Source organism: Bos taurus, chromosome 25 (assembly GCF_002263795.3).
Source record: "Bos taurus isolate L1 Dominette 01449 registration number 42190680 breed Hereford chromosome 25, ARS-UCD2.0, whole genome shotgun sequence".
Classification (NCBI taxonomy): domain Eukaryota; kingdom Metazoa; phylum Chordata; class Mammalia; order Artiodactyla; family Bovidae; genus Bos; species Bos taurus.
The window spans coordinates 35,607,404-35,674,845 of NC_037352.1; the positions used below are offsets into that span (position 1 = coordinate 35,607,404).

Consider the following 67,442-nt stretch of genomic DNA (forward strand, 5'->3'; position numbering starts at 1 on the left):
CTTTCCCTTTCTCTGCCTCCGAGACTCCCCTGCTCTTACCTCTTCTGCTCACTCCTCCATCCACTGGGGACCCTCATCACCCCCCACCCCACCCCGCGGTGGTCTCCTCTAGTCTCAGCCCCACGAGATCTCTCCCCACTCTCCCACTCTGCTCTCTGTGACTCAGTCCCTCTCTCCCTCGCCCTCGTCCTCGTGTGCAGAATCCCTTTTACAGTCAAAGGCTCTCTCTGCTCCGGGCCTTCCTTGGGGAGAGGAGGGGCCTCCTGCCAGTTACGCAGGCTCTCTGGAATGTTGGAGCCGGCCTCCCGATTCTTGGTGATTTCACTGGGAGAGCCGGGGGTGGCAGGAGGCTGGGGTCCTGCTAATTCACAGCGCTATTTCTGGCCTGGTTGCTCTCCAAACATCACAGGGCCCAAAATAGCCTATGTTTGGGCTGGGCTCTCGCCAGCCCTCCTCTCCCTGCTTCGTAAGAGTGAGCAGAGGCCAGGGCTCTGTGTCTGCCTCTTCTTGTTGAAGATCACGGCCCTGGGACAGCCTAGGCCCATCCAAGGTCCCCCCTCACAGTGGCGCCAAGCCTGACTTGCCCCCCTAGTCCGATTCCATGGAGCCCCTCTCCTTTCTGCCTTCTCCAGCCCCCACTTCTCGCCATCCATCTTACATTCCCGAAACAGGAAAATAGGAATGCCTCCGCCATGGGAAGCTTTTCTTCTCCACTTATGTCGCAGAGTCTCAGAGCAGGAGGGCTCTAAGAACCATCTGGTCCGGTCCTTTGAATTTGCAGGGTGATATGTGTGAGGCCACACAGTGACCTCCCATAAACGAGAGAGCAGTAGTACCCACTGACCTGGCCTGGCCAGGGCTCTGACACTTAGCTATTTATGCGTCTTTGGGCAGAACTGAACTTTGCAGGCATCAGGGTTTTTATGTGCAGGTGGGTAGGTAGACAGAAGTTTTTCGTTAGACAGACACCGATTCCCACCCTTCAGGCTTGTTGTGAAGATGAAATGAAATATTGTGTCTGGCATGTTCCAGTCTCTCACTAAGAGGCAGCCGCTCCCAGTTGGGGCAGAAGCATGACAGAAACCCAGACAACTTGAGCTGTTAATTCTTGCCTTAGGCAAGCGCCTGGGTTACATATTTTGACTTCTTTCAGTGATAAGCAGAGTGGATGGAAGGCCTTAGGAAGTGGACTGGCTGGTTACCCAAGAGAAAGGCTGCCAGCCCCTCTGTCCATTTCAGGCTAGATCCCCGATTTCATGTGAGTCCTGACATGCTCTCCACTGACTGATTTTGCAAGCTGTATTATTTTTTAAAAGTGTTTATTTATTTTTGGCTGTGCTGGGTCTTCGCTGCTGCGTGGGCTTCTTTTGCTCTACTTGTGACAAAGTGAGGGTACTCTCTGGTTGGGGTGCGCGGGCTTCTCATTGTGGAGGCTTCTCTTGCTGTGAAGCACGGGCTGTAGAGCGCAGGCTTCAGTAGCTGTGGTGCACGGGCTTGTAACATCTGAGACCTTAGTTCTCGGACCAGGGATCGAACCTGTGTCCCCTGCATTGGCAGGCAGATTCTAAACCACTAGGCTGTCAGGGAAAGCCCCCTTTCTCAGTCTTTAGATCCTGGGAAGATTTTCCTCCCTGGGCTGCAGGGTCACATGTGGACCCAACGGATACGTGACCCAAGTCTTGAACACTCCAGCATACCAGGAAGGAGGTGGGCTTGTTTTATCAGCTGGTAAAAGCTAGGCTGAGTTTGGCCTACTCTTCTAGTTTGGGTTCTTTGGCCCCTTCTCTGCCACCCACATCCCCTGTGTCTTGTTGATTCCTCTCTGACACCCCATGACAACTGAACCACTTTTACAGGAATTCCCTCGCGTTTCTGTGCTCACCCTTCACTTTGCTGTGGCCATCACCATGCCTCATTTATCCTCGTTTGTCTGGGGGAAGGTCACTGGGGGGCAGTGGTCTCTTGGAAGGCCCTCTTACAATGTGTTCAACGAGCCCCAGAGACCCTCCCTGGCCCCCAGGGCAAGAAAGCACGTGTTCTCTTGGGAGAAAGAAGCAGAGAGAGTAAATGGGACCCAGTGTAGTCACAGAAGGAAGTCTGGGGCAGATGGTGTGGGTGATTTCTGTGGTAGGTGTCTCAGCAGAGCTCACCAGTGGCAGTCAGAATGAGGTAGCTCAGGCCTGGGAGACCCCACCCCCACCAGGGGCCACCCTAGCCTGATCCCAACCTCCTCCCACTTCTTTCTCCACGTACGCTGAGGTCTAATTCGGATCCACTTCTTTCCTCTTTACCAGAACTCATTCCGCATTCCCCGCATTGCTGAGCCTCTCCTTAGCACTTTCTCTGGATACATCCTGTTTCATTTTACCCTGCCTGCTAGGTGAGTCTTCCCCGAAATGCCCAGTTATTGACAATCAACACTCCATGATTTGATTCAGAGAAACACAGGATTCTTCCTCCCCCAAAGGCACAGACCCACGTCCTGGGACAGATTAACATATATGCAATGATTAAATTAGAACCATCTGTCAGACCATCTGTATACAAAGCGGTAAGACTCGGGCTATCAGGGTGTAGCTCTGAATGTGAAGGGAGGGCTTCCTGGAGGAAGAGGGACTGATGCTGGTTGTGAGGGAGAAGCAGAGGGCAGCATGGTTGGGGCGGGTCAGAGGGGGGCAGGCCACAGAGCCCGGGACGGGAAGGGGTGACAGTGTTCCCATCCCCTCTCCACCCGTCTTCATCTCCGGGCAGCAACCCTTTCTGCTGGGGCATCCTCTCTCCGTCATACTCTCTTCATGGGCTTTCGTGCTCTTCTAGGTCTGCTCTTTCTGTAGCCTCCCCCAAAAGGTTCTTGAAGTAGATGCTCCTGCTGGAATCTGCATCCTGGCTCTGGACACAACCAGTTTACTGAGCCAGGCAGATGCCCAGAGAGACAGTGACCCTGGGTCAGTGGGGAACCTGTGGGTGACGGAGGTCCCAGGAATGAAGCAGCCCAGTGATGCTACACAGATGGAATTTGCTATTGGGGAGCCAGGGACGTCCCAAGTCGCTGACCATTCTTACTTCCTCACCATATGAAAGCAGGCCTTCTCTACGTGTCTCTTTATCTGAGTCACCCGGGGTGGCCTCAGCTGGCTTGGCGAGCAGGAAGGCAGTGGGGCTGTTGGCTTGTTTGGATCAGTTAAAGCCCAGAACCCTTCCCATGCTCTTCTGGGTCGTTTGGCTAGGGCCGGCGGGGAGTGGCACAGAGTGTGAAGGAAGGGGAACAGAAGGACCTTAGCGTGGTCAGGGGTGAGGTGGGGTGGGGGTGGGGGTCAGGGGACAACTGCCTTCCCCTCCACCAGCTCAGCTTCATTCAGGAGCTTCTCTGGGTCTCTTCTGGGACATGTTTGATGTGATATTCAGAGCTGCCTTCAAAGAGCTTGCAAGGCAGTCACAGTCCTAAGCAACACTTTCTACCCCCTTGCAGGCTGGAGGCCACCTAGAAACGCTTCCCACCTCTGCCCACCCCTCACTTTGTGAGCCCCTGTTTCCTGAACCCACTCCCTTCTCCAGAGCCCCCAGCTCCTCATAGCCACTGCTCCTGTCCTTCACATCTTCCTCAGGAGTCCTGCTTTTTCTCTCCTGGATCTTGGTTGCTGCCTCCTCTTGACTTCAGAGAGCCTGTCCTGATTGGGAAAGGAGTCCCAAGGAGATCTGTCACTGGACGATTCCCCTTCCCCTCCTGCTGAGCACAATCTGTAGGTTCTGCATTTCCGGATGCAACCAACCAATCACATCACAGGTGACTGAATCCCCAGATGCAAGATTTGCAGATGCCTTACCTGCGTGTACAAAGGGCAGAGCAGGAGGTTGCTGTTGTCCTTCAGTCACCCAGTCGCGTCTGACTCTTTATGACCCCGTGGACTGCTGCATGCCAGGCCTTCCTGTCCCTTTCATCTCCCGGAATCTGCCCAAGTTAATGTTCATTGTATCGGTGATGCCGTCCAGCCATCTCATCCTCTGACGCCCTCTTCTCCTTCTGCCCTCAATCTTTCCCAGCATCAAGGACTTTTCCAATGAGTTGTCTGTTCGCATCAGATGACCACAGTGCTGGAGCTTCAGCTTCAGCATCAGTCCTTCCAGCAAATATTCAGGATTGTTTTCCTTAAGATTGGTTTGATATCCTTGCTATCCAAGGGACTTTCAGGAGTCTTCTCCAGTTTGAAGGCATCAACTCTTTGGCGTTCTGCCTTCTCTATGGCCCAGCTGTCACAACCATACGTGACCACCAGGAAGACCACAGCCTTGACTATACGGACCTTTGTCGGCAGAGTAATGTCTCTGTTTTTCAACACACTGTCTATGTTTGCCATCGCTTTCCTGCCAAGACGCAATTGTCTTCTGATTTCATGGCTGCAGTCACCACCTGCAGTGATTTTGGAGCCTATGAAGAGGAAATCTTCCATCTTTTCCCCTTCTATTTGCCACGCAGTACTGGGGCCAGATGCCATGATCTTAGTTTTTTTTTTTTTTAATATTTAGTCTTAAGCTGGCTCTTTCACTCTCCTCCTTCACCCTCATCAAGAGGCTACACCATTTTATATGACGGTCTAGCAAGACTAAGGTCTTCCCGGGTGGCTCAGCTGGTGAAGAATCCGCCTACAATGCAGGAGAACTGGATTTGGTTCCTGGGTCAGGAAGATCCCCTGGAGAAGGAATAGGCCACCTTCTCCAATGTTCTTGGGCTTCCTTGGTGGCTCAGATGGTAAAGAATCTGCCCACAATGCGGGAGACCTGGATTTGATCCCTGGGTAGGGGGCTACAGTCCATAGGGTCACAAAGAGTCAGACATGATTGAAGTGACTTAGCAGCAGCGTAACTGCGGATTTGGGTATCTGTAGGGCCCTTGAGCTTCCCTGGTAGCTCAGTGGGTAAAGAACCTGCCTGCGGTGCAGGAGACCTGGGCTCAATCCCTGAGACTGGAGGATCTCCTGGAGAAGGAAATGACTACCCACTACAGTATTCTTGCCTGGAAAATCCCATAGAGGAGCCTGGTGGGCTGCAGTCCACGGGGTTGCAAAGAGCCGGGCATGACCGAACAGCTAACACAGGGCCCTTGAAACCCATGCCCTGCAGAGACCACTGTATTCAATCAGACTCTTATGAGCCACAAGTGTTTGCTCTCAGGATTCTCCAGTGGTCATCACTGTGACCAGACAGTCAGGCTCTAACTGTCTCTGTGGTCGTGAGCAAATCATTTTCCCTCCAGAATGCCTCGGTTCCCTAGACAGACACCATGGGTCTGAACAAGATGCTTTCTATAGAGAGAGGCAGACGTGGCCTGAGGAAAAGCAGGAGACTCTGGGCAACTTCTATTTTTTGGGGGGGGGCTTTTAAACTTTTTATTTTGTATTGGGGTGTGCTTGCTAAGTCGCTTCAGTTGTGTCTGACTCTTTGTGACCCTATGGACTGTAGCCATTCAGGCTCCTCTGTCCATGGGATTCTCCAGCAAGAATACTGGAGTGGGTTGCCATGCCCTCCTCCAGGGGATTTTCCGGACGCAGGGACCGACCCCACGTCTCTTACATCTCCTGCGTTGGCAGGCGAGTTCTTTACCACTTTTGTCACCTGGGAAGCCCCCGTATTGGGTCTATAGCCGATTAACAATGTTGTGATAGTTGGACAGCAGAGGGACTCAGCCATACACACACATGTATCCATTCTCCCCCTCAAACTCCCCTCCCATCTAGGCTGGCTGGGCAACTTCTTTTACTCTCCAGAATCTTACTTTTCTCTTCTGCAAAAAAGGGAAATGATCCACTTTCATAACTATCTTATTAGAGTTTCAAAAGATGGTGTGAATTAAAAGGGCAACTGTATCTATCCTTAGGAAGAAAGCAATCAGTAGGCTTCAGCTAACTTTAAAAAATGTGTGTGTGTCTTCTCTTGAGCCCCTTGATTTCCTGGGGGTAGAGATCAGGACCTCTGTGATAGAAGAGATTAGCTAATCAGGTCTTCAGGGAAGAAGCCCTGAAACTCAGCAGGTGGGACCGGGGCTCTGGGACAAGGAAGGCCCATGTCTGGCGCTGGCAGGGTAGGACCAGGCTTCCCGCAGATGCTCCAAAAAGGCATCTTTACTGAGTTAAGAAATTCGATCTAAAGCAGATGCTCAGAGCTGGCAATGCTTGCTGTCTCTCCTATTACCAGGACCCAGAATTGTAACACGGCTTCCTCCTGAGTCCCTTGCAGTGGGGGGTTGTGTGGGGGGTGGGGAGGTATGCTTGCTATGCCCCCAACTCCCATCTGTGTCAGGAATTAACAGGGCCCTGTGAGTAAAGGCTGATGCAGGCTAGCGAGTAACTGTTATTCACATTGCAGCTCTGCCTGGGGGGAGGGGCTGGGCTTCTGGAGTGAGGGGGGCTGAGGTGGCAGATATGAGGTGGCCCAGACCTGACAAAGGCTCTGGGGCCCCTTCTGCTTCGTGGCTGGAAGGCCAGGTTGACCTGGGCTGCATTTAACATTCAGGAATCAGACCTGGGCTCTTTCCTGGAACTGGCCTGTGGGCCTAGGGCAGGAGAGGGGAGGTGTGAGGCATCCCCTCTACACACAACTTCCCCACCTCCCCACCTTGCACAACCCCACAGGAAGTGCCATGGGCAGAGGAGTTGGCACAAGTTGGGCAACTGCCTGCCCCCCATCCCCCGCACCCTCACCCCTCAGGCCTATCCTGAGACCACCCTGGAGATTAGCCTCAGCTTAGCCTGACTGTCTGGGCTCCCTGCCTTTCTTGGAGCCAGGGGAGTCTTGTACTCAATCCAGGGAGGAACTAAATTGGGAGTGAGAAGTCCAAGGTTGTAGGGTCTATCCCCATCTGTGTGGGCACTCCAGGCTTGCTCCTTGGGCTTCACTGCCCACTATAGTGGGGAGGGCTTGTCCTCCCATGGACTGGCCACCCACCGTAGACACACTGCCCGTGGGGGAGACGCCACCCACAGTGGACGCACCACCCATGGGGGAGACGCCACCCACAGTGGACACACCACCCATGGGATACACACCGCAGGCCCCACAGAAGAGGCCTGAGGCTCTGACCAAAGAGCTTCCCACTTCCTGCCTCCACCCTTTGCATCCTCGGCCGCTGTCCTCTCCATGAATGGCCAAGGTCCTGGCCGGTAGCCAGAGCTGTCTGGACAGGAGGAAACCAGGATGTGAGGAATGGCGGCGGCAGGAGGGACGCAAAACACTGAGTCCTCAAGAGCAGAAATTCCACCGGAAAGAAAACAATGCACAGGGGACGGAGTCACCTTCCAGGGCCAAGGGGGCAAGGAAAGGGACTGGGCTTTCCTGCCCAAATCAGGTAAATAACTCTGGGGAAAACCCAGTGTGAATTGTCTTCCAGGTGTGGGCACTGGAGTAGAAGGCCAGAGGTCTGGCTCCTGCTTTGGAGCAACTGGGAGAAATGGTCCCTGTTTCTTTTTCTGGCTTTAGGCAGATGAGCTCCCAGGGTGGGGATACAGGGTCTCCTGCCAAGGTCAGGAGGATCCCAGAAGAACCAAAGGAGCATCTGGTAAAGAAGCCCACCTATATAGGGACAGCCACAGCCCCCGCATGGCCAGGTGGCTGCTGGAAATCAAGTAAGACAATTCTAGATTCTAAGGCAGGATTTGCAGAAGCTGGAACCTGCAGGAGCTTCACTGGGGATGGACGAGGTCACAGCCAGGTCAGGGTGGAGGCCAGCCCTGAGTTCCCCACTGTTAGGGGAAGTACGCTGATTGAAACCACCCACCCTGGCCAGACACCATAGTAACCATCTGTGTGAGTTATTTTACGACAGGAGGTCCTGGTGAGAAACATGGAATTAACCAGCCACTACCAACTGGAAGAGATCGGGAAAGGTCAAAAGGAGATGCCATGTGTCCTTCACCTCCCAGAATCCTCTTCAGTGGAATCCATCTTGGTTGGGTGATACATGCGCCACCAGGAAGAACCCTGAGTCAGAATGGTTGGCCAGAGACAGCCTGGAAACTAATCCCATCACCATAAAACCCAAGACTGAGCCACATGGCAGACCAGTTCTCCTGGGTTCCCTGACCGTCCTGCTCTCCACGCACGTGCCCCTTCCCAGTGAAGTTTCTTGCTTTGTCAACACATGTGTCTCCTTGGATAATTCATTTCCGAGTGTTAGACAAGAGCCCCCCTTGGGCCCTGGAAGTGGTCCCCCTTCCTGAAACCTCAACTGTATATGATACCAGAGGGGCAAGTTCCTTCCTATTTCAGGACCCGGACCTGACTGACATTTAGAAAGAGCAAGAATGTGGCAAATCCCAGAGCTGGAGAAGAAGCCTACATCTGGAAAGGACAGAAAGGAGCAACCCAACAGGACTGCAGGGCCCCTAGCATCCCAGAGTCCCATGTGGGCAAGCCTGGATGAAGGATAGATACAGAGCCTTTGAAGACTCGTGCCCAGCAGCCTGGGTTTGTGATTGCCTTGTTAGTGTGTTGAGGCAGCTTCTGATCTGCAAATTAATTCCTTTCTAAAGCACCGGGGTCTGTGTGCCTCTTTGTTAGGGTTTTAGGAGATGCTCTCTTCCCCAAACTACAGGCTAAGGTATGCTGAGTGGTTGCTGTCTGCCAGGCTCTGGTTTTTGTTTTGGTCATACCATGCAGCATGTGGGTTCTTAGTTCCCCCACCAGGGATCAAGCCTATGCCTTTTGCATTGGAAGCTCACAGTCTTAACCCCCAGACCACCAGGGAAGTCCCACACCAGGCTCTGTCTGACTCTCATGATCTTAGTTCATTCTCCTACAGCTCAGAGTCGGGCAATGATGCTGTCTGCATCCTACAGATGAAGAAACTGACACAAAGATGAGTTGAATTTCTTGCTTGAAGTCACTCAGCTAAAGAGAGGAGATGGCTCCAGAGCCTTCAACTCTTAACTAGCCTCCATCCTATTTTTCAGTGCCTCACATGTCCCCCTAGCATTCCCCCTGCATGCCTGTCCCCCAAACCTCCCAACCCAGAATGAGACCAGGCTCTTCCCTCACTGTGCATCACACAGCCACCTTCCCATTGCCCTTAACACTTTTTTTTGAGGGGGGGGTGGTTAGTGAAGTGAAAGTGAAGTTGCTCAGTCATGTCTGACTCTTTGCGACCCCACGAACTGTAGCCTACCAGGCTCCTCTGTCCATGGGATTTTCCAGGCAAGAATACTGAAGTGGATTGCCATTTCCTTCTCCAGGGGATCTTCCCAACCCAGGGATTGAACCCGGGCCTCCCGCGTTGTAGGCAGACGCTTTACCGTCTGAGCCACCAGGGAAGCGGGGGGTGGTTATTTATATTCAAAATTTTATTGGAGTCCAGTTGCTTTACAGTTATGTTAGTTTCTGCTGTAGAGCAAAGTGAATCTGCCACACATATACATATATCCCTTTTTTTTTGGATTTCCTTCCCATTTAGGTCACCACAAAGCACTGAGTAGAATTCCCTGTGCTATACAGTAGGGTCTCTTATCTCTTTTATACACAGTATATCTCTTTTATACACAGTATCAACAGTGTATATATGTCAATCCCAATTCATCACCCTTGACTCTTTCCTTTAGAACTCTTCCGATCCTGGTCTCATCCCCTTTTTCCCCTCAGATCTGCTACCAAGCAAGGAACTGATTCCCACTCAGGTCTTAAGGATTCACCATTTTAAACCCTTCTGAGTCACACTCACTTTCGAATTATGACATTCTGTGCCTTGATCCAGCAGTTCTCACTCCCTATTTCACCTTAGGGCCAGCCAGGAGCTTCTGAAAAGTCCTGAGATCCAGACTCAACCCTGACTGTTGGAATCTTGGACTGGAATCCTGGAATAATGGACTTTGTTTTGTTTTTCCAGCTCTTTGGATGCTTTGAAATTGAGACTGTGACCTTTAAACTTGATGAGCCAGGGACCTGAAATGTTAGGCACCTGATGCCCTGGGGTGGTTGTTGGAGGCAGAGACTCCTTTTATTGCACTCGATTGAGTCTACCTGACAGCTGGTCAGTGTTACCCAAGGCCTGGAGGCTGGGTCACCTGGTGACAGGGAGCTGCAGCCTCTGGCGGTGGGCTGGGGAGGAGGCCAGGCGTGCTGAACTTTGACCCAGTTGCTCCAGGAGCAGTTTGAGCTGGTTTTCTGCTACCTTGCACTTCCTGTTCGACTCTGAGCTGGGTGGAGAAGTGAGAGAGGAGATGGGAAGCTAGTTCAGGCCTGGAGGAGCCAGAAGGTGCTTCGAATGTAAAGAATGAAGGCTACTATCATAATTGTCCTCTGCTGGCATTCTTGGAGAGATGCTTTCGTCGTGTTTTCTGCTCGCGGGGAGAATATAAAAGTGCTGGAGCTGGAGATATGGCTTATCCCTGGAGGGACTCAGGGCCCTGTTCTAGAGAAAGATGGGCATTTCTAAAGATAAGGGGTTCCAAAGAAGTTTGGGCCAAGTGCCTCTTGAGTGACACATGAAACCAGGCAGACAGCCAAGGCCTGGGGCAGGTGAGGAGAAGTCCAGCCGAGGGGTGTAGGGGAGTGTGACAGCCTTGGAGAAGCAGAGAGTCATTTGGGCAGAAGGACCCCAAACAGGAGGGCGGGAGATTTGCTCAAGTGTGCACGAATGTGTGTGTGTGTGTGTGTGTGTGTGTGTGTGTGTGTGTAGCCTGACAGCCTCACTGATTGATCCCTGCCCACCCACCTGCCCAGACCTGCTCTCTTAGTCAGTCCCTATGCTAGGAGCTTCTGCCCCTAGGCTCCAGGGTGCTGATGAGGCCTCCGTTATTCACAGCCCAGACCGACAACTGGCTCCCTGGGGCCCATTCCCTCTTCCCCAGGATGCAGCCCGGCCTGCCAGCTCACCACTCTGCGAGGCTGGCCCCAGACCCAGACAGCCTTGGGCATGCCAGGGTTGGCAGGAGCCTTGGGGGCCCTGCAGGCAGAGACCTCGCCCTCCTCCTGAGTCCTCAGCTCCACACGGGCCAGCTCTGTCTAAGGACCAGGCAGTCTGGGGAAGCAGAGGAGCCGTTGTCTTGTTTCAGGGTCTAGCTCCTTCAGAGGGGACACCAGAAAATTAGGTGGCATCCCTTCTCATCCTGAGCTCCCATTTTTTTAATTGTTTTTTTTTTTTCTGACTTCTTCATTGTGGCACACTGGCTTCTCTTTCGGAGCATGAGCTTAGTTGCTCCTGAGGCATGTGGGATCTTAGTTCCTCACCCAGGGATCAAACCTGCATTTCCTGCATTGGAAGGGGGATTCTTAACCACTGGACCACTAGGGAAGTTCCTCTGAGTTCCTGCTTTAGAAACCATTCTGTTCTGGGTGTGTCAATGTCTGGACATAAAGCTGAACCAACAGAGCGGGGCTCCGAGGGGTTTTCTCCTCCAGCCTTCCCTCTTTCCAGAAATGGCCTCCATCTTCCCTGTGCTGGTAGCTTACTCAGGGAAATGGGGGTGGAGGTGGGAGCTAGATGGAAAGCCCCTGACTCGGGAACTCCCTGTTACCACTTCTGAGAATCCCAAGGGGCTGGTAGGTGAGGCGAAGAGGTCGTGTTGTGTCTAGCGCCAGGGGGTGGGGGAGGGGCGGGGGCTGGTTTCCGGGCTGAATCAGGTGGTGAGCTGTGCAGCAGGTGGACGGCCCAGGGCTGTCCCTCGGGGCCTGGGGTGGAGGTTCCCTGCCCTCTGACAGGGCTTTCCTGTCTGGCAGACCGTTAGTTCTGCTGCGTCTGGACACGCGTGCGTTTGTGTATGTTGGTGGGGGGGAGGAGATAGGCCTCAGCCAGGGCCCCCCCCGCCCCCAGCCTCCCTGACACTCTCAGCAAGCCCAGCTCAAGGATGGGGAAGAGGACCCAGAGCAATGGGAATGAGAGAGGGAGCCGGGAAGGCGTTTGTCTCGGGGGCTGGGATCTGAACCGGCCACATCTGTCTCCTTTCCATCTAGACCATCTGATTTCCATTCTTCCCACCCATTTCTTGCCTCTGGAATGTTCCACCTCCCCTGCTTTTCTTACGAAAGCCAGCTGTCCACAGAGACTCCCAAGATGCCTCAGCTTCTGCTTCTTCCCCGAAGACTTCCCAGCCTCCTCCAGGCCACCCTGGGCTATCTCTCCTTTGAAGTGGCTCCCTCGTAGGACCCACACAACCACACACTCAGCACTGGATTATTCACATGCGTTAGCATTGTTTTCCCCGACAGGCTTGTACATCGTTTAGAGGTAGGGACTGTTTGGGTATAAACTTTCCGCCTGTGTCCTGTGATACTGCCGCACGTGGGCGGGACTTGGGCCGGATAGCCAAGTACCATAAAGTTAACATCGCCTTCTGAGAATTCAATTAGGAAGAAACTCAGTTTAGGAGAGGATATTAGCCCTCTGTAGAAATTACCTAGGAGACTGTCTGTCTGTGAATATCCCAAATCCAATTAAGGAGACCTGGGTGAAACCTCAGAGGAGCAGATAAGGTTGTGATTGCATTTAAGCGAGGTAACTGCATTGTCTTCTGCCCAAAGGAAGATGCCAAGACGAGGGGAAAGTTCCTTCTCATATAAAGGCAGGTCCAAGGAGACCCAGCTTGGTGCCAGGTCTCCAGGCCGTGCAGGAGAATTGGTGTCACATTCCACAAACTGCTTCCCTGGTGGCTCAGACAGTAAAGAATCTGCCTGCAGCACGGGTTTGATCCCTGGGTCGGGAAGATCCCCTGGAGAAGGGAATGGCAACCCACTCCAAAGTTGCTGCCTGGAGAATCCCATAGACAGAGAAGCCTGGTGGGCTACAGTCCATGGGGTGGGCAAGGGGTGGGCAAGAGTCGGGCACGACTGAGGAACTAACACTTTCACTTTTCACTTTCCCACAACTGCAGTGGCCAGGACCCAGGACGGGTGAGCCCAGAGGTGGCAAGGGTGCCCCAGGCTGTCATCCAGCCATTAAGCTCATCTGGCACCCCGGCTTTCTTCTGCTTCCACGCTAAAGCCACACGCTGAGGTTCCCGGGAGAGATGAGTCCACGTGCCTGGGGGTGTCCAAGCCAGCATTTGGGGTCTGTGAGCTATTCTTTGCGCGTCCACTTTATGTTGAAAGTGAAAGTGTTAGTTCCTCAGTCGTGTCCGACTCTTTGCGATCCCGTGGACTGTAGCCTGTCAGGCTCTTCTGTCCATGGGACTCTCCAGTCTTGAATACTGGGGTGGCTTGCCATTTCCTTCTCCAGGGGATCTTCCTGACCCAGGGATTGAACCCAGGTCTCCTGCCTTGCGGGCACCTGAGATTGACTGGTCCAGGGTGCACACGTGTAGCCAAGAAGCAGTTGCTGGGCTGTGATGAAGCACCGTGTTAAAGCCACTGTCTGGGTGGCAGGTCAGCCTTCCCCCCGGTCACGCCTTCCCTGGACACTTCTTTTTTTAAACTAATTTTTTGGCTGCACCAGGTCTTAGTTGGGGCATGCGGAATCTCTCGTTTCGGCATGTGGGGTCTAGTTCCCCTCAGGGATCGAACCCTGGGCCCCCTGCACTGGAAATGCAGAGTCTTAGCCACTGGACCTCCAGGGAAATCCCATTCCCAGACATTTTTGCACTTGCTGTTTGCACTAGTTACTTAGAGGCTGCTGCTGCTAAGTCGCTTCAGTCGTGTCCGACTCTGTGCGACCCCAGAGACGGCAGCCCACCAGGCTCCCCGTCCCTGGGATTCTCAAGGCAAGAACACTGGAGTGGGTTGCCATTTCCTTCTCCAATGCATGAAAGTGGAAAGTGAAAGTGAAGTCACTCAGTCGAGTCCGACTCTTAGCGACCCCATGGACTGCAGCCTACCAGGCTCCTCCGTCCATGGGATTTTCCAGGCACAAGTACTGGAGTGGGGTGCCATTGCCTCCCGCTGCATGGTGGCCTGAGTGACGGGTGCAAGGGGTGTTTTGTCTCTAAAAGGATCGAGAGAAGACCCGTGATCCCAAGGGGTGGGTGACAGAAGGAGGGAATGGGTGGCCTTGGATCAAACATGTCTACATGCCAGGCACTGTCTGAGTGCGTTTACATCCTTCATCTTTTTTTATTTTTAAAAATTGTTTATTAATATATTATATTGGAGCATAGCTATTTAATAATGTTGTGTCAGTCTCAAGCGTACAGCAAAGTGATTCAGTTATACATGTATCTCTTCTTTCCAAATTCGTTTCCCCTTTAGGTTATTACAGACTATTCAGCAGCATTCCCTGTGCTATACAGTAGGTCCTTGTTGGTCATCTATTTTATTTGTTAATTTTTACACGTTCTTCATCTTGCTTGTTCATCCGAGAGCCCTCGTGCTGTTTTACCACACCCATTTTACAGATGAGGGATGACGGTTCAGAGAGGTGAAGGAGCCTCTGCAGAGGTCACCTGCTTAGCCAGCGGTGCAGCTGGGGTTAAATGGGGATCTCCTCGCCTTGACTCCTGTTCTTTTAGGAGAGGGAGGAAGAAGCCAGGGGGGAAGGCACATGTGACTGTGTGTTAGGAGAGGGGCCTGTGGGGGGGAGAGGTGGACGGGACATCAGGGCACTCCTGGAGGGCTCTGCTGCTTGCCCACGCCCAGCATCTGCCCTCGGGGTGGGGGACAGACTTGGCCACTGTGATCCTGTGCTAAGGATTAAGTGGTAGGAAATGAGCTTCAGGGAAATTCCAGGCTTGATTCTCTAATGAGGCAAAAGTTGGCATGATGCTCTTCCCAGGAACACCCTGACAGCAAGTCCCCCACACCCGTGTGCTTTGCTAGAGAGCAGGCATACACCTCACCTAAACAAACTGGCACAGATGCCCGGTGGGCCCAGCCACAGGCACAAACCCACACGTGGGGCGTGGCACTCACTGCTTCTCAACATCTGGGCACAGATTCTCCCTAACAAACCCCAATCCAGCTTCTGTCTCCCCCGATGGACCACTTCCAGCTGATGCTCAGACATCCCAGCCTCCTTCCCTTCCTCTCCCGCTGCCTCCCCCAGGCCTCAGATGGAGGAGACCAATGACACAGGGTCTCCCTGAGCATGAATGTGCGTGTTCTCAAGTCTCTGCAGCCTTGCTCCTGCTGCCTGGTGTTCTTCGGTCTCTATTCTCTTCTCCTGGGATCACACAGGAGCCACCATCTGGCCTGGGGCCAGCTCCCAGCACTTTCCCCGGGGGCGATGATGCTCAGAATGCTTTCTCGGGAACCACCCCCCAGTCCACCTCTCCGGGGAGATGTTTTACTTTCTGTCTCCCTTTCCACTAACTTCCCACATGACACCATTGCACCCCTCCAAGAGATACCTTTGCCCCAGAGTACAGCGTCTTCTCAGCTGTAAAAGGCTTTTTCTGGAAGAGAACCACGGAGACACAGGAGCTGAGAAGGAAACTGGGGAGCATGGTTCCCCCTGCCTGAGCCCTGCAGGGCCGGCCTGGAAAGGAGACAGTGCCTGGAGCCCTCATGCCTAGGGTTGCATAGGCCCTTTCCTAGGTTCTAGCTCAGCTCCCACAGATGAGTGACCCGGGGAGTTCCAGCTGCCCTGGGCTTGGGCCTAGGAGCCTCCCATGTGGTCTGTGGGGTGTCGGTGGTGGGGGCCAGCTGCAGGAACAGTACAGCCCTGGACCAGGTCTGCAGGTCCCAGGCAGGGAGAGCCAGAACCAGGTTCCCCCATGGCCCGCCCTCTGCTCCCATGTTTCCATGGTTCTCCGGCCAGGAAAAGTCTATCTGCTGACAAGAAGCTGTACTTTGGGTGGGAATGGAGTCGTGCAGGAAGTTGGTGGAAATGGAGAGAAAGAAAAAAAGCCTCACCCAGGAAAGATGGACTGGGATGTTTTGCAGTTACATGGAAAAAAAGAGAAATGAGTTGTTTTTTTCTTTCCCTTTCCTGAGAACAAAGACGATAAAGAGAACAATGAGCAGGCCTGAATATTCCTAGTTTTTTGTTGTTTTTTTTTTTACTTTGGCTAGTGGCTCAGACGGTAAAGAATCTGCCTGCAATGAAGGAGACCCAGGTTCAATTCCTGAGTCAGGAAGAGCCCCTGGAGAAGGAAATGGCAACCCACTCCAGTATTCTTGCTGGGAGAATCCCATGAACAGAGCAACCTGACAGGCTACAGTCCATGCTGCTCCTAACTCAGCATGTCTATAACTAAGTTTGCTTTTCTGCAGGAGCTACACTTCGCACCTATTTTCCTTTGACTCTATGCCCAATGCATCCTGCACCTGGTGTTTACCCTTACGACACCCTTCCTCTTGTAGTTACATGACAGAAAGGAGGCCACAGAGCCACGGAACTGCTGGACTCAATTACTGGGTTACTGACATCGGCCTGTGACTGTTTTTTGACAAGCTCCAAACACCTTTGGTCCTCTTCACTGACCCCCAACTGCGAGCCCTCATCTTACATAAGCCCCTAGACTTCTCCCCTAAAGGACGTCCCTGTAGCTCAAACGGGTAAAGAATCTGCCTGCAATGCAGGAGACCAGGGTTCGATCACTAGGTCGGGAAGATCCCCCGGAGAAGGGAATGACAAGCCACTCCAGTGTTCTTGCCTGGAGAATCACGTGGACAGAGGAGCCTGTCAGGCTACAGTCTGTGGAGTTGGAAAGAATCGGGCCAGGACTGAGCGACTAACACACACAGAGAGACTCCTCATGGAACGTGGGCACAGTTCTTGAGGCACATGAGCCTTCTGGGTTCCCCTCTCTGCTGGCTGAGAGTTAAAACCACCTTTCTATTTCCTCCAAAGCCCGTCTCCATATTTTTCATTTGGCTTCAGTGGGCAGAGAAAGCCAAGATTTTGGCCAGCAATAGATGTGACTCCCAGGAAGGTGCCGTGTGCCTCGCCTCGCCAGGGAGTGGTAGAGAGTTGGCCCCAAGCCAGCCATGGCTGGCATTGACCTCTGCCCAGCTCCTTGTGACCCCATTTACATAATGTAACTTCACCATTCCCGTCTTTAAATCAAGGGTGATAATAAAATGTACCTGCTGGACTTTATTAATACAGGTAAATGCAGAGCGGATGGAGAGAGAACTGCCTCTCAGAGTAAATGTCCAAACATAAGCTTCATTCATTTCTGCATTCATTCGTTCATTCAGAGTCTACTGCTTCTCACACAATATTCTACAGGCATAGGATGTATTAGTGCACAAAACAGGCAAATTGTCCTGTCGTGGGGCTTGCTTTGTACCTGGGGTAGAAACCAGGGAAGGAGACAAAACAATAAACCATAAGCAGGATAAATAATCCTATGAAACAGCGTGTTGGGAGGTCAAAGTGCTCTGAAACAAAGAAAAAGTACAGAGGAGTGAGATTACCATCTTTTTTTCCCAGAGTTTGGATCATTTCACTGTTACTCACGCTTCACTCCTAAGGAAAAGGGATAAATTCTTTTTGCCTTCGGGCCTGCCCCAGCATTTCCAGCTCCTCCCCTTGTTCCATCCAACCATGTGAGTGATAGGGATGAGGTTTTAGCACAAATTCACTCATTTGGTCTTTTCACTCACCGGTATTTACAGAACACCTGATTATGGAATGTTCCGTGTGAATCAGAAGTTCTTGACCTGAAGGGTTTTGCAGGTGAGGATGTGTGTGAATAATCGAGGTGAGAAAGTGGTCAGGGCGACCAGAGATGGGTGGGAAGCGGGCGCTGGAGGGGAGAAGCGAGCGGTCTGAATGCAGCCATCCTGCGCGTGGACCTCCGGCCTCCACGCTGGGTTTCGAGGCCTGATCGCTGGCTCCTTGCTTTGGCTCTTTTCTTCCAATGAGCCTGTCCCTAATGTAGGGTTCAAGGCAGAGAAAATAGATGCTGCTCTTTCTGAAGAGGAAGAGACATTTTCTGAGTTGACCCGGAAGCAAAAGCAAGACGCCAGAGCCCTACTCCCCCGACCTCAGTGATGAAGAATGATGCTGTGACCATCTGTCCAGCTGTGTGCCTGGCCTGTGACACGGCCCCACTTCCCCACCCTGCAGAGTCTGCGGCCTGGCCACTTGCAGACAGGCCCACGGCCATGAGCAGAGGCCACGGGCCTGCCGCCTCTGGGGCGGTGACTTCTCCAGTGCAGAGGAGAGACCCAGGTTTGAGGGAGGAGGCTCGGCTGCATGGCTGGGGACTGAGGCCACGTGTTTCTGACCACAGGCGCAGACAATCCGCCTTGGGGCTTTGGAGCTAGAACAAGCCGTTCTCCCAACACTCAGCGCTCACACGGACCCGCAGGCTCTCCCGCGCCCGGCCCCCTCAGCTGCTGAGTCACCCTCCCCAGGGTTCACAGAGGCGCCGGTCCAGAGCCAGGCTGAGTCAGTAGATGATGAATTGCAGAATTCTTATTCAGGCTGTCACCGCAGCAGTGGTGGGCCCTCATCCCCACCTCCTGCTTCCCAACCGGGCCACTTAGAGCATTCTCTTATCACTTGTCATAACAGACAAGTGGGGGAAGGGGTGCTCTGGCAACGAGCACAAGACGGGGCACTGCCAAGCTTCCCTTTCTGTGTCTAGATTCTGGACCTGGATGGGTCCTGGCCTGTTAGCTCAGGGAAGAACCTGGGATCTCGTTTCGTTCAGCTCTCTCATCAACGAACGAGGAAACGACATGGGCTTAGGATTCAGAGCTGCTTGAAAGGGAAGCTCTGGGGTCAGAAACAAAATCTGCTTGTAATGAGCAAACCTCCCAGGTCTAGGGTTCCGCGTCTCTAACACAGTGCTGGTGGTGGCCACTTCCATTTTGGCAGTCGATGGATGTGAAGCGCAGGGAGGCAACCCTCGGTAACTGCTATTTGATCCCTGCATTTGACTGGGAGGACAGAGGTTGAGTGAATTACAAGTAAGGACCGGAGAACTTCCTTCTTCCTGCTCAGGACTCAGAGAGGAGGGTCAGGGACTCCTGGAGGGACTTTGGAGAGCAGGTCAGAGTGGGTAGGTTTGGCCAGTAGGTGGATATTCCTAGAGCCTGGATACCTCCCAGCCGGGCAGGGGCCAACGTGGTATCACAGGCGCAGCAGGTCAGGTGGAGCCCGTAAACCAGAAAACAAGCAGAGACCAGTGATGGGCACAGCCACCCTGACCTGCGCCCTCTATTCACCTCCTTTACACACAATTTCGGGGGTCCTGCTGGGCCAGATCACCTGCTGGCTCCCTCCCACGAAACGTGAGCTTGGAAGATGCAGACCTCTGCCTAGAGGGCCCCTCTGTCCTACAGAGGCAGGAGTGGCCTGGGACGAGGATGGGGGAAACACAGATGATGACAGGGCCGATCACCCTGCGCCTGGATTGTCTCCAAGGGCTCCGGGTAGCATCTTCGCAGTTATAGCAGGAGGGCCATACTATCTGATTCCCTTCCCTACCTGGGTGTTGATCGTTCCGCACACGCATGAACCATCTGAGAAAAGGTTCACATTTTTCAAAGGAATTTATTAAGAAACGGGGGGGGGGGGGAATATAAAGTACACAATCAAAGGAATCAAAGAGTTTACAACATAGCTTCTTCAGGCCAGTGGCAACTAAGAAATATTTGCTGAGCCGACACCAAGGGTTCGGAGGCCCCAGTTCCATTTTCAATCCCATCTCCCTTGGCTGCTAACCCAGTCAGCTCGAAACTTCCTCCGAAGAGAAGTCAGATTGCCTTCCCAAACCTCCCCAAACTACTTCCCAATTGCCTTTACAGCCCTTCTCTGCCTGGTCCCAGATTCCTCACCTAGGCTTTGGGTGAGGTCAGCCAGACCCTGCTGAGCCTTCTCCACCCTTCCAGTCACTCTAAATCTATTTCTGTTCCCATCTGGATTCATGTAATTGAACTATATTCATGAACCAGTTGGGCTGGCTTGATCTGCTGCCTTTGGTCAAGTTACCTATCTTTCTAAGCCTACATCTGAACCTGATCCTTCTGTGGGGAACAACTTCTTGAGCAGTGTCTCTCACAGCTCCCTGCCCCAGTTAGTCCAAGGCTACTTTCTCCCCCAGACAGAACTCTGCGCCTGCGTCCAACCTCCCACTTAACTTCCAGGTGGCTTTAGTTCTCAGCTAACCCTCCTGGGTGCTGGTGTAGTCGCTAAGTTGTGTCTTAGCGACTTGAGACCTCATGGACTGCAGCCCACCAGGCTCCTCTGTCCATGGGATTCCCTGGGAAAGAATACTGGAGTGGGCTGCCGTTGCCTTCTCCAGGGGAGTCTTCCTGACCCAGGAAGTGAACTCTTCACCGCTGAGCCACCAGGGAAGCTTGGGAGAGATGATCAAAATACCTTGATATTGGTACGCACTTACCACATCCTGCCCAGCTCAGGTCACCAACCTTATCAACCTCCTTGGAAGTTTTCTGACTTCTCTTTTGGACATCGGCCCCACTGGAATATTATCTCTGTAGATTATTCTATGAATGGCTTTATAGATACAGTAATAATAAGACTAAGGCAAAAGGAGAGCGAATCCCTCCCAAATTGTTATCTTCTCTTACAAAAAAAACCAAAACTGGGCTACTCTTGCCATTTCTTCTACGTGTTAGTATACAGGTTAGTATAGCCTGATTCTCAGCTGGCTTTTAGGAGCAGAATTCAGCCTTAGCAAGATGGCCATCGGTCCCTTCTGCACCTACGGTCACTGTTGAGTCTTAGCAAATGGCTTCTTCAAATAAACGCTGGAAGGCAGAACTGAAGAATCTCCTCCAACAGAGAAGCAGGTAACAGCTCTTCCCAGACATTCTCGAGCCTCCCTCACAATACATGCATACCACATCCCCTTTCAGGCTTACCCTGACAGAAAAGCATTAACTCAGTACTATGAACACAAGTTGGTTAAAATTTTTCCTAAGACCTCCAGTTTGAGCTGTGAGGGTGTACAAAATTCTCCACGCCTCTCAGCCAGTCCTCACGATAACCCTGTGAGGTGGGCACAGTGGATATTATGATGGGTCTTTTACTGATGTAGAAACAGGTCCACAGAGGTTAGGGAGCTCGACCAATATCACACAGCTGTTTAGTTGGAAGAAGGTGAAAGTGAAAGTCGCTCAGTCCTGTCCGACTCTTTGCGACTCCATGAGCTATACAGGCCATGGAATTCTCCAGGCTAGAATCCTGGAGTGGGTAGCCTTTCCTTTTCCAGGGGATCTTCCCAACCCAGGGATTGAACCCAGGTCTCCAACATTGCAGGTGGGTTCTTCACCAGCTGAGCCACCAGGGAAGCCAGCACTCAACCCAGATCTCTGCTGCCTCACTCATTTCCTCTTTTAGGCACAAAAGTACGAACGAGGTTCTCTACTTCCCTTTTCTCTACCTAAATGGCATCCTCCTTTTGTACACAATCTGGGAAGTCCCAAACAGGAAGAGGAATGATGGATCAAGTTAACTGTCACTGTCCAATACGGGGGGTGTGAGGGGGATGTCATATCTTTCATGATGTTCCTGATTTCTTAACATCTGTAGTTGAAGCAAGAACTCTTTGTCCCAGTGCTGGGTGGTGCTTTCGGCACCAGGATTTGTTAGGATTCCCAGGTCACAGTTGGGAGGCTGGGGATTTTCCTTTCAAAATGATGCTCAGTGCTATCCTTCCCATCCATCTCACATTTCCCCAGGGCTGTGGCTTTCCCACCTCGACCGAGCCCTGCAGCGGGAAAACGCAGTACTTCTGCCAATTGTCTCACGTCTGACTTCCCAGGACTCTCGTGGTGTCCCCTGCAACTGCTTCATCTTTAGAACATCTGTGGGAGTCTCTTCCTGTATCCAGGTGGTATTTCCCCTCTGAAGTTCTCTATTCCCACCTCCTGGCTGGAGCCATTCCACCAGCCCGGCTCTCTGCACACGGTTCCCATGCAGCTCTGCAAAACTGCTGTTCTAACCTGAAGGTATTTATCCCTTAGAGGCCAGAACGCCCCAGGACACATAAGCAGGACACCCCGATTTCATCTCTTTTGTGACTCAGAGCTGAGTCACGCTCCTGAAGGCTTACGATAGGCTGAGTCCACAGTGCCCCCTACTGGAGATTTCCCACAAACCAAGGTTTTGGACACCTTGGTGGGTCCCACTGTTTACTAGACACCAATTCACTCCACAGATGTTTACTGAGCACCTACTAGGAGCCGTCACTGTGCTGACTCTGTAGAGAGGGCTCCAAAGAAGACAGACACAGTCTCCCCACTCGTGCAACTCATCCTATACCACCTGGTTCCATGGAACCACAACTCGGTTTCCAGTTGGTCTGAATGAGTTGGTGAACTCAATAAGACCGTCTCTTGCCTCTGGACGTTCTGCAATGACAGATCATCCGTGGGGACTGCCTGACCACTGCAATCCTTCCCAGGGCACATTCCATGGTCAGCCACCAAACAGGCCCCTGATCTGCTAGCCTTTCCTCCCTGCTGGGTCCAGACCCACCAGGATTTTCCCCCTTGCTCCTGCTCTACCCCTACCCCCGCCAGAACAGTCTCATGTATTCTGACATTCATTTGCAAATCCAGGAGTTATTCTTGAATATCATTTATAGAGGTGTATTTTTCTGCAGTAAACAGTTAAGCATATATGTTATTTAATGGACAATAGTAACTGAAGTAGAAATGTGCATATATAAATAACAGCAGGAAATAACTCAAAAAGAACCCAACCTCCCCTGTCACTATTTACACATTTTGAACCTGTTTACACTCAGTAAACTATTCAGACATGCTTTTACCTTGCTGCTATAATGATGTGATCAGAAATCCAAAAGTTTTTTTTTGCTTATGATTGCATCAGTCAAAATCATCTAAATAGTTCTCATAGTTGTCATACATGAAGGCAGTAACTCACTGTCCTGCTAGACCACAATCCACTTGGCTATTCCTTCCAGAGCTGAGCTGTTTCCTGTCAATGACTATAATATACAGCGTGGTCACAAATACCTATCTGCAAATCCTTTTCCTTTTTCAGTTCTTTTCCCAGAATGTATTCCCCAATGTGAAGTAACTTCATCTTACAATCATTTCTTTGACTCCTGTCAAGTCCTGCCAAACCGATCTCCAGGAAGCAGCATTTATCATGCCAGGAGCCTATTTCCCCATGATATAGCTTCAAAAATATTTTTTTGAAGAATGCAAATGATTGATTTGATTTTTCATTTTATGTGTTCTGGCTTGTGTAGATTCCCTTCTGGGGACCCAACTTACTTGGTCCTTTGACCAAGAAGATCTCTTTAAGTCACTGTATACCCTCGAGACTCAGCTCTCAGATCAACGCTTTGTAATTTCCTCCCCTCGTCGATTTTTCCTTTAATCTTCATTATTATTTGCTGTGCACACATCTCAAAATTTTATGTAATTGAATCCATCCACTCGACATTGATTATTTCCTCCTTCACTTCATGAAACAAATCAACGACCTCCCTGGAAAAAGATTTTCTTTTCCCTCCACCTAACGTCCTGTACTTTCCATCTGGACTTGTCCAAAATCTCTCTGGTACCCATGACCACTCACAGTCCATGATCCTTACATTAAGATTCCCTTTGGTCATCTCTCACCAGCCCCTGGCTAGCCATGGCCGCCTCAGTTCCAGCACTGCCACGGCCCATGCCAAGGGCCCGTGTTTACAGCTCACTTCTGACACGAACCCTCCACGCAATTTCCACTCCTCCGCCCATGTCAGCCCCACTACTGACTTCTCAGGTCTTCCAACTGGTTTGGCCCCTGAGTTCCACACCTGGCCTCTAGATTAGGTGTGTTCCCCACCCATAATAGCAATACAGACAAAAATGCCTTTAACACCTTAGTTCAGCCAGAATTTCTCAAAAGGAGTTGTGCTGGGAAACTAAGAAGGGGCTAAAAATAAACTCCAGGAAGTATTAAGACATCAAAACAGAAGAGACTTTATATTCTACAGAGGTCTGACCTCAGGCTGGCTTGGAGGTGAGAGGTGAGGGAAGTTGGAGGGAAGGCCCCAGGTAAGCGCTGCGTTTTAGACTCCAGCCCTACCAGCTCCGTTTTCTAACAGCACATTCTCTTCAGGGGCTTTAAGGTGAACATCCACTGCCCTGGGGTAGTGTCTGCACTTGGTCCCCCACAAAGCCCACCCTGTTCTTCACTGGGGGGTGCTACTGTTGGAGGAGGAGCCGCAATGTGCCGGCTGTGGCTGAAGGCAATGAATGACCTCAGCCCTTCCGTCTCTGCGGTGAAAGATGCCACTGACTGCCGGGTTCAAAATCTCAGGCCCCTGCTAACCTAGCCTGTCCCCTTCCAGCTGGAGAAGAACGGGTTCTCAGCTCTCTTCTGCAAAGTACGTAATCGACATAACCTGAGCCCTTCTTGGCTCCAAGGACAATCTCTACCCACCTCCCCAGGCCTCTCCTCGGGCCACCCCATCAGGAATGGTTTTGAAGAAGAACGCAAATCAGAACTAGTTTACATATCTTGGAAACCTAGACTCTATGGTAGCGGCAGTGGCAGTCACCACACCCCCCCCTCCCCGAATTCAAAAGCAAGAGGCGTTAATGCCCAGCACCTCTCCAACCCCTCCTCCTCTGCTTCTGAGAATTATGGTCATGCCAACCCTGCTTGGTCCCTATCCCTGCACCTGCACAGGGGTTTGGCACTTCAAATTGTGAAAAGCTGTCAACCCCTGCCCTCCGAGAAAATGCCCTTGGCCGCCACATCTCCTGGGCGGCCCTGCCTGCCTTCTCCCCGCCTTCATTTCCTGCCCCCCCCCCCACCCAGTCCCATCCCCACTCCCAGCCCTTTAACTGTCAAGAGGGCGGACCCGAAAGACGTGGATGGTGCCGTTACTGAGGGACACGACCAGGTACCTGCCGTCCACCATGGTGGTCACCCGGGGCTTTTCCAGGCCGTGATAGGCCGTCAGGAAGTCGCCAAGCAGCGAGCCCTTCGGATCGAGGATCACCACCTTGTTGACCTCGCGAAGGGTCAGAAAGATGTAGCCTTTCTTATCCACGGACACAGAACCCGGCTGGCAGCCATGCAGGCCAGGTCCCCGGTACTCCCCAACCACCTGACCCAGCCCATCACAGACCACCAAGCTATTCTGCTGCCAATCGGACCCTACAAAATGGCCCTGGGGGCTGGTGGTCAGGAACACCAGTGCCCGCAGGCCCCGGTTGGCCTTGCCCCCAGGGATGAACCGCGTGGCCAAGCTACCTTCCATGTTGTACACCTCCACGTGGCCGGACACGCTGACCGCCACCCGGTCCCCGCTCGGCATGGCGGCCACAGCATGGCTGGCCTGGCAGAGGCTCAGCGCCCGGCGCCACTGCACCTCGCCATTGTGGTTGATGAGATAGAGCCGCGCGGCTGCTGAGAAGGCCACGGTGTCCTGCAGGGCGGCCACGCTGCATGGGGAGCAGCCCTCGGGCACGGGCACGGCGCCCCTGTAGTCGCCATTGAGAGAGAAGCGCTTTAGGGCCCTGTTCTGCTCATCCGCCACCAGGATCTCCCGGGAGCCAAAGGGACAGAGCCCAGTGATCCGGGGGGCGCGCTTGTCCCCGGGCATCCGGGTGGGGAAGCTGCAGAAAAAGATGGGCCTGGGGAGGAGGCCAGAGCCCTCTAGGTTTGGCCCGGGGGCGGGGCTGGGCTCCCGGGAGACGGACTTGAGCCTGCCTTTGAACTTCCTCTTCTTGTTGGATCTGCTGCCCACCCGGGCCTGGGTTCCTCCATCTTCCTGGGGTGTCTGGGCTCTGCTCTCTTTCGGGGTTTTGGCTCCATCTTCCTGGGGAGTCTCAGCTCTCTCCGCCTTGAGGGGCTGAGCTTCGTCCTCTTGGGGTGTCTGCGCTCTGTCCTGATTTGGGGTCTGAACTCCATCCCTGCTCTGGGGCTGTGTTGCATCACCTCCCTGGCTTCGGGCTCCATCCTTCCCGCTGTCCTTCTGCGGCAGCTGCTCCTCAAAGGAAAGCCTCAGCAGGTGGCAGTTCTTGTCCAGGAGCCCGGGATACAGTTCCAGCTGGGGCAGCTGGCAGGGAGCGGGCCCAGGCACCCAGGGACAGCCCTGCAGCTGCCGGAGCCGCTGGGCGATCGCCCCCTCCAGCGAGAGGATCTCAGCCTCACGCCCCAGGCTAAGCACCCGACGGGCAAAGGCGGCCGCCTCCCTGGCCACTTGCTCCTGGCCCTCCAGCTCCCCCAGGCGCTCCCGAGCACCCTCCTCGGCAGCCTCCACGTGGGCCCGCAGCTGACCAAGCACCTCCTGCTTCTGGGCCAGGAGGGCCCTGAGGACCCGCTCGGACGCCTCCTCCACCTGTGTGACCACCTTGGCCGCCTGCTCCCGCAGCCGGGCCAAGGCTTCCTTTTCAGCCAGCCGGGTGGCCTCCAGCTCGGCCAGGTTGTTGTCCACGCCGGCCAGCAGCTCCTCGAGGCCGGGCCTCCGGGCACGCACAGCCTCAGCCAGGGGCAGGCAGGGGTGGTCCAGGTGGGGGTCCAGGCGACACTCTCGGCATAGCAGCTGGGAGCACGGCTGGCACAGGAAGCGCAGGGCCTCCCCCGGGTGCTGGGGACACTGGGCCGCCTGGCGCTCCCGGGCCTCCTCGTCGTACCACCCCGCCCTGTAGCCCACCAGGTCCACCACCCGATGGCTGTGGGTCTGTCGGGTGCACCGGTGTCCGTCGGCACAGGCCTGGCACAGGTCGTCGGCACAGTCCAGGCAGCGGGCGGTGGCTGGCCCCCCGGCACTGGCGCCCCCCATCAGGGGGCACAGGGCACAGGCCGGCTTCCCTGCCCGCAGGTCGCCACCGGCCCGGGCCTTCACCAAATCCAGGAGTCCGTTGACAAAGAAGTTGGTCTTGAAGGCGGCCACGCCTGCAGGCGGCACGGGCACAGACTCGCGGCACTCGGGGCATCGGAGGCGGCTGCCCTCGGCCAGCTGTGCTAGGCAGTCCTGGCAGTAGGTGTGCAGGCAGGGCAGCGTTTTGGGCACCCGCAGTTGCTCCAGGCAGATTTTACAGGCCAGGAAGTCGCTGCTCAGGGCCTCCAGGAGGGATGGTGAGGAGCCCTGGGAAACCATTCTGCAAGCAAGAGGTTGAGGGCAGAGGTTGAGGGCACTCCTGAAGTGGCCGTCCTCTGCCTTCCCACCTCTGCCCCATACTCAAGCCCCACCAGGTCTGGGATCTCACCTGAATGGCTGGGAATTTTCTTGTCGTCTCTGGAGCTAAAGAACCACCTCCCTTCTCCGTACAGACATTCAGAAATGTGAAAAGTAAAGGCTGCCTTCGCGCAAGTCAGGCCCTGCGAGATCCGAAGAGACCAAGAGGCCGGGCCTTAGAGAGCCCATGGGGTAATGATGGGTGCCCCTGCCCGCCTGCCCCGCCGTTGACAAGCCTTGTGGCACATGGGGTGAGAGTCTGGTGTGAACAGACCCTGGGGACCGTGCTGGGTGTGAGCTGCCCGGGCGGGGGTGGGGCAGGGAGGACACAGCGGAGGGTCCAGTGGGGCAGAGTCCCCTTGACTCCTGGCAGGTGGGGCGGAACAACTGGCTTCAATTGCCGGGGCCCCAAGTCCCAGGGCCGGGTACACCTGCCTCCCGGACCGCCCCCCCTCCCCCGCCGCAGCAGCATCACAGGAACTGGGGGCCCCCCAACTTCCTGCCCCTACGGCCCCGCAATGGGCTCTGGAGAAGTCAGAGGGGCTGCTGAGGGGAAGGGGCTGCCAGGCTCTTTCCGTCCAGCTTCTCGGACTCCGGGTCCGAGCCCCGGCTCCCCCAGCCCTTTTCTTTCCGCCCGTGTCGCTGCTGGAGGCCTCCTCCTTTCCAAGGAGCCTCTGGAGGGTCGGAGTCACGTGAGGCTCCGTCTGTGAATGCCCCCAGCATCCGGCACAGTGGCCAGTGAAATACTTGATAAAGAAACTTGGGGCGTTTCCCCCAAACTTCCAGAAAGTAGGGGCTGGGTCGGGGGGAGGGGTGGCGGGCAGGGCTGAGAGAGTGGGAAGGGGGTCTTCCCAGGGAGACCTCAGCTCTCTGGCCCCGGAGAGAGGAGCCTCCCCTCTGCTCCCGCCCTCTGGGTCTCTGTCCCCCTCCCTTCCCTTCCTCTTCCTCCAGCCGTCTCCCTTCCCCCACCCCCTCCAGTCCAATTCTCCCTCCAGCCGCCCCCCAAGCCCCCTACTTACCTAGCTTGGGCTCCAGGACCCAGAGCTGGGGGATTCCCCGACCAACCCCTCGGAGGCCCTGATGCGGCTGTTGCCGGGCTCCTGAAAGAGAAACAAAACTGAAACTAATTGTACTTCTGCAACTTCCGTCCCAGGCCCGGGACACGGACTAGAACGGCCGCAGGCCCCGCCCTCTTCCCTCCCCAGCCTGGACCTCTTCCTCGCAGGGGGGGCCTTCCCCCATCGGCGGGGCACAGTCCCCGCCCGCAGGCTCCCGGGCTTCGTGCGGGCTGGGTCAGCTTTCGCGGCTGGAGTCTGCGAGGTCGGCCTGTCCGTTTGAGCCTCGGGATTTGCTCAGCCTGCTAAGTGTGTCTGTCGCAAGGGCAGGGCAGCTGCCTGAGGATGTATCCTCTGAGGGAAGAAATGAGAGATCTTAGGTGATTCTCGGAGACGCAGGGTAACCAGAGCCCCGGCCTCGGGCCAGGCTTCCAGGGCTGCCGCATATTTGCAAATCCAGCCCTAGGTGAGGCCCTTCTACCACAATTGTCTGCTGAGATTCGGGAGGGGGTCCTGGAGGAGGTGTCCCTTGAGATGAGTCACCAGAGTGCGAAGGGGTCGGGGATCGCCAGAGAACAACGCAGGGAAGGGGATTCCAGGAATGGGAACAGCAAGGTGGGCCCAGACGAATGAAATACCACATACTCTGCTGGGGGTCCCAAGTAATTCAGGATGGTTTGTTCGAGAAATTACGGTTGCCAGGGGGAAGGATGGGGGAAGAGATAGGGAGATTGAGCACTCGCATGTATACACTGCCATGTTTAAAATGGACAGCCAACAAGGTCCTACTGTATAGCATAGGGAACTCAATGGTATGTGGCAGCCTGGATTGGAGGGAAGTTTAGGAGAGATTAGATACATGTATACCCGTTTCAGTGTTCTTGCCTGGAGAATCCCAGGGACGGGGGAGCCTGGTGGGCTGCCGTCTCTGGGGTCGCACAGAGTCGGACACGACTGAAGCGACTTAGCAGCAGCAGCAGCAGCAGATACATGCATATGGAGCAGTGATAAAGAATCCACCTGCCAATGCTGGAGATGCAGGAGATGCAGGTTCTATCTTCCAGGGATGAACACCTGGAGTGGGAAATAGCAACCCTCTCCAGTACTCTTGCTTGGAGAATTCCATGGACGGAGGAGCCTGGCGGGCCACAGTCCGTGGGGTCACAAAGAATCGGACATGACTGAGCACGCATGCACAGATATGTATATATTTATGGCTGAGGCCCTTTGCAGTCCACCTGAAGTTATCACAATATTGCTAATTGGCTATACCCCAATACAAAATAAAAAAAAGTTAAAAAATAAAAAAGGAACGATGTGTGGTAAAGGGACGTGTCAGTAGTAGCAGATGATGTCACCGAGGAAGCAGCGGCTGGATGAGAGAGAGTCTTATGGTCTACATGACAGAGTCTGAGATTTATCCCCAAAGCCAAAAGAAGCCATTGAAGGATATTTCCCCCAACACCTTCTGGAAATTATGAAGCACAAAGGAGTCGAAAGATTGCAACAAACACCCCCATGTCTATCCCCTAGTTTCTGCAGTTAACACCTTGCCATAGTTGATTCATCACACAGCTACCCAGATGGGCATCCGTTTATTCACAGGGACAGGATTTCAGGAAGAAACACAACTGGTGAGAACTCACTCTGGCGTCAGCCAAGAGAACAGAGGGGAGCTTGTTTTCCAGGTGGAAAACGGAGGGGTCTGAGCTGACACAGCTCCACTAGGGGCAGGGTGGGGGGTGGAGGTGGGGAGCCTCAGGTGTGACAAGCTGGTGCAGGTGATGACAGGAGAGTAGGAAGTCCTTAGGGTTTTGCAGACCTGGAGGTCAGCACAGAGGGCTCAGCAGGTGATAACCCGGGCTTGTGACTTTTCCGGACTTTTCCAATGAATCTGTGGTTTTGATGAAGTTCGCCCAGCAGAGTCCAAAGTGAGAAGAGCAGGGCTGAGATGGCACTAAAAAAACACGTTCATGGGCAAGTGGGCGAAGGGCCTGGGGCGAGAAGAGGCTGAGGGGTACTTCCAGAGACATAGGTGGAAATCCAAGAGAGAGAAGGTCTCACAAGCCTTGGCTGCAGGATGCTGCACCTCCGGAAGGGGGAGGCGGTCATCACGGCCGGATGCTGCAGACTGGACGGTCAGCCATGATGAGCACAGAGAAACGTACTGACCACGTGTGTCCCCAAGTGTGTGTACACACACCTGCACATGCGTACAGACCCTGTGTGTGCTTGTCTGTGCACAGTCAAGGAAGATTTTCTGGATGGCTGCCTAGTGGCTCAGTGGTAAAGAATCCACCTGCCAGTGTAGGAAACGGGGTGGGTTCGATCCCTGGGTCTGGAAGATCCCCTGGAGGAGAGCCTGGCAACCCACTCCAGTATTTTTGCCTGGGAAATCCCATGGACAGAGGAGCCTGGTGGGCTACAATCCATGGGGTTGCAGAAGAGGCAAACATGAAAGCAACAGCTGCTAGACAGCATGCCATACATATGTGCAATACACAAAGATCAACAAGATAGTTTCCCCACCCATGGGCAGTTCATAATCCTTGGTGGTCCAGTGGTTAGGACTCTGCTTCCACTGCAGGGGGCACGGGTCCGATCTTTGGTTGGGGAACTAAGATACCCTTGGAGTGGGTTGCCATTTCCTTCTCCAGGGGATCTTCCCGACCCAGGGATCAAACCCACATCTCCTTCATTGGCAGGTGAGTTCTTTACCCCTAAGGCACCAAACATAACCTGATTTAATCCTCACAGCAATCTCATGAGGTAGGTAGCACTCTTGCCCCCATTTTACAGATGAGGAAACTGAGTAACAGAATACATCACCCAAGGTCACACAAGTGCTGTGGCAGCACAGAGGGAAGTTTGCTTTCTCCTGGAATGGCGGAGGTGGTGGTGGTGGTTGTATGGGAATCAGGAAGGCTTCGTGAAAGAAGCAGCATTAAAATGATTGCCCTTCCCTCACCCCAAACATTGAACAATTGTTTAAAGTGCCTACAGTGTGCAGCAGACCCCAGGAAATTGGTTTCTTCTGCTTGAAATCAGGCATCCACATCAAGGGATAACTCAGCTTACAACCGAGTGGTTAAGTGTTACCATGGAGACCTGGGGAGAAGGAGGAGTTCCTGCCAGATGCTGGGGGTTCCTCAAGAAGCCTCTGCTGCTGGGTGTTCTGATAAGATGGGAGTGTGGGTGGGTGGAGGGACGTGGTAGGAGATGGGAGCATGCAGGCAGAACAAACTTCACAATTTCTTGTTGAGAATCCTGAACGACCTTAAGGTATCGGGGAGCCATTATAGACTTTTTATTAGGCAAGTTTGGACTTTTTCTGCAGGCACTTTGGGGGTGAGATTAAAGGCAAAGGTTTTTGATCTTAATTTATACAAATATGCATAATTTAAAATAAAATTTAAAAGACTCATATCATCATTATAACAAAATACCTTTTTTTCCCTATGTGTATTTCCTCTGGTCTCTGTCCACGTGAGTATATTTGACACAACTGTATATGTATTTATACATATCTGACGTAGCTGTGGTTATAGCGTACGTGTACTTTTTGTCTACTTGTCAGTCTAACACACGTGCGTCTCAGGGTTGGGAAATCCTCCTGGAGTATTTTGTTGATTCTCTCTCCTCTGCTTTCTCCGTTTTCCCATCTGGAACTTCCATCATTCAGTGGTTGCATCTCCCAGATGGTCTTCTAATTTTATATCTAATCTTTTTTTTTTTGTACTACTTTCTGGGAGGTTTCCTCTAACTTAAACTTTCAGTTGTTGTGCTTTTTTCAAATCTGCTGCCACGATGCTAACTCACGAGTTCCTTTTATCGTTTACTTCTCTGAGGATGTGAGTGACAGTATTGTTATTGTTGTTGCTGGGGTTGGTGGTGGTGGTGTGTGTGATGTGTGTGTGTGAGAGAGTTTTCTTCGTCTTGCACAGTATCTGTTACTTCCAAGTTGTGGTTTCCTTCCCCTCTCTTTCCCTTCCTTCCTCCTTCTTTAGGTGACTGTAGTATTTATTGTTTTATAGTTTCTTTTGTTTATTTTTAAAATTGTTTTATATTTTTAAATTAGCTTTCTTTATGTACAATGAAAATCATCAATTTACATGTAGAGCTCAATGAGTCTTGCCAATGTATACACTTAAATAATTACCAACACAATCACACTATGCAACAGTACAATATAAACATAAGGAAACTGACATTGGCAGGATGCTGTGAACTGGACTACAGACCTTATTCAGATTTCACCAGTTTTTACGTTACTCCAGTGTGTGTGCATATGTGGTATATGTGTGTGCTCGGTTGCTCAGTCATGTCCGACTCTTTATGACCTCAAGGCCTGTAGCCTGCCAGGCTCCTCTGTCCATGGAATTTTCCAGGCAAGAATACTGGATTGGGTTGCCATTTCTTATTCCAGGGGATCTTCCCAATCCAGAGATAGAGCTCCCATCTCTTGCATCTCCTTCATTAGCAGGCGAATTCTTTACCACTGCACCACTTGGGTAGCCCCCTGTTACTGGGTATTAGTTCTATACAATTTATCACAGGTATAACCACCATGCAACCACAACAATAATCAAGACACAGAACTGTCACATTAACACACAAAAAACTGCTCCTTCTGTACTGCCTTCTCTTGTGTTAAAAATATTTTTATTGGGACTTCCCTGATGGTCCAGTGGTTAAGAATCCGCCTTCCAATGCAGAGGGCATAAGTTCTATCCCTGGTCAGGGAACTAAGAGCCCGCATTTAGTGGGGTAACTAAGCCCAGGGGCTACAACTAGAGAACCCAATTACAGAAGCCCCTGAATGCTGCAACGAACACCCAGAGCAGCCAAAAATATATATATATAAGGTGTGACTGATAAATTCTTTAAAACATTTCTATTGTATTATTTTAATTCCACTGTTTCTATGTTTCTAAGCTCACTTCTTAGTGATTGCTCTAGGAACTACAATATGCATCTTCAACTTATGAGAAACTATTTCAGATTTATAATGACTTAAATCCAATAAAATATAGCAATGTAGTTCTATTTCTTCCCCTTCTTTATTCTATTTTTGTCAAATCGATTACATCTACGTGTGTTAAAAACGCAGCAATACAGCCCTATAATAATTATTTAAACAACTTCATTTTTAAAAGACAGTAAGGGAAGGAAAGATATAGATCAGTGTTTTGATTTACCATGAGTTTACCATTTCCTGTATTCTTCTTTCCGGCGACTTAAACCTACCATCCAGGGTCCTTCCTTATCCATCTGAAGGACTTCCTTCTGTAAAACAGGTTGGCTAGCAACGACTTCTGTTTGTATTTATTTGAGAATGTCTTTTTTTTAATTATATTTTAAATGAGAAATTTATTTAAACAACATGTTTAACTCAAAGAGAAAACCTTTCCATAAAAGGAGTTTATCACTAAAGACACATTACCATACATGTAACAACTACACACTTTAAAAAGTTACAAAATGGCCCTTGATTTTTATAATGAAAAACAAAAAACGTTGAAATTCTCCAAACAAGTTATGAGGGTTTTATTATTATTATATTTTGTTGAATAGCAAAAGCTAATAACCTTTTGAAATACGAAGACGTCTTCCCTGGTTTTTACTTTCTGCCAGCTCCCCTCAGTTTTGCAGAGGAAACGGACATGCAGGTCTCACAGGACTTTGTTGTTCAGTCGCTAAGTCGGGTCCAACTTTTTGTGACCCCAAGCTTCCCTCTCCTTCACAATCTCTCCGAGTTTCCTCAGATTCATGATTCATTGAGTCAGTGATGCCATCTAACCATCTCATCTCACAGAATACTTAGCAATATTACATCCCAGATGAGTATCATTAAAAAGAACCATTACATTCTGGAAGTAGTTATGCTTTCAAAATAGTTTCAAATGAAATTATTGGATAATAGTCACTTAAAAGTAAAATTACAGAGGCAGACCTCACCTGGGGCCCTGCAACAACATGGGCTGGCTGGCTGCTTTAGGTTTGCCTGTATCCTAAACCCATCAGGCTGGAGGTATCCACTTTCTCTGAGAAGCATGACTGATGCTTATCTCTTGCTCCAAAGGAATCCAACCTCCCACTGTCCAAGCAAGTCAGATCGCAGTCTCCAAATGCCTGCTCACCTTCTGTATGTCAAGCTGCCAACGCAGTCCCAATTTTCTTGTTGATGTGAGTCTTGAAGTCACTCAGTCTTATAGCAACCAAAGTTGCTCTGAGTCATTCAAACTCCATCTGATCTCTGATCATCCAGCCGTCATAGCCCAGCACCAAAGACCCCGGGATCAGATGCCCAGTGACCGCAAAACCTGCCTGGCAACCCAGGTGGTTAGTCGGTTCCTTTTACCTTTCACACTCCTCGACTTCAGTAATACTTTTTTTAATCTATTTTTTTTAATGTTCCAGCCAACTGCTCCTTGATAGTCAGAACCTTGTAAAATGTCAGCAGCATCTCTGAGATAGAACTTCATTTCCACTCATAGGCACTGCAGGTGACATGTGTGAAGGGACTTTCTTGGCCTTGATCCTAGACTTAGGAGAAAAGGGCAAATAATCAAGACTTTTAAAGGTCCACGCCAAGATTCCTTTAGAATATTTGCACATAAAAGGTAAGCTTTTCATCTTGTGCAATACCGCATACCTGAAGACGTTGACTGGCTTAAATGTTCACCTCTTGCTGCACCTGTGCAAACAGGTCAAAATTCAAGGAGGCACCTAAGACTATTCTGACTATTCAAACTGTTGATCACTCCTTTCTCAAAATTTGCTCTGCTCTCGACCTCTTCTCCCCCTCGCTCTGGGACCACGCCCCTTCTCGGGGAGGGAGCGGGTTGGTCCATTCTGGTCTCTGCGAGCCAGGGCGAGCCTTAGGCTCTCCTCCCCATCCATTCTGAGCTGTCGTTCCCGCCTAGGCCCACCAGGGGGAGCTCTATCCCTGCTGAAGCTGCATTCTGGAACACGGTCCCTCGCCTTGCGGAGAGTACAAACCACCTCTCCTTGTTTCTTTCTGGGCTTTGCTAGTGCCTGTCAACCTGTGGGCTGCCCTTGCCAATCATCAGAGGCCCTTGCCCCCTTAGTCTTATACACCTCCTTCCTGCATACTCCGTCTTATACTAGTCTGTCTCTCTCAAAGATTCCTTTCTCAGGTGCAAAATCTAAAGAACCCCCCAAATGTCATTAATAAATATTTATGATATTTTAATAATTACAATGAATGCAAAAATACATCATGAACAAATCATCAAAAATTTAAGTCAAGACGGAATCAGTATTACTGATTTTTTTCCTTTGGTCTCAGGCTTCAATCTGGCTCAGCCAGGCACAGCTGGGTTTCACCCCCCACCACTTAGTCAAGGACACGGCTTCTGTTTTTGCCTCTCCCGTGCAGAATCACCTTTCTTCTCGCCCCTGGTTGCTTCTTTAGCATATTTCCTGTCTTAAAACAAAAGAAAACCAGTCTCCCGCCTGACCTCGCCTGCCCTACCATTCTCTGTCTTGTTTTCCTTTTCCTTTGGAACTGACTACAATTGGGCTTTTGTTCTCAATGCTCCCTGGGAAGCGGCTCTGGTCAAGGTCACCAACGACCTTCACCTCGTCTGTGCTCCACTTATTCCGCGTCTGGCAGAGGAGATCCACGCTCCTCGAAATTCTTTCCTTTTGGCGTGTCGGCCTCCTGGATCCCTGGCTGTCTTCCTACTCCCTTCCCCACGGCTTCTCTGGATTATCCTGTCTTCCTGATCCTAAACGTCAGAGGCACTTGCAACCATTCCCTCACACTGCCCAGGACAAAGGGAGAAGAGTCATAAATCTCAGTATTCAAAGCCTTTTAATGGTTAGCCCAAACATTCAAGAGATTCAGACAAATAGCTGTCACTCACCTTTCCAACTGTGAGAAGGTGGTAAGATCCAGGAAAAGTACCTAGTGGAAAAACAAGTGGGCAATGCCCACCCAATGTTGCCCTCCATGAGATCTACGTGACCTCTTGCAATGTGATTTAGACCGAGAAATATATATATTGGATCTCTGTCCACAGTTCTGGGGACAGAGCTCCTAAAATCTTTGTAATTTCCTAAGTGATCAGAGCCTTGAAAGTGTCTTATGTTAGGTTCCAGAGATGACTTTTGGACCCCACCTAAGGTTGGGGGCTGGTTGCCTGACGAACCAAGCAGGTGGTTAAAGGGTTGAAACTTTCAGTCCCACCTCCCTGACCTCCAGGGAGGGGAAAGGGGCTGGAGGTTGAATCAACTGTCAATGGCAGTGATTCAATCAATGACGCCTACGTAATGGAACTTCCATAAAAACCCCAAAGGACATGGTTTGGAGAGCTTCCAAGCTGGTGAACCAGAACTCTTCCACATGCTGCTGTGCCAGCCCCGCAGTTCATGGGGACAGAAGCTCCTTTATTCAGGAACTTGTCCTGCGTATCTCTTCATTTGGCTATTGATCCATATCTTTTATTGTCCTTTGTAATAAACCAGTAATCTATTGAATAAACGTTTCCTGAGTTCCTTGAGCTACTCTAGCAAGTTAATTGAACCTAAGGAGGAGAAGGCAATGGCAACCCACTCCAGAACTCTTGCCTAGCAAATCCCATGGATGGAGGAGCCTGGTAGGCTGCAGTCCGTGGGGTCGTTAAGAGTCGGACACCACTGAGTGACTTCACTTTCACTTTTCACTTTTATGCATTGGAGAAGGAAATGGCAACCCACTCCAGTGTTCTTGCCTGGAAAATCCCAGGGACGGGGGAGCCTGGTAGGCTGCTGTCTCTGGGGTTGCACAGAGTCAGACACGACTGAAGCGACTTAGCAGCAGCAGCAGCAAGGAGGAAGTCATGGGAACCTCTGATTTATACCTAGTTGATGAGAAGTATAGATGACAACCTGGACTTGGGATTAGCATCCGAAGTGGAGGGCAGCCTTGTGGGAGTGAACGCTTTACCCGCAGAATCAGACGCTCTCTCCAGGTAGACACTGTCAGAATTGAATTGAATAGTAAGACACACCCAGTTGGTGTCAAAGAATTGCTTGTTGCTATGAGGAAAACTCAACACACACACACAGGAGGTTGATGATCAAAACCTTAACTCCTTAGAAGAAAAGGCTTAAACTCCCTTGAGGAACTTTAAAGAAGATTTGAATAAAAGGCAAAATATACTATCCTCATGGATATGATGACTTAGCACTGCATAGATGACAATTCTCCCCCAAGTTAATCTATTAAATGTAATCTTAAATTTATATGGCAGAATAAAGTCCTTATACGGTTAAGAAAATGTTGAAAAGGAGGACTCACTCTGCTAGTTTAAAAAAAATATAAAACCGAAGTTAAAAACAACAACCAACACCACAGTGATACTTGTGCTGGCAATGGAACAGAAGTGAGAAGTCAGAATTAGATCTGTGTGAATGCTGCTACTTGGCGTGTGGAAGATATGACACCACAAATCGATAGGGGAGTTGGCTGTTGGCAGATGCCACTGGGAACACCGTTTCACCAAATGGAGCAAAAATCAAGCTGGATCCCGTGCTCACTGAATAATGGTCTCCCAAAAATGTCCGTGGGCTTCCCTGCTGGCTCAGATGGTAAAGAATCTGCCTGCAATGCAGGAGACCTGGGTTTGATCCCTGGGTCAGGAAGATCCCCTGGAGAAGGGAATGGCAACCCACTCCAGTATTTTTGCCTGGAGAATCCCATAGACAGAGAGCCTGGTGGCCTACAGTCCATGGGGTTGTAAAGAGTCGGACACCACAGAATGACTAACACCTTCACTTTCATGCCAAAGATGTCAACATCCTAACTCCCAGGACCTGTGACAATGTTACTTTCCATGGCAGATGGGATTTTGTAGAAGTGATTAAGTTGTGAAAGGGGGAGATTATCTTGGAGAAGGGAAAGGCTACCCTCTCCAGTATTCTGGCCTGGAGAATTCCATGGACTGGATAGTCCATGGGGTCGCAAAGAGTCAGACACGACTGAGCAACTTTCACTTCATGTCTTATCTTGGGTCCAGTATAATCACATGATTCCTTCAAAGTGGAAAACCTTACCTGTGGTCAGAGAGAGAAAAGCCTAGCACCAGATTTTCTTTTTTCTTTGGAATCTAGGAAAGGGCCACAGGCCAAGGAATGCAGTTGGCCTCTAGAAATTGGAAAATGCAAGAAAATAGATTCTCTCTTAGATCTTTTTAGATTTTAAAGAGAACGGCCCTGCTAATACCTAGGTTATAGCCACCCAAAAAACTCATTTTGGACTTTTGACTGCCAGAACTGTAAAATAATAAATGTGCACGGTTTTTAAGTCACTAAATTTATGGTAATTTGTTACAACAGCAATGGGAAGCTAATGCAGACCTCTGACTCACCATACACAGAAGTGAACTCCCAGTAGGTCCAAACCTAAATGTGAAAAATAAAATTACAAAACTAACAGAAGATTGTGCAGGAAAGTATCTTTGAGATTTTTGTTTAGGAGAAGACTTTTTGAACTGGAGCTTCAAAACACAAACCACGTATAGGAAAAAAAATTTTTTCTGTTCAACACAGGGCACTATAGAGACAATTAAGATACAGGTGTCCAGCTGGATAAATACACCTGCAATATCTCAGATTGATGGAGGATTCATAATCAATGAACTCCTGCAAATCAGTTTCAAAATGACAAGCAACCTGAAGAAAAATAGGCAAAGATTATGAGAGTAGGAGGGTCCCGATGGTGATTCCGATCCTCAGCCAAGTGTGAGAACAGTTGCAAGAGAAGACCGTGCTGTGGATTGACTTGTGCCCCCCACCCCATTCCTATCTGGACTCCGACCTAAGTTCCTCTACCCCAGCACGTGACCTTATTCGGAAATAGGGTCTTGCAGATATAGTTACTTAAACTGAGATGAAGTTACAGTGGAATCCACTGAGCCCTCATCCAAGAGGATCGGCACCCTTATACAAAGGGGAAATTTGGATGCACACGAGGAGAATGCCGTCTGAAGATGAAGGCAGAAGGGGTGATGCTTCTACAAGCCTAGAAATGCCAAGATTGCCAGCCAACCATCAGAAACCAGGAGAGAGGCAGGGAACAGATTCTTCCCCAAGGCCCGCAGAAGAAACCAACTCTGCCAACACCTCGATCTTGACACCACTTCTGAACTCTAGAATTGCTACAGAATGCATTTCTGTGTGTTAGCTGCTCACTTTGTGGTGTTTTGTTATGGCAGCCCGGGAAACAAATACAGGGGAGTTAGCCTCTCCTTGGAGTGTGTGTGTTGGGAGCATCTTGATCTGGTGCCTGGTGATGAGTCTTGAGGGGGTTAACCAGGCTGAGGGAGGGGCTGTTCCCAAGAAGAGCATCAGGCTTCCTGGGCTCAGCCTGCTCTCCAAGTTTAAGAGGGGAGGAAGGCACAGGAAATGCTTGGTTGCTCTAGCATCAAATCAGGCGTCCCTGACTTATTGGACCACATCCCAGGCCTGGATATTCTCAGCATCAGTCTCTGCAGTGCAGACAGCCCCATTCCAGTAAGGGAGGAAGATGAGGAGAAAACAGCTGAGTATCTGTACCTTCCTCCCCGTCTTCCCCACCTCGGAAGCTCAGTCCTGGGCATGAGAGAGCCAGCAGCTGAAGAAGACTCTTGAGAGTTCCTTGGACAGCAAGGAGATCAAACCAGTCAATCCTAAAGGAAATCAACTCTGAATGTACATTGGAAGGATCGGTGCTGAAGCTGAAGCTCCAATACTTTGGCCACCTGATGTGAAAAGGCAACTGACTCATTGGAAAAGACCCTGATGCTGGGAAAGATTGAGGGCAAGAGAAGGGGGTGACAGAGGATGAGATGGTTGGATGGCAATACCGACTCAATGGACCTGAGTTTGAGCAAACTCCGGGAGATGGTGAAGGACAAGGAAGCCTGGCATGCTGCAGTCTGTGGGATTTCGGAGTCAGACACGACTGGAGGACTGAATAACAACAGCAAGAAACAGGCTGGGAGGGAGAGGGCAGAGCAGCAGCCTGCCGTTTCATCTTGCAAACCAGAGCTGCTGGGGTTCCTGCAGCCACAGCACAAGAAGCTTGAGACCACCCCCAAGATCAGTGCTGGTGATCTCTGCTCTGAACACACACAGGGGTCTCCGAGGGTGGGGTCTGAGGCTGGGGGGTTGCTGATGGTGGATTGTCAGCCTTTAACTTGGCCAGGAGGGACCCCTCCACCAGGGCCCAGCGAGAGGGCACTATGGGCACCCCGACTCTGCCCACGGTCCTCCTCCTCCACCACGCCCACACATCCCCACTCCTTGCCTTCAGCCTGATCACTGCTCTTGAGTCACCCTCACTCCCACGACTGGGCATGGGGCTTGTTTTCTCTGAATTTCCTGCTCCATACACTTCTCTGGGCCCCCGTAGCTCCTGACCTTAGCAAACCCCAGCCCTTGAGTCTCCACCTTGGTGCTGGCTGACCTGTCCTCCCCACCCCCACCCCACACTGCCTCCCCGCCCTTGGCTCTCTCCAGGAGGCACTGAGCTAATCAGGCTGATTATCGCCCAGGTCCAATTTCACTTTTCTTGGCTACGGGCGCGCAGTAAATTTCCTCAGCCGCCAGGCTCCCCTGCGAGCCCTGCCTCTTGTCAGGCAGCCCGACTTAGGAAGCCGCCAGCTCCCCGCCTGCCGGCTGCCATATCATCACAGATGAATCAGGCTTGCCCAACCTGGGGCTGTAATCTAAACGCCATCGACAGTCACATCACCCTCAGCAGCAAGACACAACTGTCACGTCTTCCCGGGTCTAGTAAAATCTCTGGGGTTCTAAATGCCCAGACCCTTGCTATTAGTCTAAAGATTATACTATAATCTTTTAGAGCTGCATTTTAGAGGGTGCCTTGGAAAATCTCCCTCGTCTCTAGGCATTCTGAGAGCGGGTTAGTGGCATTAGTCTTAGTTTATCATCAGGAGATAGTCCTTGAACGTCCAGCTTTATTTTATACTTGACCCATTCCCAGGGTCTCTGCGTATCTGAAAGTGATCTGGAGAGATCCAGAAAAGGAGAGGGAGGAAGATGAGGATGTGTTCTTACCCCGAAACCCCAGCCCCCACTGTGATGAAAGAAGAAGCTCTTCTGCAGCGCTTCTCACAGTCTTGGCTGTGAGAGGGAAGGAAGTACAAATGCCCTGTTCTTGCATGGCCTGAATTGGTTCTAGGGCTTCAAGCACTGTGCTTTCTGTAGGATGGGAGATACCTGTGTATGATGCGATTAGAGAACAAATAAGAATTCTGGTTTGTCACGTTGACACAAGCCCAGAAGGAGGCTGAAGAAGGATGGATGAATGCAGCAGGGGATGTTTTTAAAGACTTTGTGGAGATGAGTCTTGATTCAATTAAATTTAACAAGCATCAGTAGCATCCTCTGTGCACACGGCCCTGTGTCAGGCATTGTGGGAGCGGAGAGGGGAACAAAGGCATGACCTCACCCTGAGGGGACAGACTCAAGGGAAAAGCATGGGGTGATGTGAGAAGTATATATAGCGCTGTTAGGGAGTGCTGTGGATTGGAAACTTGTGCCCCCGCCGACCCAACCCTCAATATGATGGTTTTTGGAGATGGGGCCTTTGGGAGGTGGAGTGAGATGAGGTCATGAGGGCAGGGCCTTGGCCCCGTGGGATTAGAGCTCTTAGAAGAAGAGACACCAGACAGCTTGCTTTTTTGCCCCCTCCCCCATCTCTGGTGTGGACATGCACATAAAAAGCGGTCGTGTGAGCATATGACGAGCAAGGGGCCTTCTGCAAGCCAGGAAGAGAGCCTTCACCAGAAAGCAATCTTGTTGGCCCCTTGGTCTTGGACTTCTAGCCTCCAGAATTGTGGGAGAATCAAAATTCATTGTTTAAGCCACCCAGTAGGGTATTTTGTTGTAGCAGCCACAGCTAAGACAGAAAGACATAGGTGAGAGCTGTTAATCGTAAAGAGTTGTATCAAAGAAGACTTCCTGGAGGAAGTGGAACTGGAGTATCAGGATGAGTCAGGTCCTAGAGAGGAAGATGTGGGAAGGTTTGCAAAAAGACAGCTGTCTTTGAACCAGGAAGTGGGCCCTCACAAGACACAGAGCTCCTTGATCTTGGATTTCCCAGCCTTCAAAACGGTGAAGAATAAATATCTGTTGTTTTTAAGTCACCCAGTTCCATGACATTCTGTTACAGAAGTCAGAATGGACTAAGACAGCCCAGTTTTAGGATCTGGGTAGTTTGATGGCAAATAGGAGCAAGAAGCAAGTGAAGTCTAAAGATTTCTCATGGGGGAGAAACTGAAGGATGCCTGCAGATGCTCCAAAGCTCCATGAGGGGGCAGCAGAGCTTAGCCTCTTTCTTAGGTTAAGGTCTAACTGGTATGGCCTGTGGGAGACACCTTCCAGAACAAAATGAATCTTGAGCTGCATGGCAGGAACAGTAATAAAACATCCCAAAAATGTTAAAAATGACATCCATAAGGGATGCTTTACAAGCAACCTAGTTTTTATACAGCAGAATGCAAAATTGTGACCAAATGGTCAAATATAATTTTTCCCAAATGTAACTCAGGGACTTGATGAGAAAGCTGGAAAGAGAACCCAGGACTCTATCTTTTCAGATCTATGTAAAGCCACATGAACCTATTTCTAGAAAGAGAACTTAGCTTTCTTGCATGAGGAAGTGCGTATCTGAGTCATGTGAGCCTGTGTGGCCCTGCCTCACTTGTGGCATCCTTGGGCTCAGCAAATGATGATGGGGGAGGTCAGGGACTGGCATGCTTCCTGGCTTCATACTTCCCTCTTGTCATCTGGAGGCCAAACTTATCGGAATCTATATCCCAGAGGAGAGGAGAGAGAGACTGCAGGTGAGAAACAGAAGCTTGCATAGGGCATTGACTGGAGAAAGGTCTGGGAACCATGAGAATTTTGATTAAGTTGTTTTTCTTGTTTTTATTTATTAGGTAGAGATGATGATCAGTTCAGTTCAGTTCAGTCGCTCAGTCGTATCCAACTCTTTGCGACCCCGTGAATTGCAGCACGCCAGGCCTCCCTGTCCATCACTGACTCCCGGAGTTCACTCAAACTTATGTCCATCGAGTCGGTGATGCCATCCAGCCATCTCATCCTCTGCCATCCCCTTTTCCTCCTCCCCTCAATCCCTCCCAGCATCAGGGTCTTTTCCAATGAGTCAACTCTTCACATGAGGTGGCCAAAGTACTGGGGTTTCAGCTTCAGCATCAGTCCTTCCAATGAACAACCAGGACTGATCTCCTTTAGGATGGACTGGTTGGATCTCCTTGCAGTCCAAGGGACTCTCAAGAGTCTTCTCCAACACCACAGTTCAAAAGCACCAATTCTCTGGCATTCAGCTTTCTTCACAGTCCAACTATCACATCCATACATGACTACTGGAAAAACCATAGCCTTGACTAGACAGACCTTTGTTGGCAAAGTAACGTGTTTGCTTTTCAATATACTATCTAGGTTGGTCATAACTTTCCTTCCAAGGAGTAAGCGTCTTTTAATTTCATGGCTGCAGTCACCATCTGCAGTGATTTTGGGGCCCCCCAAAGTAAAGCCTGACACTGTTTCCACTGTTTCCCCATCTATTTCCCATGAAGTGATGGGACCAGATGCCATGATCTTAGTTTTCTGAATGTTGAGCTTTAAGCCAACTTTTTCACCCTCCTCTTTCACTTTCATCAAGAGACTTTTTAGTTCCTCTTCACTTTCTGCCATAAGGGTGGTGTCATCTGCATATCTGAGGTTATTGATATTTCTCCTGGCAATCTTGATTCCAGCTTGTGCTTCCAGCCCAGTGTTTCTCATGATGTACTCTGCATATAAGTTAAATAAGCAAGGTGACAATATACAGCTACTCCTTTTCCTATTTGGAACCAGTCTGTTGTTCCATGTCCAGTTCTAACTGTTGCTTCCTGACCTGCATATAGGTTTCTCAAGAGACAGGTCAGGTGGTCTGGTATTCTCATCTCTTGATATGGACTAACAAAAAATCAGAACCTGCAGATAAAAATAAGAACTTAAAAATACTCATAATACTATATATTAAAAGAAAATTCTCTGTGCTTAAAAACATATGTTTTTCATAACAATGGAATGCAGTGAATCTTAACAATAGCATTTTGTTTAATGGCAGGTTCAGGCCGGTATTTTAAGGGATCTCGGCTCTAAGTGAGAGAGATTGGGGCGCTGTCCTTGGTGCTGAAACTGAGCTGGCAGGTGGCACAAGCTTCCTGGAATGAGTGTGAGCACTGCACCTATTGGAGCTTCCATGGTGTTTCTGTTTGAGAGTTTCCCAGCACTGTGGTCTATCTCCTCTTCCCCCTTGGTAAGTACAAGTGGAGAACAGAAAGACAGGTCAAACCATCACCTTCAGAGAGATGACCAACACCAGTTGCGGCCCCTGCAGTCATGGCCTTTGCCGTGAGAGTAATTGTTCCAGGCATATTTGGGTCTCTCTTGCCTTTTCTTCTAAACTGTTTTGAAATGAGATGAGCCTGAAACCCCTTCTACAGACCCAGGTTGTTTCCCTTCTACCCTTGAACAATCTTTGTAAGGCCCCAGAATATAAGCAGTCCTGGACTATAAAATCTGGTTCCTTTGCTAGCCTACTGGGGATTGTTCCAATCCCTTTGCATGAATGTGCCCCCTTCTCAGTACCTCCAGAGGCTCAGTACCTCACTTTATAGCTCTTCCATAGCTACTGGCACTGGGGGTCCTCTTGGGATACACACCCTCCTCCATCCCAGACACCCTGTCCTCCCTGAGATCTGAAGGAGAGAAAGGCAAGTTAGTCTCTTGAAACTATAATTCTCCTTCCTATTCTAGGGGGTCCTTCATTCTCTCACAACTTCTATGAGTTCACCCACTTTTGTCTGGAAGGGCCTTGGTACCTCAACCACATTGCTTATCTCACAGCCTAGAAATTTGACTGCTGCTGCTAAGTCGCTTCAGTCATGTCTGACCCTGTGCAACCACATAGACAGCAGTCCACCAGCCTCCTCCGTCCCTGGGATTCTCCAGGCAAGAACACTGGAGTGGGTTGCCATTTCCTTCTGCAATGCATGAAAGTGAAAAGTGAAAGTGAAGTCACTCAGTCGTGTCCAACTCTTAACGACCCCATGGACTGCAGCCTACCAGGCTCCTCCGCCCATGGATTTTCCAGGCAAGAGTACTAGAGTGGGGTGCCACTGCCTTCTCTGAGAAATTTGGCATCAGGACTTAATACACATAGAAGCGAAGCAAGAAGCTAGGGGTAGGGGATGAGGTCTTGAAAGTGTTCAGGGAGGTGGGGATAATGTCTAATTATGCAGCTGTAAGAAAGGGAGATCACACCCAATTCAGGAGCTGGATTTCAGGGAAGTTAGTAAATACACATGACTAAGTCCCTTCCAATGGAATGTGAGCAAAATGATGAATGCACTTCCAGACCTGATCCATTCAACTTCCCTGGTGGTACTGATTGCTCTTCCAGGTAGGGACACAGGGTGAGGAGACCCAAGAGACTAGCAAAGCCTCGAAGAAGGAACCTAGATCCCTGAATCGCCACGTGGAAGAAAGCTACCTGCTAATCAGGAGCACAGTTATATAAGCAAGAAAATAAAGTCTTCTATTGTGGTTGAGCCATTATACATTTGGGGCATATTTGTTACAGCAGATTTTAAAATATCCTAACTGCTGCAGGGAAGGGTGTTGTTTAATCCCAGGAACAGATATTTGATAGAAAGACTCTTGTCTTGTCCTCAGTCATGTCCAACTCTTTGTGACCCTTTGGACTGTAGCTGGTCAGGCTCCTCTGTCCATGGGATTTTTCAAGCAAGAATACGGAAGTGGGTTGCCATTTCCTCCTCCAGGAGATCTTCCTGACCCAGGGATTGAACTTGTGTCTCCTGTGTCTCCTGCATTGTAGGCATATTCTTTACCTGCTGAGCCATCAGTCATCCTAAAGAAGTTCAGACTTTTAGTATTAATATTTTTGGATCAAATAATCTCCTTACATTTTGGATTTAATATGTTTGTAACACTCAAGAGAATTTGGCCTATTGGAATGTCCACCTTGATTTAAAGTATATAACTGAGTGATTGATTTAGACTTGTAATTTTATATTAAATCTTGCTGAGGTTGTAAACAGGGTTAGAACACTTAAGAGAACTTGAGATTCATCATGCTGTTCTGTGCTGTGTAGGTGCTCTGTTGTGTCTGACTCTTGGCGACCCCATGGACTGTAGCCTGCCAGCCTCCTCTGTCCATGAGGTTTTCCAGGCAAGTATATGGGAGTGGTTGCCATTTCCTTCTCCAGGGGTCATCATATAGGTGCATTTAATTTATTGGGTTTTGTAAAATTAAGTGTGGAGAAAGCTTTAAAAAACACATTTAATTGTATTAGATTTATGGAGCTTCTTGGGTAGTTGGAAAGCTTTTGTTTATTCATCAAAAAAGATGGAAATCTTTAAATAGGAAATGTAATGTATTAATTTTATAAATGCAACTGAAAACATTTCATAGAATTTGACTAGCCAAGAATGTGCTCAGTTGCATCAGTCTTTTCAGTCATGTCCAACTCTTTGCAACCCTATGGACTCCAGCCCGCTAGGCTCCTCTCTATACATGATTCTCCAGGTAAGAATACTGGAGTGGGTGGCCATGCCCTTCTCCAGGGGATCTTCCTGACCCAGGGATCAAACCTGTGTCTCTTTTGTCTCCTGCATTGCAGGCAGGTTCTTTACCCACTAAGCCACTTGGGAAGCCCAAGAATGTAAAATAAACACTAATCAAAGGCTTTCAACAAAGTGATTGTCCTTCTGCTTCTGGCCAAAATAGAGTAACAGGATTCCTGTTACTAGTCAGCTGGCTAATCAGTTAAAATAGGGAGATTATCCTGGATTATCGGGGTAGGCTCAGTATTATCTCACGAGTCCTTAAAAGCAGAAGAAACGGCAGAAAGGAAATCAGAGACATCTGAAGCATGAGGGCACGCCGATGCTGGCTCTGCAGGTGGAGGGGACCTCCTGGCAAACTCGCTCCTGCCTATAACCTAAATCTGTTTGGAAGTGGATTCCTCCACGGAGCCCCCAGCAACGAACATGGCCTGGCTGATTCCTTAATTTCAGCCTGATGAGTGTCTAAGCTGAGAACTCAGCAGAACCACCCCTGTGCCCAGACTTCTGATCCACAAAACTATTGGATAATCAAAGGGTGTTGTTTGAACTAAATGTGTGGTACTTTGTCAGGGTAGTGATAGAAAACCAGCAGAGTCAGGTCTTGTCCTTTGTTGAAGGCAATCTGAATTTCCTTTTACAAACAACCTTGGATGGGTTTTTGAATGTACCGGTGGAGTAAATTCCTAAACATCGGAATCGCCCAGTGAAAGAGCATAAGTAATGTTGTGTTACTTCTTTCTGTAGAACGGTACCAGTTGCACTCCCTCCACCCCTCTGTGGCCGTGCCTGTTTCCCACACCCAATGTGCTAGCTAGCTTTTTGATTCTTGGCAACCGTTATATATTGAAATGTCCCTTCATCCCTCAAAAAAGGATGTATTGAAATTCTAGCCCTCAGTACCTCAGGATGTGACCTTCTTTGGAGACAGGTCTTACAGAAGTAATGAAGTTAAAATGAGATCCTTAGGATAAACCCCATCGTCTTAAAAAAAATATTCACAACCTAAAAGTTGAGAGTTATGTTTTATTCGGTGGGAATTTTTTAGGACTTCAAGTCTGGGAGGCAGCATCTCCAGCAACCCTGAGAGAACTGCTCTGAGGAGATGAGAGGAGGAGCCAGGTTGTACAGAAGTTTTGTGACAAAGGGCAGCTAGTCTGAACATCAAAAGATTATTGATAATTAAAGAAAACCAGATATCCCAAGTTAATGAATTTATCACTTTTCTATGTATGGGAATGGCTTCCCTGATAGCTCAGTTGGTAAAGAATCCCCCTACAATGCAGAAGACCCCAGCTCAATTCCTGGATTGGGAAGATCCCTTAGAGAAGGGAAGGGCTACTCACTCCAGTATTCTGGCCTGCAGAATTCCATGGACTATAGACACAACTGAATGAATTTCACTATATATGGGAAGGGCTTCTCAGGTAGCTCAGTGGCAAAGAATCCATCTGTCAATGGTGGAGACGCAGGAGACACAGGTTGGATCCCTGGGTCAGGAAGCTCCTCTGGAGAAGGAAACGGCAACCCACTCCAGTATTCTCACCTGGAGAATCCCATGGATAATCTCACCTGGAGAATCCCTCTGGGTCTGGCGGGCTACAGTCCATGGGATCACAAAGAGTCAGACATGACTGAGCCACAGAGCACATATGGGAATATGCAAGAGTCTGGGCTCACTAAAGTCATTCCTTTTATATACATCTCAGCTACTGGGGCCGGTATCCTGTGTTTTTCACATCCTATGCCTGCTTTCTCAGGGTTTACTGTAGGGGTGGGGAGGGCTGCAGCCTGATGGCTGCTGGATAGCAGGTATTCCTCTCTTTCCTGAGGACTCAGGAGCTCACAACTGAGAGCTGCTATCTCTGATGACTGTGGCATCCTTGTGTACTGATATGGCAGGAAATACTCCATTTCTCAGTTCAGTTCAGTCACTCAGTTGTGTCGGACTCTTTTCAACCCCATGGACTGTAGCACACCAGGCTTCCCTGTCCATCACCAACTCCCGGAGCATGCTCAAACTCATGTCCATCGAGTTGGTGATGCCATCCAACCATCTTATCCTCTGTGTCACCGTTCTCCTCCTGCCTTCAATCTTTCCCAGCATCAGGGTCTTTTCTAATAAGTCAACTCTTGGCATCAGGTGGCCAAAGTATTGGAGCTTCAGCTTCAGCATCAGTCCTTCCAATGAATATTCAGGACTGATTTCCTTTAGGATTGACAAATGATCTCCTCGCAGTCCAAGGGACTCTCAAGAGTCTTCTCCAATACCACAGTTCAAAAGCATCAATTCTTCAGTGCTCAGCTTTCTTTATGGTCCAATTCTCACTCACATACATGGCTACTGGAAAAAACCATAGCTTTGACTAGATGAACCTTCATTAGCAAAGTAATGTTTTTGCTTTTTATTTTTTTTAATATAAATTTATTTATTTTAATTGGAGGTTAATTACTTTACAATATTGTATTGGTTTTGCCATACATCAACATGAATCCACCACAGGTATATGCTATCTAGGCTGATCATAACTTTTCTTCCAAGGAGCAAGTGTCTTTTAATTTTGTGGCTGCAGTCACCATCTGCAGTAATTTTGGAGCCCAAGAAAATAAAGTCTGTCACTGTTTCCATTGTTTCCCCATCTATTTGCCATGAAGTGATGGGACTGGATGCCAAGATCTTCACTTTTTGAATGTCAAGTTTTAAGCCAGCTTTTTCACTCTCCTCTTTCACTTTCATCAAGAAGTTCTTTAGTTCCTCTTTGATTTCTGCCATAAGAGTGGTGTCATCTGCATATCTGAGGTTATTAATATTTCTCCCAGCGATCTTGATTCCAGCTTGTGCTTCATCCATTTCTCACCCTAACCCAAAATGACCGGTGTCCTTCTCAAAAGGGAAAATTTGGACACGCTCATGCACATGGAGAAGGACAAGAAGATAGAGACAGAGATCAAAGTGATAGGGCTGCAAGCCAAGGAACACCAGAAGTCAAAGTGTTAGTTGCTCAGTTGTGTCTCACTCTTTGCAACCCCAAGGACTGTAGCTTGCCAGGCTCAGGCTTCTCTGTCCATGGGATTCTCCAGGCAAGAATACTGGAGTGAGTTGCCATTTCTTCCTCCAGGATATCTTCCCGATCCTGGAATTGCAGGCAGATTCTTACTGTCTGAGCCACAAGGGAAGCCCTATGATTGCTGACAAATCACCAGAAGCCAGAGGCAGAGACCTGGAACAGATCCTTCTCTGCTGCCTTTGGAGGGAGCACGGCCCTGCTGATACCTTGGCTTTGGACTTCTGGCCTCTGTAACTGTGAGCCAATAAATTTCTGTTGTTTTAAGTCATCTGTTTGTGATACTTCATTGCTACAGCCCTAGGAAACTGGTAGAGCCAGGAAATGGATTAAAGAGAGGACTGCTGTGTAGTTTGACTTAAGATCCCACATGCTGGGAGGGTGGTGGGTGGGCACCTAAGCCAGCTTGCCACAACTACTGAACCTGCACTCCTCAACTAGAGAGCCCACAAACCACAACGTAGATTCCAAGTGATGAAACTAAGAACAATAAGTCAATAAACAAATAAAGACCACATTAAAGGAGTGCAGGCCCTCACACACCCTAAACTTTATCAGCAACCCCACCCTTGAATCATTGCTATTAAGTATTAGTTGCTAAATCTTGTCTGACTCTTTGCGACCTCATGGACTGTAGCCCACCAGGCTCAGGCTCAGGGGACCCAGATTCAATCCTTGGATTGGGAAGATCCCCTGGAGAAGGGAATGGCAACCCACTCCAGTATTCTTGCCTGGAGAATCCCATGGACAGAGGAGCCTGGCAGGCTACAGTCCATGGGGTCACAAAGAGTTGGACATGACTGAGCAACTAGCACTTTCATTTCTATAAAGCTTCTCAACAAATCCCTCCCAGGTTGGGACATGGTTTCCAAGGGCAGAAGCGTGCCTTTTCCCATTTGCCTGGCAAAGCAATAAAACTGTTGTTTTTTAATTTACCCAAAAGTCTGTCTCTGAGTTTCAATTTGGCCCCAGGGCAAAGAGGTTGAGTTTTTGGCATCACCCCCACCCACCCACCTCCTTGCTTCCTGTTTGGGCCTCCATCCCGAACAGTCCTCTACATCACGGCTAGTGATTGTTTCAAAACACATTCGTCAAGTGACTTCTGTGCTGCAAACTCCTCGGGGCCTCTGTTACGGGTTGCATGGTATCCCCCCTCCCCAAATTCAGACAGTGAAGTCCTAACCCCTAGTACCACAGATGCTGACATTGGGAAATAGGGTCATTGCAGATATAATTAGCTCAGATGAGGTCACACTGGAGTAGGGTGGGACCCTAATCCAAAATGACTGGTGCCCTTGTAAAAAGGGGAAGTTTGAACGCAGACACAGAAGGTCACGTGAAGGTAAAGGGAGACAACAGGATGATGTGGCCACAAGCCAACATCGACACCCAGCGGCCAGAAGCCAGGGGAGAGACCTGGAACAAACCCTTCCCCGCCCGCCTCAGAGAGAGCACAGCCCTGCTGACAGCTTGGTTTTGGACTTCTGGCCTCTGTGACTGAGACAATAAATCCCTGTTGTTCTAGGCCACCCAGGTTGTGATAATTTGTTAAGGCAGTCACGGGAAGTGAACACACTTTCTGATCACCTGTTGCTGCCAGGGTGGGTTTGAGAGGAGATAAGTTAATGGAGACCCCCAGGAGAGCTCCTCAGAGGAGGAGGGCCTTATTCCGGGTTGGGTAGGGGTGTGGGAGTGATAGAGGCTTGAGTCTAACTTCCCCAGACTCTCTCAGCAGGAGGACGAGAGTAGGACAGCAGTGGAAACAGGGACCATGGGCGAGTGAAAGGACCCGGGTAGGATGGGGGTGGGCAGGGAGAGGAAAGGGAGTGGGTGGGAAGGACAGAGGGGCCTGCTGTAGGCAAAGGGCTTAGCTACCAGTCCTGGGTCCCATTCGTGCCGGGTGTGGGCAAGGAGAAGGCACTTGGCAAGCCTGGACATACCTGCCCTGGGCTGAAAGGACATTGTGTTTCTTTCACGTCCAATATAACCAGGGGTGTGCTGCAGGGGAGGGCAGCAGGAACGGGTGTGTCTGCCAGGACAGGGCAAGGCCGGGCAGAGGCCTCTAGAGTGTTTCTTAAGGCCCTTGCCTCAGCCACCTAGCCTGAGGAAGTATATATGGCTCTGGATCCCCAGAGAAAAAATGTGGGAGAATCAGATGCCACTCAAAGCTGGCCAGGGGTCTCCAGACTAGTGGATGGCAGGCCCAGAGAGAGGACCACAGAATCCAGGAGCAGAGAGTCGGAAAGGCTCCACTTCCCAGACGGGGAGACTGAAGCCAGAGATGCAATGAGTCCCAGAGTCCAGAACGTGGTTAGAGCCTAAGGGGTGATGGGGGAAGGTGGGAAGAAAAGAAGAAGAAAGGGAGAGGGAAGGGAAGAGAGGGCCAGAAAGAAGGCATGGAGGAGCAGGAAGAAAGGAAAAAGGCAGGGGGCAGAGGGATGAGAGGGACCCAGAAAGGCCTTCCCTAAGGTGTATCATGGGGCCCCAGATGCCACCATTGTCTGGAAGGCATTGAAAATGCCAGGACTGGGAGGGAGGGTGCCATTCTTCCTACTGATAAGATATCAGCTTCTGGTGATGTTATCCTGGGAAAATCTGTGCCAAGGGACAGCAGAATTCAAATCAGTGATGAATCTGCCCTTTAGAGCAAGCCAAGCCACTGTCCCACCCTGCCCAGCCTCCCTCCCCCTCTTCCCACCTCCACCCTCTTCATTGGCCCCCTCAGCTCTCAGGTTGGCTCCCAAAGAAGGCCTTGCCTCTTGCGGGCAGGTTTGGACTGAGGAGGCCATGGCCTCTCTGATTACGCTCAGGGATACTTTCCCCCTACCTCCCACTCCATTTCCACCTTGAAGGAGAGCTGTCCACAGTCTGGGGCAAGGGGATAGGAGCCCCCCACCGCCAACCCCTGCTTCTGGGGCCGTGAGCTCAGGGCAGGACAAAGTCAAGGACGTGGCTGCTTGAATGATATTGACAGGGTCCAGCGTGAGCCCCCACGTCTGCCCCAAGCTCCCTTCCCTCCCACCCAGGCAATCCCAGGATGACAACCCAAGGAGGGTGGGAGTCCTGAAGCCTACAGTTTGATTTTGGCCTTTGTCCCCTTCCCTCTTTCTCTGGGAGCAGATGAGGGGCAGAGGGGATCTTGGAGGGTCCAACTAGGACCCACTATCATCTTCTGCTGAGTTGAGCCCAGTTCCATGGCCATGGAGCCCAGAAAGGCTGAATTGGAAGGAGTCCTAGAGGCCCCAACCTTTGTTCTTCAGGGGGAGAAACTGAGGCCAGAGACAACCTGAGTTGCCCCATGGTACACAGCTTCTTCCAGGCAGGATTAGAGTCAGGGTTAGGTTAGATAAGGTTAGGGTTTGTTCCCAAACCCTATCTTGTGTCCATTTGGCTACAGCAGTAGCTTTTCACCTGGTTCAGGGTTGTCTGACAGCTCTGTGACATCCTTGGGGCACAAGGTAGGGATAGGGTGAAGCAGACATGGTCAGGGCAAGGGTTGGAGAGCAGAGGCGTGAGGCATTTGAAGAGCCGACTCTTTGAAAAAGACCCTGATGCTGGGTAAGATTGAAGGCAAAAGAAGGGGCAGTAGAGGATGAGATGTTTAGATACCATCACTGGCCTGAGGGCATGAGTTTGAGCAAACTTTGGGAGATGGTGAAGGACAGGGAAGCCTGGCGCGCTGCAGCCCATGGGGTTGCCAAGAGTCGGACGCAACTGAGAGACTGAACAACAGAACGGAAGAGAGAACCTGGGCATCTGGGGCAGGGGTGGAGGGGAGAGGGGAGAGGAGGGGCACACTCATGGCGTAAGGACAGATCCCAGCACTGGCTGAGCATCTGTCATGTGCCTGGGGTGTTGTCTGGGGGCTTCTGTCTGCTTCTCCAGCCCTGACAAGTCAGCTTTCTTATTCTCCCTTTTTGGAATGGAAACTGAGGCTGCAAGAGGCCAACTCAGACTAACTCTAAAGCCCTGGCTTTTCCTCCAGACCTCGCTGGGGAGAAGAGAGGAGTAGGCAAAGGGTAGGAGGTTGAGAGTACCCCCACCTGGGCCCCCAGGATGCAGCCTTCCCTGGGCATGGGCAGGTCCAGGACCCCGCAGGGCTGAGGCTGTGAGAGCAATGCGGGGGTGGGGATCAGTCACCATGGAGAGGGGCAGGAGCCGAAGGAAAAGAGGCAGCAGACAGAGCGTCATCACCAGTCTCGATTTCAGAGCCTGGAGGGCAGTGCACCTGCCCTTCACCCTTCAGGGAATTAGTGAAACAAACATTGGTCAAGGAACCCCAGAAATAAATGGGCCCCAAGCCCTTTGATCCTGGAGACACTGGAGAGCTGGGGCCCACCAAAGGCAGTCTGGGAGGCTTCACTGATGACTGGGAGTGCGAGAAGCCCTGTTTCAGGCCAAAGGGCAGAGGGAAGGGGAGGTCCTCCCTGGTGACACAGCACATAGGCACACAGGCCATCTGATCTGTCGGGCACAGGGCCTGAAGTGGCCTGGAAGAACTAGGGGGCCCTGGAGGGAAGCGGAAAGGTGGAGGAGAGGGTGGGCCTGAGCTTGCAAGGAGAGGGTGCTTTTGACTCCAACCCTGGGAGTGGAGACCTCCTCCCCTCTTCTCAAGCTGGTTTTACTACTGCTCAGGGTACCCCAACAGGTCATGGGTGCAGGCCAGTGCCCAGCCCCAGGAGGGCTGAGAGTTTTCAGGTCTGAGGGGTTCGAAGGTAAGCACAGCCCCTGGGGTCATCTGAAGTGACCTTGGCCCCTCTCAAGGTCAGCAGGGCAACATGCTCACTCTTCTGCCTTCTGGGGACTCCCGCTCCTCCTTCCCTTGGCCCGAGGTCCACTCCCGGATGTGACCCCAAGCTCAGCTGCCGCAGAACCCTCTGGCAGAGGTGGGCCTGATCCAGCCCGGGCTTGGAGCAGACGAGGGGCCCCGGGCTCCACACGTGGGCACAGGAAGGGGCCCAGATGTGGTGTCCAACCCTGCAGTGCTCTTCCAAGAAGGACCTTCCCAGACTCGCAGGCCTCCCTGCAGGGGAGGGGAAGAGACTGCTCTGGCCATGCTCAGCTCTATAAGACTTGTCCTTTATTGGCAGGAAATTCCTGCATAGGTGTCACAAGTGGAGTAAACAATTGGAGTAAACACAAGTGGAGTAAACACAAGTAGAGTAAACCTAAGTAGAGTAAACAAGATGCCTCTGGGCTCCTGGCTGGAGGGCAAGGGAGCAGAGGGCGTTGGTTCCCAGCAGTGAGGACAGGGCAAGCCCGCTCGCTCTGAGAGGGTCATCCTCGGGCCTGACAACTTCGGACTTCAGGTTCCTCTTGGCAGCCTGGGGCCGTGGAGGGCTCTGTTGGCCGCAGCCTCATCACCCAGATCTGAGTGAGGGGTGGCAGTCCCTGTCCCCATCACTGAGCAGTTGTCACCACTGTGGGCCTCTGAATGTGGAGCTGGGGAGGGTGGGAGAGAGGAGGTGAGACCAATGGGGGCCCCAGTGATGGCCGTGTCCAGGGGTAGTGAGCTGCCTCTGGGCCGGAGGGAGGCCCACCCTCCCCAGGCAGCCCCAGGCAGTGGACAGAGGAGAGAAGCCCCTAGCTGTGGGGGAAGGGTGCGAGGAGTTGGGGGTTCCTGAGTCACCTCTGTAGTGGGGTCCACGCTCCTCAAGGAGGGCTGGAAGTTTCTGTAGATGTTTTCAAGGCCAAACGTGTCCCCCTTCAGATCCTGACCTGTAAAGAGAGGTACTGGGGTGAGAGTGAGCCTGGGGGAAGCAGAAGAGACACACAGGATGGATTGTTTGCAGTAAAAAGGATGGGCTTGGGGAGTTGGCCCCACAGCTGCGCTAAACTCCTTTCCCACTGCCCATCCATCCTCCCCCCAGCCCAGCTTATCAGGGATGCGGAAGAGGGGCTGGGGAGGTGGCCCGGGATGACTCAGGGACAGGAGGGGATGGGAGCTGCCTTCCGACATGCGCCACGGGCAAAAGTCGAGGCCTGGTGAGTGGGTCCCCAAGGAGTCACTTGGTTTAGGGTGGGTAGGAGGGCGAGACTGCCTGGGGTCAACGGGCACACTTCCTCATAGCAACGGTAGCGACAACAGACAGAAGCAACTGTGCCTGGAATCTTCTTGTGTGAGTTGGCATGAGTCCAGCACCCCCTGTCTCCATCATGCAAAGAAACTCGCTCCTCAACCTTCAGAACCGGGTTTCAGGTCCACCTGGCATCTTCCTGATCATTCCTTTGCTCCCTCCCTCAAGATCCTCCCCCACCGTCTGCCCTCCTCGCCTGCTCTCCCCAACAATGTGGGCTGAGCTAAGCTGACTCCCCAGCACTGCCCGTAGGCCACAGGCCTCTCTGCAGACTTCAGACTGGCCTGATCTGGGGTATCTTCCCTCCGCACTTAACTGCCCACTGCCCCCCGTCTCCGTCATCCCCTCCCAGAGCCTGCAAACGACAGGCCCTGCCCAGCTAGCTCACTGGCATCTGAACTATGGTGACTGCTGTCCACACCTCCTGGTCCCCACCGTCCCCCCACTCAGCCTCATCATCCCTGGCCTGCATTAGTGTGCTGTTCGCTCCCTGAACTCCCCACTTTCGTTTGTCCCCCTCAAATCCTCCTGAATGAGCCACCCAAAATGCACGTCTGGTCCCCCTCCCTTCAAGCTCCTCCAATGGGTCCCCCCACCATGGGCCACTGACCAGTCCTGACCTAGCTCTGTCACTCTCCCGCCCCACTAACCCGCCCTTGGTTCCCTACAGGCCACTTCTTCTCCACCTCCACGCCCTTTCTTCAGCAGAGACCCTTGCCTGGAAAACCCCTCTCCCTTCCCATCCTGGGACACGGCCTCACTTGGCCATGGCCCGTCATCCCACTGTGTGTGAGACACGCTGGGGCTGGGCTCTGGGGAAGGATCAGGCTCTCAGTCGTTATGAGCAGCTCTGGCAGCCAGAGTGGGCTGAACCCACGGGAAGCTCCGTGGAAGGACCGCGTGTGAACTGGATCTTGGAAACAGTGGGATGGGGATGTGCAGAGATTCAGACGACCAGAAGCAGCACAGTCTGCAAAGCGGTGGGCCACAGACTGGAGTGCAGGGAACTTGATGGGGAGAAGCCAAGTAAAGGCTGGAGGGTCAGCAGGGCTGCCCATTGGGACTCGGGGTCAGGAGGCTGCAGACTGTCTGGCTATTACGGCAGACGCAGGACTGGCTGGCAGGACGTGTGTGCGTGTCACCCACAGCCACTGGGAGTCTGACTGGTACTTCTCCACGCCGCCCCCACCCCCACCAGCCTGCCCCGCCTTGGCCCCTGATAAGATCTACCTTCCCAGATGCTTGTGTTCTCAAAACTGCCAGGGTAGCCTGCATCTTGCCACTCTTGAGACACGTCGTACTCTTGCCTCCTGACAGAAATGACATGAGCAGCTGATGACGGAGAGGTGGGGGAAGGGCTCAGAGACCTCTGACCTCGGCCTCCAGAAGAATCTGCTCTGGCCAAGCCCTGAGTCAGGGAGGGAGGGGCCTGCCCCCAGTGGCAGGGGTAGAAACCGAATAGACATCCTGGAGATGTCCCCATCGCCTGCCCCCCACCCCCACCCCTCAGTGACCTTATCTGTGAGCTGGGGGCATCGGACTAGAGTCAGGGCAGTTTCCTTTGCCTGCTGGCCGGGCTCTGTACAGAACGTTACTCAGTCTCTTACAGCTGGGAAGAGAGCGATCATTCCCAGCGTCCTAGTGTGACAGTGTTGCTCTGTGGCAGCCAAGGTGATAAGCACCAGGTAATTTCATTACACAATCCAGTTTCAGTACATAAGTCTCTGTTTCCATTTCTCTGCCAAGCGGATATGTCTTATCAGATCGCAGGCTGCCCTCTGCTAGACACAGAGCTGGGAGGGACCAGCAGGAACTAGGAGGGACTCGAGGGTGTGGGGCAGGGCCTCACCCACCCCTGTTGGGCCTCAGCAGGGCCTCAGGATATTCTGACTATGGTCACCTCTCCCCCAGGCCCAGCCTTAGAAGCTTACCTGTGCCATTTTCTCTGGGATCGGCTGAGTAAGACGATCAGAACCACCACCAAGACCACCAGGAGTGCCACCACGGCCCCCACAATCCCATATACCATGCTCTTGCTGGTGCTGGATTCACAGGTCTCCCCCGAGTACCAATGTGTGTCTGAGTTCAGGCATCTGGGGACACACACAAGCTCAGGCCAGTCCACCAGCTTCCCTCACCCACCCAATTTCTGCACCCCCTGCCCCCTGCCCCTGAAAAAAAAGATCAATGTCAAAGCACAGGAAACCATCTCACCCACTAAGGGCAGCTGCTGGGCACCCTCCCTGACTCCCCAAGTCTAACGGGTGGTGAGTGGGTGCAGGGACCGCAGATCCACAGAGCAGAATCTGAGAGGGCCGGGCACCTCATCCCACGCACGTAATGTTCACCCACGTAATTGCTAAGCATGTAATCGCTAAGCACAGTAATCGTTAAGCAGCTGGCACTTGGATGGCCTGTCACCATGTTTTATATTTTGTACTTTAGTTTAAGACGTAGCACGCCAGCAAGGAGGTGATAATGGCATGGTGGCATGGTGGCTGGGATGTTGTTAGGGACATGAATGATAGATGAAGAGAGAGGTCCATAGATACAGATTTGCAATTGATAACTGGAACTTTTTCAGAAAGGGGACTGCTTGGTTCTATGAGGCCTGTGTATGTAATCTGTACCTCCCGCTCCCATGGTATATGGGAGTGGGAGGTGGGAGACCTGGGAAGAGGAAAGAGGGATGTAGAGGCTGGGCTGGAGGTGCCTTGTGAGCTCTGTCCACCCTCACCCTGCACTCTTGGATGACCTTCGGGGAGAGTGGGACCCTACTACCAGAGAGGGCAGATGCTGGCCTAGAGGGAACAAGCACTTACAGACAACGGGGGCCGCTTTGCTGCAGCTGGCACCTGCCGTGGTGACAGTCCATTTCCGACTTCGTCCCTGGGGTGCACTTGGTCACACAGGCCAGCTTACCATCCAGCTCATCCACGTAGTAGAACTGGGCGAATTCCTTCGCAGCTTTCTTAGTGCATTGCTCTGGGGGCAGGTGGGGGGCCAGCAGGAAGTGTCAGCCAGATGAACCCGTCCCTAGGCCCCCCTATCCTGCAGGTTTACCGTCCACTCTCCATGGAGCTGCTCACCTTGCGGGTCAAAGTCGACCTTCACGGGGTCCACAGAGGTGGCCGTCTCATCGTAGCACAGGAGTGAGAGGCCTGCCCAGAGTGGTGAGAAAGAGAAAAACAGATGTGCCTCCCCCCGCCCGCTGGAAGCAGTCAGCCTCCCCTTTCCTCCTTGCTGTGACCAAGACTAGTAGATGCAGCTGAGGCTGTGGGCTGGCTCTGAGGGGGTCACTGGGGCTGCTGACCACCTCAGCCCAGGACTGAGAGGGGCTGCTGGGAGCAGCGCAGAATATGGGGAAGGTACCCAGGCTTGACATCTGGATTCCTCGAGGGAGGTCTCTGGAGTTCCAGAAGAGATGAGAGATGCAGGACGTGGGCGTGGGCCTGAGACCTCCCTAAGGGGCCCCACCCATCCTTTCACCACCAACATCAAGGGGTTTTCGGGGGGCTTACTTTTGCAGTCTTTAGAATTCCCGTGTAGCTGTCCGGTCTCATTCATAATCTTGGCCCTTACAATCTTAGTGAGGTTTTCAAACAGCTCCAGGTACCCCGAAGTATAGTTGGCCTCCATGATGACTTCGTGTTCCACCATGATGCTGCCCCGACTGGAACCGAGAGTCATCAGTCAACCCTTGTTGCCCGCCCTCCCAGCAAGTGGGGCCCAAGAAGCAAGAAGGGTGATGAGAAACAAATAGTCATGTGACCCAGGGGTGGGACAGAATATAGACTCTTCCCTCCAGCAGTTAACAACCTAGAGGGAGGCTACAATATAAGCCTGGGATTACAATATATGCCAATGGGTGAAATTCATTTCTGAAAATGGAGGCTGTTGGGCAAAGATGTGGAGGAATGGAACCCTTGTGCATCAGTGGGAAAGCAAACTGGTATAGCTACTGTGGAAAACAGTATGATGGTTCCTCAAAAAATGACATATAGAATGATCATGTGATCCAGCAATTCCACCTCTGGGTATCCACCTCAAAGAATTGAGAGCAGGGGCAGGAGGAAATATTTGTACACCCATGTCCATGGCCATCTTATTCATAACTAAACAGTGGAACCAATCAATCTAAGCGCCCATCAGCAGATGACTGAATTAACAAAATGCAATGGTATATTACATACAATGGAATATTATTCAGTCTCTAAAAGAAAGGAAATTCTGAGACATGCTGCAACATGCATGAACCTTGAGGACATTATGCTAAGTGAAATAGGCCAGTCCAAAAAGGATGAATACTGGGTGAGTATTTATGAGTAGTAATATGATATCCCTGAAGTAATCAAATTCAGAATAGAGGCAGAAGGCAGCATGGCGATTGTCAAAGGTGGGATGAGGTGGAATTGGGAGTTACTGTTTAATGGATACAGAGTTTCAGTTTGGGAAGATGAAAAAGTTCTGGAGGACTTCCCTGGTGGTCCAATGGTTAAGAGTCCACCTGCCTGTGCCAGGGACACAGGTTCAATCCCTGGCCTGGGAAGATTCCACATGCTGTGGGGCAATTAAGCCTGAGACTACTTAAGTTCGCTTGTGCTAGAGTTCATGCTCAGCAACAGGAGAAGTCATGTGATGAGAAGCACATGTGTCACGATGAGACAGCAGACCCTGCTTGCCTCAACTAGAGAGAGTCCCCCACAGCAATGAAGACCCAGTGCAGCCAAAAAAAAAATTAAAAAGTTCTAGAGATGGACAGTGGTGGTTGTACAACAATGTGAATTTACTTAATGCTGCTAAACCATATACTTAACATGGTGAATTCAGTGGCTAATGACAGATTTTATGTTATGGGTATTTCACCACAATGAACATATTTTAAATGTAAACATTTAAGACAGAAGCTAATGGATTGCATTTTGAAAACCAAATAAGTAAACTTTTAGATATGAAGAAACATGAGGGCACTTTAGAAATGTTGGATTCCAACCCAGAAGCTTCTTGTTAGATGGTCGGCAATGCTCTGAGCAGAGAGCTCCCGAGACAAGGTCCATCACTGCCCACAGTCCTTGTGGCAAAGAAGTCGGAAGCAGGACCCAGGAGGACCTAACCCAATAAAATCCTGGGTCAGAATGGAGACAGAGACCATGGCTCTGAGGCTGGGTGTGGGTGGAGAATGCTGGGTTATGGAACACCACGGGTTCTTGATATGTTGGTAACTGACATGCCCCAGGCTCCCTCCTCACCCTTCTGTCTGCTTCTTCCCATCCTCCTCTAGGAGCTCTGCTTCTCCTGCCCATCCGTTAAATATGGATGCTTCCCATGCTTCTGTCCAAGGACAGCTTCACTTCCATGCTGTGACAATTGCCCCAGCCATCTGGTCTACTCCCCGAGCTTCCAGTGATGCCTGTCTGGGGACATCAATGCTGATGTCTCTGCTATAGACCCTTACTATCATACATTTGACCACCAGCTGCTCCATCACTTGACATGGCTGGGCCCCAGACACTTGAGGCTTAACAAGGCCCACGTCAAACTCATCATCTTCTTCTATTGTCCTGCTCCTTCTTATGCTCCTCATCTCAGCCAAGGGCAACCCACACTCCCAGAAGCCCAGAAATCTGGTGTCATTCCTCCTTTTCTTCAAACACCCATCAAAATCCAGTGATCTGCTGGTCCTGCCTCTTAAAGACCTTTAACACTGGACTACTTTCCTTCTTCATTAACACCTCTCAGGCCTAGGCTACTATTGTCTCCCTCCTCTGTCCATCCATTCTCAACCCTGCAAACAGATCTCATGGTCTGCAGTGCAAAGCATTTACTCTGCCACATGGGCAGATGATGCTTCACATGTAAATGAGCATGTGTCACTTTTCCAACCTCCTCTCCCACCACAGCCCCTTTGTCTTTAAGAAGCCAAATGTGCTTTGTGTTCTTAGAATCTGAGCTCCTTTCTCTTACCTGTAGGCACATCATGGATTTCCTCTTGTAACACTCTCCCACTCCCTTGCCTCTAGTCGGCCCATTCCTCATCCTTCAAGCCTCAGCTTAGCTGTATCTTCCTCCAGGAAGATTTCCCTCAGTCTCACTGACCCTGCATTCAAGACCTCTCCCTCTGTACCTCGTGTGTCTCTTGTAAGTCTAACCTCAGTAACTGAGTTATCATAACTACCACAACTCTAGCTACCATAACTCTAGCTAGCTACCTGTGCTCTGCCCTTCTAAGCACCATGAAGAGCAGAACCCAATGTTCCCAGCACCTAGCACAGGGTAGACTTCCAATATTAACTTGATAAATGGATGAATGCTGAATGAATGAATGCATGGTCTCAGAGCCCTCAGGTGTTGCTTTTTTTGACCCAGCCAGGTACTGATACTCTAACCATTTATGATAGGAGGAGGCAGGAGAGCAGACAAGAGAGAAGAGCTTCCCACAGTCTATAAACCTTCCCACCCCCATACTCACAGCAGTCTTTTGACATTCACGCCTCTGTATTGGGGAAAGTTGTTGCCCCTGTAAACTTCATCCATCTGAAAGAAACAAGACAGCTGAGTTCTTAGAAGCCTGAAATGTGCAGCAGTCCCTGTTCTCTGTGCTGGGGGAAGTCCCTCAGAACCTCCTTTCCCCAAGGAGTCCCTGTATTCAGTTCAGTCAACTCAGTCGCGTCCGACTTTTTGCGACCCCATGAACTGCAGCACACCAGGCCTCCCTGTCCATCACCAACTCCTAGAGTCCACCCAAACCCATGTCCATTGAGTCGGTGATGCCATCTGCCCATAGGAAAGAAGGAAGGGGGTGCATAGGGATGTCCCCTCTTCCAGGATTCACATCAGGGAATCTAGGCTTCCTCTCCTCTTACCCGACTCTTGAATACTTGAACGAAGTTCTTGTATGCAGCAGAGGAGTTGTCCTTTAGGTCATCTGTGAAATTCCTGTTAGTCACTTTCACTTTCAGGTCTACAGTGGCGTTGATTTTCTGGGGAGTCTCTATGGAAACAGGGCATATTATGCATGAGACAGCAACCTCACAGTAATGCCTTCCAGGAATAGCTAATTCTTCATTTGTTGGCTTTATGGGAGAGGAGAAAGTGTGTAGGGAGGCAGACAGAAACTCAAAAGGCAGGTAGGAGTAGCTGAAACATTTGCCCCTTATCTCTGAATACCAGGAGGAGCTACTAGTCAGAATCTTGATTCAGTGAGACCTGACTGGAGGGCACCAGATGATCATTCAGATGAGAGAGGCAAGTTAACTAGTGAAAAGGGCTCAGAAGTGGGATGCAGGAAATCCATGCTCTACCTGCATTTTGGCCTGGGTGAAAGTCACATTTTCTTCTCTACCTGCACAATTAGGCAATGGTAGCAAATGAATCTTCCAGTGTTGCCCTCCTATTTTGAATGGTTAAGGGATGTGGAAATGATCTACAAGTCTCAAAAAAGGTCTTTACCTATGGAGAAGTATTCCTTGAGGGATTTACACTGGTAACCAAGGTAGCCTTGGGCACAGATACATTCTTTTCCGTTCCAAATGCCCCCATTGTAGCACTGCCCTGCAAAGAGGTAGAACATTCCAGAGGTTACCATGGAAGCCCAAGACACAAAACATCAACTCTCGTTCCAAGTCCCATCATTCAGACATTGCACTGAAAGATGGAAATGGGACTAGATAATCATGCTGTAACTGAGAGCCCTCTGCCACCATTTCAATCCCCAGGAGATAGTGGGGAAAGGAGAAGGAACAACAGAATGGAAGGAAGCAAGAGATGAAAGAGGACACTCAAAGAAATCAAGAGTCCTACAACTCAAAAGACAGGCACACCATCCACTTGGATGATGTATACTGGCAACAAGATGGTACTGGAAGTGTGGAACAAGATCACAAGGAGGACAAAACTGATTAGCTGATAAGGGCGATGAGCAGGAAGAGCCCTTAGAGTGACATACAAGTAGACTTACATGGTGTCATAGTTGAAGAGTGGGTTGTCCTCACAGTTGTCTGTGTCCTAGTGAATGGGGGATGCAGGGTTGAAGTGGTACTGAATCCAGGGACTGGAGTACCAGTGGAGCCAGGTGAAGTGGAGGACACAGGAGAAGAAAAGCCAGAAGTCGACTCTTTGGCAGTTGTGGTGGTATGTTGTGAGACCACATTGTGGGTGGAGATCTCACTGGGGCTTGACGGGGAAGGACTTGCACTGTTTGTACTGTGCAAAGAATGGGTAGAGAATGATGGCATGGACCCGTCTGAGGAGCTGGTGTAGAGAGTGGATCCCAGAGAAGATGTGGTCATGTGTCCATCACCAACGGAAGTGGTTAAGGATTCTCCAGGCCTTGATGTCGAAGCAGAAATTTCATTCCCTACGGTAACAGTGCTGTTCAAGGTGCCTGTAGGTTTTGATGAATCAGGGGTGGAAGTAGCAAGAGTGAGTTCCTCTGTGAGGCCTGTGATTGTCTGTGTGGAGACAGAGGGGGTGGTAGACAGCAGGGTGGGAATAGAAGAGGAAGCTAGGCTACTACTGTGGCTGGGATAGGAAGTTGACATAGAAGATTTGGAAATGGTTGAAAGGACAGAGGACATTTCAGTAATTGTTGTTGTACTGAGTCCAGTCCTGGAGGTAGTGGTAGAAAGTCCCTCAGAGTTTGAAGGTATATAAAATGTTGAGGTGTAAGAGGAGACTGTATCTGTTGATGGTGCTGAGACTATTGTGGACACAGTGGCTTCAGGAGTAGGATACGTGGTCCTTTCTTCATCACCAGTGGAGGAGGTAATGGATTCAGCTGGACTTGAAGTGGACACAGGACTTCCATCCTCTTGAGAAATTGTCGATGTAGGTAAGTCCGTGACTTGAGAAAAATCAGATATGGTGTTGTGATCTGTGGATTTCTGAGTGACAAAAGTGGTAGACTGTACTGAACCAGACGAGCTGGAAAATGTCTCTCCAGTGCTAGATGGGGCTGTAGAGCTCTCAGCAACTCCTGTGTGGGAACTCTCAGAAGAAACACTAGATGCAGACCACCCAGAAGTAGTGGCAAAACTCCCAGGACGTGTGGTGAGGGAACCCTCAGAAGACATGGTGAATTCAGACAGACCAGAAGTGGTTGGGGAGGATAAGGGAATTGTGGTATGGGAACCATCAGAAGACACTGTGGATTCAGACAGACCAGTAGTGGGAGAGCTCCCAGGTACTGTGGTGTGGGAACCTGCAGAAGACACTGAGGATTCAGACTGACCAGATGTGGTGTAGGAACCCTCAGAAGACATTGTGGATTCTGACAGACCTGATGTGGTGGTGGAGCTTCCAGGGACTGTGGTGGGAGAAGTCTCAGAAGAGACTGTGGATCCAGACTGACCAGATATGGTGTGGGAACTATCAGAAAAGATGGTGGATGCTGACAGAATTGATGTGGTACTGGAGCTACCAAGAGTTGTGGTGGGGGAACTCTCAGAAGAAACCATGGATTCAGACAGACCAGATGTGGTGATAAAGCTCCCAGCGACTGTGGTGGTTGATCCCTTAGAAGAGACTGTGGATTCAGACTGACCAGATGTGGTGTGGGAGCTCTCAGAAGAGAATGTGGGTTCAGACTGATCAAATGTGGTGGTGGAGCTGAGTAGGACTGTGGTTTGGGAAGCCTCAGAAGACACTGTGGATTCCGAGAGACCTGATGTGGTGATGGAGCTTCCAGGGACTGTGGTGGGAGAAGTCTCAGAAGAGACTGTGGGTTGAGACTGACCAGATGTGGTGTGGAAACTCTCAGAAGACACTGTGGATTCTGACAGGACTGATGTGGTGGTGGAGCTCCCAGGGATTGTGGTGGTAGAACTCTCAGAAGAAACTGTGGAATCAGACTGACCAGATGTGGTGTAGGAACTCTCGGAAGAGTCTGTGGATACAGACTGATCAAGTGTGGTTGTGGAGCTGAGGACTGTGGTTTGGGAAGCCTCAGAAGACACTGTGGATTCTGAGAGACCTGATGTGGTGATGGAACTTACAGGAACTGAGGTGGGAGAAGTCTCAGAAGAGACTGTGGATTCAGACTGACCAGATGTGGTGTAGGAACTCTCGGAAGAGTCTGTGGATACAGACTGATCAAGTGTGGTTGTGGAGCTGAGGACTGTGGTTTGGGAAGCCTCAGAAGACACTGTGGATTCTGAGAGACCTGATGTGGTGATGGAACTTACAGGAACCGAGGTGGGAGAAGTCTCAGAAGAGACTGTGGATTCAGACTGACCAGATGTGGTTTGGGAACTCTCAGAAGACACTGTGGATTCTGAAAGGACTGATGTAGTGGTGAAGCTCCCAGGGATTGTGGTGGTAGAACTATCAGAAGAAACTGTGGATTCAGATTGATCAGATGTGGTGATAAAGCTCCCAATGACTGTGGTGGGAGATCCCTCAGAAGAGACTGTGGAATCAGACTGACCAGATGTGGTGTAGGAACTCTCAGAAGAGACTGTGGATTCAGACTGATAAAATGTGGTTGTGGAGCTGAGTAGGACTGTGGTTTGGGAACCCTCAGAAGACACTGTGGATGCCGAGAGACCTGATGTGGTGATGAAGTTTCCAGGGACTGTGGTGGGAGAAGTCTCAGAAGAGACTGTGGGTTCAGATTGACCAGATGTGGTGATAAAACTCCCAGGGACTGTGGTGGGAGAAACCTCAGAAGAGGCTGTGGATTCAGACTGACCAGATGTGGTGTGGAAACTCTCAGAAGACACTGTGGATTCTGACAGGACTAATGTGGTGGTGGAGCTCCCAGGGATTGTGGTGGTAGAACTCTCAGAAGAAACTGTGGAATCAGACTGACCAGATGTGGTGTAGGAACTCTCAGAAGAGACTGTGGATTCAGACTGATCAAATGTGGTTGTAGAGCTCAGTAGGACTGTGGTTTGGGAAGCCTCAGAAGACACTGTGGATTCCAAGAGACCTGATGTGGTGATGGAGCTTCCAGGGACTGTGGTGGGAGAAGTCTCAGAAGAGACTGTGGGTTCAGATTGACCAGATGTGGTGATAAAACTCCCAGGGACTGTGGTGGGAGAAACCTCAGAAGAGGCTGTGGATTCAGACTGACCAGATGTGGTGTGGGAACTCTCAGAAGAGACTGTGGATTCAGACTGATCAAATGTGGTGGTGGAGCTGAGTAGGACTGTGGTTTGGGAAGCCTCAGAAGACACTGTGGATTCCGAGAGACCTGATGTGGTGATGGAGCTTCCAGGGACTGTGGTGGGAGAAGTCTCAGAAGAGACTGTGGGTTCAGATTGACCAGATGTAGTGATAAAACTCCCAGGGACTGTGGTGGGAGAAACCTCAGAAGAGGCTGTGGATTCAGACTGACCAGATGTGGTGTGGGAACTCTCAGAAGAGACTGTGGGTTCAGACTGACCAGATGTGGTTTGGGAGCTCTCAGAAGACACTGTGGATTCTGAAAGGACTGATGTAGTGGTGAAGCTCCCAGGGATTGTGGTGGTAGAACTATCAGAAGAAACTGTGGATTCAGACTGATCAGATGTGGTGATAAAGCTCCCAATGACTGTGGTGGGAGATCCCTCAGAAGAGACTGTGGAATCAGACTGACCAGATGTGGTG

At 50.9% G+C, this 67,442-nt stretch overlaps 2 protein-coding genes across 4 annotated transcripts; both read right to left on the minus strand.

Moving 5' to 3' along the window:
- Nucleotides 1–19,339: 19,339 nt before the first annotated feature.
- On the minus strand, nucleotides 19,340–28,174 carry TRIM56 (tripartite motif containing 56). 3 transcript variants are annotated; one of them, XM_024984831.2, is made up of 3 exons: nucleotides 28,007–28,174; nucleotides 27,019–27,130; nucleotides 19,341–26,910 (listed from the first exon to the last, which is right to left on the minus strand). In XM_024984831.2, the coding sequence occupies exon 3, from the start codon at nucleotides 26,907–26,909 to the stop codon at nucleotides 24,642–24,644; it is 2,268 nt and encodes a 755-aa protein (XP_024840599.1). In that variant the 5' UTR covers nucleotide 26,910; nucleotides 27,019–27,130; nucleotides 28,007–28,174; the 3' UTR covers nucleotides 19,341–24,641.
- A 26,668-nt stretch (nucleotides 28,175–54,842) lies between these two features.
- Nucleotides 54,843–63,441, minus strand: LOC101902689 (mucin-12). Its single transcript, XM_024985261.1, has 10 exons — nucleotides 63,306–63,441; nucleotides 62,720–62,847; nucleotides 62,326–62,390; nucleotides 59,378–59,529; nucleotides 58,946–59,017; nucleotides 58,679–58,841; nucleotides 57,788–57,949; nucleotides 57,087–57,166; nucleotides 55,409–55,497; nucleotides 54,843–55,221 (listed from the first exon to the last, which is right to left on the minus strand). The coding sequence occupies exons 1-10, from the start codon at nucleotides 63,439–63,441 to the stop codon at nucleotides 55,180–55,182; spliced, it is 1,089 nt and encodes a 362-aa protein (XP_024841029.1). The 3' UTR covers nucleotides 54,843–55,179.
- Between the last annotated feature and the right edge of the window lie 4,001 nt (nucleotides 63,442–67,442).

Excerpts from the sequence above, each read along its gene's own strand:
- TRIM56 (XM_024984832.2), bottom strand. The coding sequence starts at position 26,909 with ATGGTTTCCCAGGGCTCCTCACCATCCCTCCTGGAGGCCCTGAGCAGC.
- LOC101902689 (XM_024985261.1), bottom strand. The coding sequence starts at position 63,441 with ATGGTAACCTCTGGAATGTTCTACCTCTTTGCAGGGCAGTGCTACAAT. Across the intron at positions 55,498-57,086 it reads GAACACAAGCATCTGGGAAG|GTCAGGATCTGAAGGGGGAC; the intron begins GTAGATCTTATC and ends CTCTCTTTACAG. Across the intron at positions 55,222-55,408 it reads GCGTGGACCCCACTACAGAG|CTCCACATTCAGAGGCCCAC; the intron begins GTGACTCAGGAA and ends CACCCTCCCCAG.